The 60,948-nt window shown below is 43.5% G+C and overlaps 1 non-coding gene across 1 annotated transcript; it reads right to left on the reverse strand.

The window, feature by feature from the left end:
• Positions 1-42,258: 42,258 nt before the first annotated feature.
• LOC130029390 (small nucleolar RNA U105B) lies at positions 42,259-42,337 on the reverse strand. The gene has a single exon (XR_008793341.1). It is a non-coding gene; the product is annotated as a small nucleolar RNA U105B (small nucleolar RNA).
• Positions 42,338-60,948: the final 18,611 nt, after the last annotated feature.

The raw sequence follows: 60,948 nt of genomic DNA on the forward strand, positions 1-60,948 counted from the left end.
CCCGGAGGACAACCACACATGTTAGGGAAAAAGGGAGCTCAGAAAGAGAAGGGAGCACCAAATAAAGGGTGTTGGGAGGATCCGCCCAGGATGGGAGAAGCATGCTGAAAGTAGACTATCGACCAAACATGATTGCCACTCAATGCCTCTTTTGAAAACCACAGCAGTCAAAAGGAGAGAGAGGGAAATGCCCTGCCACAGAGGCAGGGTGGGATGGGGGCTGGGGGGTGGGAGGGATACTGGGATCCGTGGTGGTGGGAAATGCGCACTGGTGGAGGGATGGGTGTTTGATCATTGTATAATTGAAACCCAAGCACAAAAATGTGTAAGTCTGTAACTGTACCTCATGATGTCTCACTATTAAAAAAAAATAAATTTAAAAAAATCAACTCAAAAAAAAAGAATGGCACAATGCCAAAAATCAAACTATGAATAACTTTGTAATTCATGGTGCTTTCATAAACCAATTTTTTTTGGAAAAAATAACGACACATGTCAAAAAACCTGGACAATTTGTATTGGTAGGGTGTGTTGAAAAGGGATTTCTCATCCAATGTTGATAAGAAGCCTGGGGCAATTGCTTGGAGGAAAATTAATATCAGTTGTGAGATTGATGTTGGAACATTGTACGCCTGCAATTCTATTCTGAGCAACTATGTAAGTCATGGTGCTTAATTAAAGGAAAACAATTATTGTGTTTAAAAAAAATGACTCCAATAGTACTGTGAACTATGTCTGATACCACAACAAGATAATAAATTATTTAATTTAATTTATTTTTTAAGTTGTTTGCAATAATTCATTACATTCAACATTCCAACACCAATCTCACCACCATTACACCTTCCCATCACCATTATTTAAATTTTTCCCACAACCACTCAGTGTGTGAAAGAATGAGATGGGGGATATTAATGTGAATGATTAACTTAATATCTCTATAATAATTCTATAATGCAATAGAAAGAAATGAAGAGCAGAGGTATAACTGGGGAAAATGAAAGCTTCTAGAAAGATTCGACACAGCTGAAGAGGTATGTTGCAGAACTAGAATTTAAGGAAAGTAGGTGGTATTTGATTGCATTATAGAAGACAGAGCATCTATGAGGCGCTGAAGAATTAGTCTGCTTTCTTACCTACTTTTGGGGACTTCAGAGAGCCATGACCAATATCAGGGGAAACAATATGAAGATTCTTTGGACTTTATTTACCTGAGGTGACAGAAGAGGGAGAGTATTATCCAGAGGAGACCAAATTAGTTTGTTATTATCTTGTTTCTACAATATATTTGATATTTCCTTCAAGGAGCTTAGCAAATGACTAAGAACTCAGACCCTAAAACAGATGGCTAAGGAGTGAAAGAGAACTATGGAAGACAACAAGATCTGGGTTCTTTCTACTAAACATTTTATGAAATCAAGAAGTTTAAAAGTAGATCCGACCCCTGCCATACTCAAGATGTATACTATGGGTACCCTGTATAAAGTAGTTGCATCAGGGAGGAAATTTCTCTCTCTCTCTCTCTCTCTCTCTATATATATATATATATATATATATACATATATATAAAATATTTATCTCTATATATAAAATCTCTCTATATAGCTAAAAGTTCTCTCTAAAAGTTCTTATCTGAGGCTTGACAGTAGGAAAGGCTGGTTTTCACAATCAAGGCCTAAAATGATTGGGGAGAATATGTCAATTAATACCCATTATTTGGAGATGAACTCTCTGGAATGTTGATTAATTATATCAGAATCAAGCTAGACTGGGTCAGTGCTCAAACAGAAAAGATAGAGGATTGATGTGCTTACAGGTCCATGGGTACAGAAATGGGTCAAGAAGAGTGAGAAATCGGTATCTTGAAGAAAGCATCTATTGAGAAGGCATCACTCAGAGAGAAAGGAAACTCTGGGTGGGGAATAGAATCTAATATCTGAGGGGGAGGGGAAAAGGCAAGTGGTGGTGGGAAGGAGGGAGAATGGTCTGTTAAAGAATTTGAGACAGGAGCTGGAGTGATAGCACAGTGGGTAGGGTGTTTGCCTTGCACGCAGCCGACCCAGGTTCGATTCCCAGCATCCCATATGGTCCCCTGAGCACCACCAGGAGTAATTCCTGAGTGCAAAGCCAGGAGTAACCCCTGAGCATCGTCGGGTGTGACCCAAGAAGGAAAAAAAGAATTTGAGATATGGTGACCCAAAAGGCTCATATTTCATATTTTCCTTTTATCCCTCACCCCAATACGCGTGTTCACATTCCCTTTTTTTTATGACTTTCTAGATCAATTTCAGGCTGTAGGGAGGAACTGGAATTGTGTGGTCATTTATTAATGTTGCTATTATAGTGTCTAGGGACCTAACACTTGATGATGGTCTTCACCTGGGAGCTACCAGGGGTCTCCTACATTTGGTTGTGGTATGTCAGGGGTTGCACTTGTGTACTGGGATCATGGCCAGAGATGTGGGGTGGTGTTGGAAATCAAATTCACAGCCTCACACAAGACAGGTGCTCTACCACTGACCCACATTCCCAGTTCCCCTAAATTTAAACAATTTTAATAAAATGTAAATACACATTTTGAAAAATTAATTATGAAGGTGTACAATAAAAATTAAGTTTTCTCTCAGAACTCCTTATTGTATTAGTTTCTGTTCCTAGAAGCAACCATAGCTAGTTTCTTGGGCATTTTCATAGAGTTATTCAGTGTTCACTTTTAACTTCAATTTTGTTTTATGCGACAATTCTGTTACATACCTTTTAAAATATTAAAATAATCTCAAACACACAAAAATTTGCCAGTAATGTGTAATGAAATTTTCCCCCTGAATTATTTCATAACAAGTAGCTAATATGATTCCCTATCATCACTAAATACTGTATTTCCTATCAACAGGATCATTCTCTTTTGCAATCATTACTCAGTCACTGATACCAGGAAATTAATACTAAAATATAACCTTAAGAATCTCTATTTTAGTTTTGCCAATTGTGCTAATCCTGTTCTTTGTAGACAAATATCCAGTTTAGAATCCCATGTGGCATGTAGGATCATGTCTCATAACTTCTAGAGAGCAAAATCGCTGCTATTTCTTTTAAGTTCTGGACATTTTGTAAGATTACACCCCAGCATGTTGTAGAACATCAGGCTTTGTCTGATAATTCCTCATTTCTGGATTCAGACTCTGTATCTTTGGCCTGAATATTGCACCCAGACAATTCTCTGTTCTTCCCATTGTAGCCTATCACGTAGTGTGCAATTTCAATTTGCCCCATTACTGACAAGGCTCACTTTCATCCCTTGGTTCAGGTGAGACCTGCAATGATCCTCTATTAGGAAGTCACTTTATTTCCCTTAGCAATTAATATTTTATGGGAAGGTATTGTTATTGAAACGAGTTGCTCTCTGTCTGGGGTTAGTGGTTTATATAGAGCTGGCAGAATATTATGAGCAATGTGTGTGAGAGGAAGGAGTTATGACATATCTAAAGAATATTTTCAGGGGCTGGAGCAATAGCACAGCGGGTAGGGCGTTTGCCTTGCACGCGGCCAACCCGGGTTCGATTCCCAGCATCCCATATGGTCCCCTGAGCACCGCCAGGAGTAACTCCTGAGTGCAGAGCCAGGAGTAACCGCTGTGCATCGCCAGGTGTGACCGAAAAAGAAAAAAAAAAGAATATTTTCAGAGGGGCTGTTGCTGGTTTCTGTCTGAGGTGAGAGGAGCCTTGGACATAAGAAGCTTCAGGAGTGGTCACAGAAGGCCTGTTGTTTGCTCATTGTTCCTTCTGTCTATAAATCAACCAGTTTCAACATCAAACAACTTTTAGCAGAGAATGGTTTTTAGAGTCCAAGATCTGGATGCTAGATGTTCTCATTGTTATTGGCATGTTGTTGCTCCCAGGCCTCCCAAATTAGAGAATCAGATAACACAAACATATATTCACATATATTAATTTGAAGTAATATCTATTGAAAAGCTTGAATTTATATAGAGCCCTTCAATACCAACCCAACATGTCAGAATTCATTCTTGTTTTCTCTTTTTCCTTATTTCATACTCCCTTCTCTATAACAGCTGTGGCTTTTGATTTCCTTAATCAATTTAATTTTTTATTTTTTTTTAAATTTTATTTATTTATTATAATTTATTTATTGAATCACTGTGATTCAGTTACAAACAGTTACAAAGCTTTCAGGTTTAAGTCTTGGTCATACAATGATCAAACACCCATCCCTTCATCAGTGCATATTTTCCACCACCAAGGACCCCAATATACCCCCCCACCCCACCCCTGCCCATGCCTGTGAGGCAGATGACTTCCACTTAACTCTCTACTTTGATTACATTCATTATTTCGAAAAAAGATGCACCATTATTGTTTGGAATTTTTCCCCAACAATCAAACCTGCTGAAAAGGCATCTTGAAATAATTTGTTTTCTATTGCTGGTTATGAAGACCATATGATGTCATGGCCCTGTGATTTTGAATTTCTGATATTTTACTAATTAAGTCTGGAGGGATTTCTGCCAAAAGCCACATAGTTTTGAGATTGGTTTCTGTATCTCTGGGGCCATGGCTGTGCTAGAGAGCCACTTGTGAGTGGGTCTCAGTGGGGCAGGAAGGACGTTCTGGTTCCGCCCCCAATCCCATGAGGCCGCAGTTGCCCCGTCACCATTGGCTCATAAATAAGCTCTGAGGCGGCAGCTGCTAAACCATACGGGGGGGGGGGGGGGAGAGGGGTAGGAAGGGGGGTAAGGCAGAAGAGACAGATACCCTTTCCCTCCTGGGGGAGGGCACAGTGCCATAGCTCAATGCATAGTCCATTCACATTTCTGCCAGAAGCTGCTGAGTTCCGAATTAGGTCCGTGTGACTCTGGGGCCATGGCTGTGCCAGAGAGGCACTCGTGGGGGGCAACTCATGGTCTCAGTGGGTCAAAAAGCTCAATTTAATTTTTTGTTGTGTTTTGTTGTCTTTGGTGTCACCCAAAAGTGCTCAGGAGCTAAGTCCTACTTGCAGCTGTGGGTTGCTTCTGGCAGTGCTCAGGGAACCACAATGTACTGGACATCAAACACAGGCCTCCTGTGCACAAAACATGGCTCCACCCTATTGAATTACCTCTCCAGCCCTAAAATTACTTATTTGAGCCAAACCCTGTTTAGAACAATATTTTTAAAAAATATTTTTTTATTAGTGAAACATCATGAGGTACAGTTATAGACTTACAAACTTTCGTGCTTGGGTTTGTTATACAATGATCGAGTACCCATCCCTCCACCAGTGCCCATTCTCCACCACCAATGATCCCATAGCCCTTCTACCCCCCACCCCATCCCCCCCACCCCACCCCGTCTATGTAGCAGGGCATTCCCTTTTGCTCACTCTTTCCTTTAGGGTGTTGTAGTTTGCAATAGAGGTATTTGAGTGGCCATCGTGTAGAACAATTTTTTTACTACTACTTCCTCTGTGCTTATTCTTTTGTAACTTCTTTTTGGTTGTAACACACATACCAGGCAGCCCTTCTTCATGAACTCCCTCTTCACTCTGATATGTAGATTCTGACATCTCTTTCTAGTTACTGCCATATGCTGGCATCTCTACGCAGCATGCTTTCTTGGGACTGAATTACTCATTATTATCCCTGCAAGCTACCGAGAGTATCTTGCACGCACGGCAAAGCCTGACAAGCTACCCATGATGTATTTGATATGCCAAACACAGTAACAAGTCTCACGATGGAGACGTTACTGGGCACGCTTGAGCAAATGGATGAACAACAGGAGGACAGTGCTACAGTGCTACTCATAATTACTCATTGGTTAGTATTAAAAGGAAAAACATTTTTACTTTAAAACTTAAAAAAATGTTTTTAATTTTAAAATTGATTCTTTATATCATGGCCTGGAGAAATAGTTCAAAAGACTGAGTATGTGCCTTACATGTGGTTGATTTGGTTTAGTTCTTAGTATTGCATGAGTCCCTAATTGGAAGTAGCCCCGATCACTGCTATTGTGGCCCCAAAACTAAACTAAACAAACAAAAATAGTGTTATCTCTTTGTTATCTTAAAAAAACAGTAATGTCTACTGGTTTTTATTTTTATTTTTTTTAAGTAGGAGTACTGCTATTTATTCAGCCACTGATTAGCTGATTGAATTGGGCGTGAACTTTACCTTACTTTTTTTTTTCATTTCTCATAGTTTTATTTATTGAATCACAGTGAGAGCAGTTACAAAGCTTTCGGGTTTAAGTCTAAGTCATACAATGAAACTCCCATACCTTCACCAGTGCCCATTATTCACTCCCAAAAACCCCAGTATACCCCCAATGCACACCCTCCCCCTACCTGTGAGGCAGATGATTTCCACATTACTCTCTCTATACTTTGATTCAAGATTTTGACACCAGACTCACCATTATTATTTGAGATTTTACCCCAACACTTAGATCTGCTGAAAAGGCAACAGTAGACAATTTGTTTTCTATTGCTGGTTATGAATAACTTATGATGTCGCATGGCTGCAGTAGTGGACGCGCGATTTTGAAATTCTGAAATTTTAACACTTAAATCTGGAGGGATTTCTGCCAAAACCTGCTGGGTTCCGAGATTTTTTCCTGAGTCTCTGGGATCATGGCCCTTAAGCAGCTTGATCAAGAGCCAGAAAGGCCATTCGTGGGCAATGACTTGGGGTCTCATTGGGGTGGGATGACAGGACCAGCTCCACCCCCATCCTGTGAGGCCCTGTGTGTCTCATCACTGCGGGCCCAAACCTGACTGTCCAATGGCTTCTGGAGGATCACGGCCACCAATCCACCAGGGGGAAGCAGGCTGAGGGACACCATCCTTTCCCCCCTGGGGTGGCCTGACGACAGTAACCTACTGCACGGTCTAGACGCGTTTCTGCCAAAAGTCACTGAGTTTTGAAATTTGTTTCTGAGTCTCTGGAATCATGGCCATTAAGCAGTTCAGTCAGGAACCAGAGAGGCCATTCCTCCAATTATATAACTGAGCCAGAGGTGGTTTGTGGGTGTATCTCCCACATACCTAACTTTTGGCCATTTACTTTCTTGTAAAGTTTGCCCCAAGTTTTTGGGGTCTGGCCAAAGGCACAGCCTCAATTTTGGGGTATCTGGAAGTCTGAAGGTGCCATCAGGCTTCTGATGCACTCGCCTCACAGGTACAGATTGACCTGCTGGTGGCAACATACCCCCTATCCTACCTATCTTTCCCAAATATCTATCTCCAGCATCTGGTACTTAACATCTAGTTGGTACTCAATCACCTGGAAAAATAGCTGACCTTAAGGGAGCACACCTGGAGAGAGCACTCCAGGGTAACTTCCTCAAGGCACAAAATGGAGGTTGCATTATCTCCATAGTTTTCAGAAGTCAGGTGTTGAGCATATAATTGTATTGGACAGGGTTTTCCCAAAAGTTTTCTATGTCCCTGAAGAGTCTTTTGGACTTGCTTGAAGGATGGTCTTGGGCAAAACTAGCTCAGGGGGTCATATGGGGTTCTGGGGATAAAACCCCAACCTGCCTCTATGGTCAACACCTCTATCAGTCTCTTTCTCTCTCCTCCTCCTCCTCCCTCTCTCTCTCTCTCTGTCTCTCTCTGTCTCTCTCTGTCTCTCCCCTCCCACTTTTGTGCATTATGGTTTGCAGTACAGTTACTGAAAGAGTATAAGGCATATCTTTATCTCCTACTCAGTTCTTATCCAACGTGATCATTTTCAGCTATCATTGTCAAAGTGTTAGCCATAGAGGCAGGCTGGGCGGGGGTGACAAAAGGAAACTGGGGACATTGGTGGTGGGAACCATGTATACTGGTGAAGGGACGGGTGTTGGAATATTGTATGAGTGAATCCAAATCATGAACAACTTCGTAACTCTGTATCTCACTGTGATTGAGGGTATTTTTTAAATTTTTAATTTAAAATAATGATAAAAGTGAAAATAAATAAATAAAGGAAACTTTTTGAAAGGCCAAAGTGAAAGTACAGCAGATAGGCACTCACTTTGCATGCAGCAGACCCAGGTTTTATCCCCAGGACCCCATATGATATCCCAAGCACCACAGGAAGTAATTCCTGATCACAGAGCCAGGAGCGAGCTCTAGCACCACTGAGTACGTACCAAAAACAAACAAACAAACAAAAAGACACGACAAAGTCCTTGGCACTTGACATGAGTATTCATTCACTGCACTTTTGATTGCCCTGTACCTGAGTAAGAAAGGTTTGGTTATTCCTATCCTGCTAAGGAATTTTATTCATTTGCAGTAGCGAATTAACATCTCATTGAATATTATATAACTGATTAGATGTTTTTTAAACATCGAATACGATTTTTATTACAAACCTCTACTTATTAATGCAGACTAAAGTAGTATCTATGATATATACATAAAACAATATGCCCTTTCTTAGGACAAAACACATTTTTATACTTGTATAGGTCTTTTCAGATTCTCCCTTTAAATTTTTTATTTTTTTCTTTTTTATGTGTATTATTCTCCCCTTAATTTTTTTCTTAACCTGCTTCATTCTTAATAATTTTACATTTGATTGGGGTATGGTGCTGCCAGCAGGTCAATCTGTACCTGTGAGGCAAGTGCATCAACAGTCTTATGGTGCCTTCAGACTTCTAGATACTCAAAATTGCTGCTGTGCCTTTGGCCAGACCCCAAAAACTTGGGTCAAAGTTTACCAAGAAAGTAAACGGCCAAAAGTTAGGTATGTGGGAGACACACCCACAAACCACCTCCGGCTCAGCTATATAATTAGAGGCATAGCCTCTCTGGTTCCTGATTGAACTGCTTAATGGCCATGATCCCAGAAACTCAGAAACAAATCTCGAAACCCAGCGGCTTTTGGCAGAAATGCATCTGGTGCCCGTAGTAGGTTACTGGTGCTGGACCACCCCAGGTGGGAATAGGTTTCGTGCCTTGGCCTGTTCCCCCTGGCAGCTCGGTGGCCACCATCCTCCAGAGGTCTTTGGAAGTCAGGTTTGGGCCCTCAGTGACGAGACACATGGGGCCTCATGGGATGGGGGTGGAACCGACCCTTTCCTCCCCGCCCCAACGAGACCCTGGGTTGCCACCCACAAATGGCCTCTTTGGCTCCTTAAGCTACTTAACGGCCATGATCCCAGAGACTCAGGAACAAATCTCAGAACCCAGCAGGTTTGGGCAGAGTAATGTGGAAATCATCTGCCCCACAGGTAGGGGGAGGGTGTGGAATGGGGGGGTATACTGGGGTTTTTGGTGATGGAAAATGGGCACTGATGAAGGGACGGGGTTTCATCATTGCATGACTGAGACGTAAACCCGAAAGCTTTGTAATTGCTCTCACAGTGATTCAATAAATAAATTTTAAAAAGAAAAAAAAAAGCAAGGTGGATTTTATGCCCAATTCAATCAGTCTAATCAATGGCTGAATAAATAGCAATACTCCTACATTAAAATTTTAAAAATAATTTACATTTGTAGATTTAAGCTATTTTGTGTAAATTTTAAAATGTATTCATGGCCATCTTTGAAACGTTCAGAATAAGAGAAGGAACACATGGAGAGTGCGGGATCCCGGAGGAAAAGAAAAAAGAAAAAACAGGTTCCAAAAAGAGCCGAGAGCACCGGGAAGTTCCAGATGGAGTAGGCGCCGCATCCCGCCTCCCCCAGATGGAACCCTGGTGACCAGAAGCCTCTACAAACACAGCTCGAGTATGCGGGAACGAGGACTTTTTCTCAAAACCGCGCGGCCGCTTACGCGGCCGCGCGACATCTCTCTATATACAAAGTGATCAATGAGAAGTAAACCACCCAATCTTTCTCCCTGAAAATCAGAGTTAAGTTTGGAGCATGGCCACAGCCCCAGAAACACAAGGACTTAATGCAGAAACCAGCAGCTTAGAGCAGAAAAGTGAACGGACGATGCGTTAACCCAGGCCATCATTTCTGCCCAGAGGGGAAAAGGGTGTTGCCCCATTCGCCTTCTCTTCTCTGGAAAGAAGGATGGCGGCCGCATGGGAGCCTTGTGGACAGCAGGTATGAGCCGGGGGTGTGGGGGCAACTAAAACCTCATGGGAAGGGGGGCGTTCCGGTCCGTCCTTCACGCCCTACCGAGGTCACCAGTTGCCCCCCACGAGCGGCTCTCCAGCACGGCCACAGCCCCAGAAGCACAAGGGCTTAATGCAGAACCCAGCAGCTTGGAGCAGAAAAGTGAAAGGACTATGCGTTAATCCAGGCAATCATTTCTGCCCAGAGGGGAAAGGGTGTTGCTCCCTTCCGCCCTCCTCCCTCTGGAAAGAAAGATGGCGGCCACATGGGAGCCTTGTGGACAGCAGGTATGAGCCGGGGGTGTGGGGGCGACTAAAACCTCATGGGAAGGGGGGCGTTCTGGTCCGTCCTTCACGCCCTACCGAGGTCACCAGTTGCCCCCCACGAGCGGCTCCCCAGCACGGCCACAGTCCCAGAAGCACAAGGACTTAATGCAGAACCCAGCAGCTTGGAGCAGAAAAGTGAAAGGACTATGCGTTAATCCAGGCCATCAAGTCTGCCGGAGGGGAAAGGGTGTTGCCCCATTCGCCCTCTCTTCTCTGGAAAGAAGGATGGCGGCCGCATGGGAGCCTTGTGGACAGCAGGTATGAGCCGGGGGTGTGGGGGCGACTAAAACCTCATGGGAAGGGGGGCGTTCCAGTCCGTCCTTCACGCCCTACCGAGGTCACCAGTCACCCCTCACGAGCGGCTCTCCAGCACGGCCACGGCCCCAGAAGCACAAGGACTTAATGCAGAACCCAGCAGCTTGGAGCAGAAAAGTGAACGGACTATGCGTTGATCCAGCCCATCAAGTCTGCTGGAGGGGAAAGGGTGTTGCCCCATTCGCCCTCTCCTCTCTGGAAAGAAAGATGGCGGCCACATGGGAGCCTTGTGGACAGCAGGTATGAGCCGGGAGTGTGGGGGCGACTAAAACCTCATGGGAAGGGGGGCGTTCCGGTCCGTCCTTCACGCCCTACCGAGGTCACCAGTTGCCCCCCACGAACGGCTCTCCAGCACGGCCACAGCCCCAGAAGCACAAGGGCTTAATGCAGAACCCAGCAGCTTGGAGCAGAAAAGTGAAAGGACTATGCGTTAATCCAGGCAATCATCTCTGCCCAGAGGGGAAAGGGTGTTGCTCCCTTCCGCCCTCCTCCCTCTGGAAAGAAAGATGGCGGCCACATGGGGGCCTTGTGGACAGCAGATATGAGCCGGGGGTTGGGGGCGACTAAAACCTCATGGGAAGGGGGGCGTTCTGGTCCGTCCTTCACGCCCTACCGAGGTCACCAGTTGCCCCCCACGAGCGGCTCTCCAGCACAGCCACGGCCCCAGAAGCACAAGGACTTAATGCAGAACCCAGCAGCTTGGAGCAGAAAAGTGAACGGACTATGCATTGATCCAGGCCATCAAGTCTGCCGGAGGGGAAAGGGTGTTGCCCCATTCGCCCTCTCCTCTTTGGAAAGAAAGATGGCGGCCACATGGGAGCCTTGTGGACAGCAGGTATGAGCCGGGAGTGTGGGGGCGACTAAAACCTCATGGGAAGGGGGGCGTTTCGGTCCGCCCTTCACGCCCTACCGAGGCCACCGGTTGCCCCCCACGAGCGGCTCTCCAGCACGGCCAGGACTCCAGAACACAGAAACCAATTTCTTAACTATCTGACTTTCAGTAGAAATACTTCCAGGGTCAATAGGTAAAAGAGCAGAAATCCAAAACCAACATTTAATTCTTGAACCCAGCCGTAGAAAGCAAATCACTTCACAATGCTTTTTCAGCATGTCTGATTTGGGGGGGGGGGGTAAACTCTAAATAATAGTGGTGAATCTTTTATTGAAACAATGAATCTAATCAAAGCAGATAGAGTGTTAACTAGAATTCATCTGCTTCACAGGGACGGGGAGGGGTGGGGGGTGGGGTTCTATTGGGGTTCTTCAGGGTAAAAAATAAGTATTGGTAAAGGGAAATGTGTTTGATATTTGCATGACTGAGACATAAACCTGAAAGCTTTGTAACCTTTCCCACAGTGATTCAATAAATAAATTTAAAAAAAAAAATGTATTCATACAGAATTGTTTATAATACTAATTTTTAATTTATGTACCTAATAAATATATAGTTTGGGGGAAAATTATTTTCCCAATTTATCATTGATTTACTTTTTTATGGGATTCCAGTAGTTTCACTCTGTTCAGCTATGTGCCTAGGTGTCACCTATGGGAAGGACCAAGGGTCCAAAAGATAATATAACTCTAACTTATTAAGAGCAGTATCTTATGAAATAAGCTCTGATGAAAAGGGTTAAACAACACTTTCTCCCCCACCTCCAAATTAAGAAGGATTCTCTGGGACTAATAAAACTAAAACAGACTGTGGCTGGAGTGATGGTAGCACGGGTTGGGCACTTACCTTGCACACATAGGTTGATGCAAGCTGGGTTCAATCCCCAGCATCACGTATGGTTCCCTAAGCAACACCAGAAATTATTCCTGAGCACAAAGACAGAAGCAAGCCGTGGGCATTATCAGATGTGGCCCCAAAACAACAACAAAACTAAAACAGATTAGCCTGAAACCCACAGATCGGATGTTGTGACAACTTTTCCCTGGTGAAAGCTATCTTGTTATTTTGCACTATATTGTCTTGAGTTCAAGGAAAATAAATTATAATTACTTCAATTTTTTATTGTGTTAACACAAAATAATTGATCAAGTTTATTGAAGCCAAACTTAATCTGTTACTGTAATAATTGGCAAAACAGAACTGAAAATGGGGAAATGTGTTTTCTAAAACTCAGATCCTAAGTAGACTATAGACCAAACATGACTGCCACCCAAAAGGAGAGAGAGAGAGAACCAAAGGGAATGCCCTGACACAGAGGCAGGGTGGGGTAAGGGCTATGGGGGGTGTGAGGGATACTGGGACCCGTGGTGGTGGAAAATGGGCACTGATGGAGGGATGGGTACTCGATCATTGTGTAACTGAAACCCAATCACAAAAATTTGTAAGTCTACAACTGTACCTCATGGTGTTTCACTAATAAAAATTAAAAAAAAACAAAAACAAAAACAAAAATAAAGTCTAAGATATTGAAAAAAAATGTAATGTGGAGTTTATGCCCAATTCAGTCAGCTTAATCAATGGCTGAATAAATAGCAGTAGTCCTGCACAGTAGCACTGTCCTCCTGTTGTTCATTGATTAACTCGAGCGGGCACCAATAACGTATCCATTGTGAGACTTGTTGTTACTGTTTTTGGCATACCTAATAAGTCATGGGTAGCTTGCCAGGTTTTTCAGTGCAGGTGGAATACTCTTGGTAGCTTTCCGGGCTTTCCGAGAGGGGCAGAGGAATCAAAACCAAAAAACTTCAATAAAAGGAAACAGGGGCTGGTACAATAGTACAGTGCATAGGGCATTTGCCTTGCATGTGGCCGACCATGGTTCAATCCCTGGCATCCCACATGGTCCCTCGAGCACCACCAGGAGTAATTCCTGAGTGCAGAGCCAAGAGGAGGGAGAGAGATGAGGGAGAGAGAGGAGGGAGAGAGAGGGGGGATAGAGAGGAAGGAGAGAGGAGGAAGAGGAGGTAGCAATAGAAAATTATGCCCATGTACTAATTTCTGGAATCAATGAGTGTTACATTGGCTGGAAATAAGATGGGGCAGGAAGATTATACATTGGGTAAGGTGCTTGACTTGCGTGTGTGATCCCTGTTTGACCCTCAGTACCTCATATGGTCACCCCAGCCAGCTAGGAGTGCAATCTGAACTCAGAGCTATGAATAAGCTCAGAGTGCTGGTGGTGTGGCCCCCAAACACAGAACAGCAACAACAACAAAAGGCAGTACTACATTAAAAAAAAAAGAACTTGATATCAAAATTGTGTGCAAGGTTATAACTGAACTTGAAACTCGTACACTTTTATCAGTGGTTTTTTTAATACTATTTTTATTGAGGTACCAGGGTTTACAATACTGTTAATTATACTTTTCATGCATACATAAGTGAGTGCCCATTTCCCTCCACCAATGTCCCAACAGCCCTTACCAGTCACTCTCCTCCCTATATGAACTTAGTTTTATAGACAATATCTCCAGTTCTGATAATTTTGGTCATTTGTTGTTCCCTTACTATGTTTCTTTATATTGTACACATAGGAGAGATCTTTAAAACATTTTATTGTGGTGGTGGTGGTGGTGGTGGTGGTGGTGATGGTGATGAAAAAAGATGAAAAAAAAGTTTAAAGCTAAACTCCTAAAAAATCCCCTCATATTAGCTGATAGTCTGTGCTATTAAAAGTAACCTTTTAGGGTAATTTTATAATGTCTATTGTTCATTTTCAGAATATTATGAGAAGCAGGGCACCTACTCAGATTTGGCTATTTCCTAGAACAAGGTCATCAGGAGGAGGAATGCTAGAACAAAATAACCTGACCTCGTGAAAAAATATCCAATCAATGGTAATTTCAATTCTCTACCCCCAGGGTCTTCCTATGAAAGAGACCTTTATACCATGATGCATTTCTGACAGCAAAGATTTGTTCCTTTCCAATATTAAATTCTTAAAAAGTTTCATAAATTAGAAACTTATTGGTTCAATGATTTCACAGAAATAGTCTCTCAGTCCTGATAATAGTTGTTACAGTGAAAAAGTTGTGGCTAAATCCTTGATGCTGTACAAGAGACAGTTTCATAGAGAAATAAGAAAAAAAGTCTTAAAATGGAAGTAAGCCAAACATAACGTTGAGAATTCTGAGGACTTCTAGTGAAGGATTAATTTTCATTATCAGTCAGAGCTTTCTCTGGGTTGTTGTGTCCTCTGATGTTCAAAAAAGCAGCAAAAATTTTGCTAAAGTGTAATCACTGTGTCAATATTTTTGCAGTCTATATCAAGCTCTCCATACCCAGAGAAAATAGCAGTCTAGGTTCTCAGAAAAAAGGAAGTATTTATTCAGAAAATCATAGCCATATACTAGAAAAATCCAGGATTATTCTACTTTATAATCAAAAAAGCAGATAATTCAAAAAATGACTAAGATCACTAGGATCTGAGTTTTATTTATTTTTTTAATTTTTTTAAATTTTAACATTTTTATTAGTGAGACACCATCAGGTACAATTGTAGACTTACAAATTTTTGTGCTTGGGTTTCAATTATACAATGATCAAATACCCTTCCCTCTACCAGTGCCCATTTCCCACCACCACGGATCCCAGTATCCCTCCCAACCCCCTTCCCCCCCACCCCACTCTCCCTCTGTGGCAGAGCATTCCCTTTTGTTCTCTCTCTCCCCTTTTGGGTGTTGTGGTTTGCAAAAGAGGCATTGAGTGGCAATCATGTTTGGTCTATAGTCTACTTTGAGCATGCTTCTCCCATCCTGGGAGGATCCTCCCAACACCCTTTATTTGGTGCTCCCTTCTCTATCTGAGCTCCCTTTTCCCCTAGCATATGTGGCTGGCCTCCAAGCCATGGAGCAAAATTCCTGGTACTAAACTTCGCCACTCTTGGGTGTTAGTCTCCTATTTTGTTACATTATGTTCCCCAGATGAATGCAATCTTTCTATGTCTATCCCTCTCTTTCTGACTCATTTCACTTAACATGATACTTTCCATGTAGCTGTTAGAAAAGATGAAGTCATGAAATTTACATACAAGTGGTACTACATTACTTTTTTTTATTCAGAATGTTAATTTTATTTTTATGATTATTATTTTAATCACTATGAAATACAGTTACAAAGCTTTCCTGTTTGAGTTTCGGTCATACAATGATTGATCACCCAACCTTTCACCAGTGCACATCTTCTACCACCAAGGTCCCCAGTATCCACCCCATTTCAGCCCTCCCCCTACCTCTATGGCAGACAATCTCTCCCATATTCTCTTTTGGAGTGATAGCACAGCGGTAGGGCATTTGCCTTGCACGCAGCCAACATGGCCGACCCGAGTTCGATTCCTCCGCCCCTCTCGGAGAGCCAGGCAAGCTACCGAGAGTATCTCGCCTGCACGGCAGAGCCTGGCAAGCTCCCCGAGACGTATTCCATACGCCAAACACAGTAACAACAAAGTCTCCAATGGAGATGTTACTGGGCCTGCTCGAGCAAATCGATGATCAACGGGAGGGCCTTTACTTACTTACTTACTATTCTCTTTTGTATTGCTTGTTATAAATATCATAAGATGTCTTGAGGCTGCAAGAGCGACTGCTTGCTCCTGGATTCTAAAATTTTAGATAATTAGGGTCTGAAGAAATCTCTGCAGTGAGCTGCTGGGTTCGGAGATTCTTTTGTGTGTCTCTGGATCATGGCCGTTAAGGAGGTTAAGTAGCAGCCGGAGGCAGTTTGTGGCCGTGACCTCCAGGGTCCCATGGTGGGCGGTGGGGGGATGAGAGTTATGGGGCCATCCCCTATCCCTTGAGGCCTGGAGATTGCCGTCATTAAATCCGTGTACCTGCACTTCTCATTGGGTTATGGAAGTTGGCAGTCACCAGGGATTTTAGGGGGCAGGTGGAGGAATGATGCCTGACCCAAACTGAGGCACCTGGGTGAAGTCGGCCTGGCTTAAAGTCCAGAGGCATCTCTGCAGTGAGCTGCTCGGTTCAGAGATTATTTTGTGTGTCTCTGGTTCATGTCCCTTGTTTCCATCTTTTCCAGAGAAATAAACTATTGGCTTATGCCCTGCAGGCACAGCCACTCACCCACAGCATGCCTCGCTGCTGGCCCTAACTGCAACATTTGATCTCTTTCAAGATTAATAAAAAATTAACTAAATAAATAAATAAATAAGCTTGTATAGCTGAGCCAGAGGTGGTTTGTGGGCATGGCTCCCATATACCTAACGTTTGGCCGTTTAATTTCTTGGTAAATTTGGCCGCAAGTTGTTGGGGTCTGGCCAAAGGCACAGCAGCAATTTGAGGGTATCAGGAAGTCTGACGGAATCATCGGAATCATCGGGCTGCTGATGCATTTGCCCTGCAGGTACAGGTTGACCTGCTGGCGGCACCATACCCCCTGATACCAAGTTCTTGAGAAATTTTATAACTCTGAATTTTAGCAGAGTCATCTTGCAGTTTTGTGAACCATCTGGAATGTGAGGAATCTTTGTCCCCAGTTCTGTGCTTGAAAGACAGGAGGCAGACACAAGTTTTTTTTTGAGATAACAAATATGAGAATTTATTAACTCATATGGCAGGGTATGGAGGTGCTGAATCATTCGATCGTATTCCTCATCAATGTTGTCAATGACGGCATCTTCCCATGTTGCCGCAACAGAGCCAAAGAGTTCCCAGTTGGTGGTTGTTCTGGGAGTCCTCTTCTTAAACCTTGCATTCTTTTCTCCTCGTTCTGTGAGGTAGAATTTTGCACGAAGAAGACGGTGGTCTGATCCCGTTTGGAATTTTGGGACAACAGCAACATCGGTTAGGCAAAACTGCCGATTGAATATGATGTGGTCTATTTCATTGTGGAACCGTCCATCGGGAGACTCCCATGTCCAACGTTTAGATTCAGCCTTTTGGAATTGTGAGTTACCATGGAAGGTTTTGGTTGACATGATGAACTCAGACAGTCTGTTACCCTGTTCGTTCCATTCCAGGCCATGGGTTCCGATGTGGAGTTCATCGACTGATCTTCTTGGTCCTATCTTGGCATTAAAATCACCGACAATGATCTTGTAGAAGGTGTGATCTTCTTTATAGAATTTCTCCAGTTCCATGTAGAATTTCTCAGTTTCTCTTTCACCATAACTGGATGTTGGTGCATAGACAACAAAGATAGAAACTGCCGGTAGTGAGCCACATTTATTCAAGTGTAATCGTCCGATTCGGGTTGTTAGGCATTCAAATGAATCAATGCTCGTGACTAAGTTTGTGTTGACAAGGATACCGACACCACCGACGCCTCTTTTATCACATGTTCCAAGGAACAGTTCTTCTCCAGTGTCGAAAACAGCATGATGGAATTGATGTCTTCTCGTTTCGGTCAGACCAATGATGTCGTACTTGATCTTTCGTGCTTGTACCATAAGGTCTTCAATGGATGCAGCAGATGCCAGGGTACGAGCATTAAAAGTACAGACAATCATTTTTGTTTTTCTGCGTTTTGGTAGCCTATGTCTGCCTTGGTGTTTTATCAGCCTCTCCTTCCATATCCTTCTTGACTCTGCATATTCATAATTGTGCAAGGAATGCCAAGAGAGAGATAACCACAAAAAACCGTCTTTCTTCGAACACTCTTGAACTTATTCGCCAACGTGGCTTGGCACGTGCCTCAGGCAACCACAAGCAAACGTCCGAACTGGCAAAACAGTGCAGAGAAGCCATCAAGGATGACCTCAAAAACAGGAGAGCAGCAGTACTGGTAGATGCAGCAGAAGCTGGGAAAAACATTCGTAATGCCCGCCTGTCCTTCACCAACTACAAAACCAAGATGACTGCCCTCCGACATCATGATGGATCTATCACATCTTCCAGAAGGGCAATGGAGAAGATTATTCATGACTTCTACTCAGATCTCTTTAATAGCCACATCCACTTGCCCACATACCACATACCACATGATGGATATGTCGTTCCCAATGTTCTCCCTTCGAAATCCAACATGCCATCTCGTCGGTAAAGAAACAAAGAGCACCTGGCCCAGACAAGATCAGACCTGAACACCTGAAGAACTTACCATCAGTACTCATCAATACATTGGCTCGACTCTTCACACGCTACCTGTCTGAATGCAAGGTTCCATCCCAATGGAAAACCAGCAAGACTGTACTACTATACAAGAAAGGAGACATCCACGACATTGGCAACTATCGCCCAATCTGCCTATTGTCTGTCATCTACAAACTATTCACTCGAGTCATCCTGAATAGGATTAGCAGAACACTAGATGAAGGACAACCATGTGAACAAGCTGGATTCCGAAAAGGATTCAGTACCATCGACCATATCCACACAGTAACCAAGCTCATTGAGGTATCTCGGGAGTTCAAGATGCCACTCTGTCTAACGTTCATTGATTTAAAGAAGGCCTTTGATTCTGTTGAGACGGAAGCGGTCATAGAAGCCCTAGCCAATCAGGGTGTACAAACTCAATACATCAGGTTCTATTCCTGGCACCCAAAATGGCCTCTTCTGCCTTCCAGTACTGCAGAGCCAGAAGTGGTGAATCCTAAGTACCACCTGGTACGGCCAAAGAAACAAATTAGAAAACAAAAATAAACAATTGCTTTTACTAAAATGTCTGGCATTCCCACTGCCACCTTCACAATGGTTAGAGGGGGATTGGTAGAAACAGCAATAATGAAAAGATATCAAATTTTCAGACCCCAGGAATGACTCTTGAGTGCAGATCCAACCCCTGAGCATTGCACCCTCACATACAAAAGAGAAATTTGTTACCAGAATGACACTGAAAAAAAATGACTATGTAATCATTAACTGAGAAAGGTTTGGAGATGGGCAAAGATCAGTTCAGTTCAGTAGGGTTAAAGATAAGATTGTCGGGGCCAGAGTGTAGAGGAGGTAGAACATTAGCCTTGCATAATGCCAACAGGAGTTTGATCCCTGCAACCTCATATGATCCTTTGAGTATCACCAGGATTAATCCCTGAGAGCAGAGTCAGGAGTAAGCTCTGGAATCAGATTTGGCCCAAAAACCAAATAAATTGGTACACTATTGTTTCCCAACGATTAAATTGAACTGTGGAAGAAGCTATTGAAATTTTGAGTCTGGAGCTGAGGAGAGATATATGGACTAAGTACAGGACTCTAATGTACAGAAGTGATCAAGAATTTTAGCCTGTAAACACTCTACATGAAGGATCTTGGGAGAATAGAGGATTCAGCAAAGGAAAGTGAGAGAAAGCATTCAGAAAAAGGAAATAAATTTTAAAACAAATGTGGGGTAGAGTTCCCTGGAGGGGCGTGGGTGAGCCTGACTCCGCCCCCACCAGTGGAGCCCTGCAGCTGAAAACTTCCAGAACTCAAAAATCACATCCATGCTCACAGCCAGACCACACAAGTGTGAAACCTCTTGCATGAATGCAGTTGTTGAAAAACTCAGATATGTGGGTTTTGTGACCGAAATCGCCAGGCTTTCATAAAGCTGGAGATGAGTGACCTCCCGCCATCCCCCTCTTCTCCCGGAAATCTGGCAGTCACACCCATGAACTGCCTCCAGCGCTTGCCATATAAGCTCATTCATTAACTTGCCATGATCCAGACACTCATAAATAAATTTCTAAATAGATCAGAGAGCTGCAGATATGCTTCAGGAGTTCAAAGTCACCATCCAGTCAATAATTCAACCCCAGTTGTATCACCTCATCAAAATTTTAGAATTCCTGGAGCATGCACCCGATTTCACAGCTGTGCAACATCTCATACTCCACATCCCTGACATACCAGGAGTAGCACACCACATTGGATGGGATGTAAAGTAGAAGGCAACCACAAAGCTTAACCTGTAAATAACATGTTAGTAATCTTGTATACAAGAGCTTAATGGCTCCAGGTTGAGATACCATAATACTCACACTTTGGACAAGCCTCTTGCATGAATGTATTTGTGGAAAAACTCAGAAAATTTTAAGAAAATCTTTTTTGATTTTTTAATGAACTAATCATAACAAGCAATACAAAATAAAACATTTAGGGCCTGCTATTTGGTCAGACCTGGGTGGTGGTGGTTTAGGGCTATTAGAGGCCACCCCAAAAGCCTCTATCCCTCTCAGAGAGCCTGGCAAGCTACCGAGAGTATTCCGCCTGCATGACAGAGCCTTGCAAGCTATCCGTTGTGTATTCAATATGCCAAAACCAGTAATTACAAAGGGTCTCATTCCCCTAAAGGCGTCACCAATATGGCAGCGTTGAGAAGAATGAGAAAGGAGAGGCTGATAAAATCTCAAGGCCGAAGGAAGGAAGACAAAAATGATTGTCTGTATTTTCAATGCATGTATGCTAGCATCGGATGCATCCATCGAGGACCTGATGGTACAAGCGCGAAAGATCACATACAACATCATTGGTCCGACCGAGACAAGAAGGCACCAATAACAACACGCCATTTCGACACTGGAGAAGAATTGTTCCTCGGAACATGCAATAAAAGAGGCATCAAAGGCGTCGGTGTCCTTGTCAACACGAACTTGGCCATGAGCATTGATTCATTAAAAAGCCTAACAACCGGAATTGGACGTTTACATTTGAATAGATGTGGCTCACTGCCGGCAGTTTCTATCTTCGTTGTCTATGCACCAACATCCAATTATGATGAAGGAGAAATTGAGAAGTTCTACATGGAGCTGGAGAAGTTCTATAAAGAAGACCACACCTTCTACAGGATCATTGTGGGCGATTTTAATGCCAAGATATGACCGAGAAGATCAGCCAAAGAACTCCACATCAGGACCCGTGACCTAGAATGGAACAAACAGGGTGAAAGACTGTCTGAGTTCATCATGTCGACCAAGACCATCCAAGGTAACTCACAGTTCCAGAAGGCTGAATCTAAACGTTGGACATGGAAGTCTCCCGGTGAATGGTTCCACATCATATTCAATCGACGGTTTTGCCTGACTGATGTCACTGTTGTCCCAAAAGGGGATCAGACCACCATCTCCTTTGTGCAAAATTCTCTTTGTGCAAATTTCACAGACCAGGGAGAAAGGGCTTAAAAGTTTAAGAAGAGAATTCCCAGAATGACCACCAACTGGGAGCTCTTTGGCACTATGGGAAGATGTCGTTCTTGACAACATTGACAAGGAATACAATCAACTGGTTCAGCACCTCCATGATTGTGCAAGGAATGCCAAGAGAGAGATAGCCACAAAAAAACGCCTGTCTTCTAAAACTCTTGAGCTTATTCACCAACGTGGTTTGGCGCATGCCTGAGGCAGCTGCAAGCGAATGTCTGAGCTTGCAAAGCAGTGCAGAGAAAAAGAAGACCTCAAAGAGAGTAGAGCAGAATGCTGGTAGATGTGGCAGAAGCCGGGAAAAGCATTTGTAACGCCCGCCTGTTCTTTGCCAACTACAAGACCAAGATGACTGCCCTCCGACGTCCTGATGGATCTATCACATCTTCCAGAAGGGCAATGGAGACAATTATTCATGAGTTCTACTCAGATCTCTTCAATAGCCATGTCCACCTGCCCACATACCAAATTCCGCAGGATGGATATGTCATTCCCAACATTCTCCCTTCCAAAATCCGACACGCCATTTCATGGTAAAGAAACGGACAGCACCCAGCCCAGACAAGGTCAGACCTGAACACCTGAAGAACCTACCATCAGTATTCATCAATATGCTGGCTTGGCTTTTCACACACTAACTGTCTGAATGCAAGGTTCCATCCCAATGGAAAACCAACAGGACTGTACTACGTACAAGAAGGGAAACATCCACGACATTGGCAACTATCGCCCAATCTGCCTATTGTCTGTCATCTACAAGCTGTTCACTGGAGTCATCCTGAATAGGATTGGCAGAACACTAGATGAAGGACAACCATGCGAGCAAACCAGGTTCCGAAAAGGATTCAGCACCATCAACTATATCCACACGAGAACCAAGCTCATTGAGGTTTACTGGGAGTTCAAGATGCCACTCTGTCTAACGTTCATTGATTTAAAGGCCTTTGATTCTGTTGAGACGGAAGTGGTCTTTGAAGCCCTAGACAAGCAGGGCATTCAGACTCAATACATCAGGATCCTCCGTGAGCTGTATTACGGATTCACTACCAGGATCTCACCATTCTACAAAGAAGTGATCATTCATGTCAAGAGAGGGGTTTGTCAGGGTGATACCATTTCACTGAAACTCTTCAGTGTCACCCTCAAGAACATCACGCGACGACTGGAATGGGAAGGGATGGGAATGAAGATAGACAGTCGGCAACTACACCACCTCCGTTTTGCTGATGACATTGTTCTAATAACACCAAACATTAGCCAAGCAGCACAAATGCTGGCCAACTTCAATCGTGAGTGTGGAAAGGTCAGACTACAGCAGAATCTCATGAAGACAATGTTAATGAGAAACAATCTCGTTCCTGACACTCAACAGAACGACCATCTCCGAATGCAACAGTTATGTGTACCTAGGTCAAGAAGTCAACATGACAAATGACCTGGCACCTGAGTTGTGCAGGAGGAAGAGAGTGGCTTGGAATGCCTTCAAGAGCATCAAAGAAATAGCTAAGAGGATGAAGAACCTCTGGCTCTGGGCACATCTCTTTGGTTTATTTGGAGGGGGCAATTTTTTTTTAAATATTGAAAAAAATCTGGGCCAGAGCCATGGTACAGAAGGGAGAAAGTTTGCCTTGCATGCAGCCAACCTGGGTTCGATCCCTGGCATCCCATATGGTCCCCGGAGCACTGCCAGGAGTGATTCCTGAGTACAGAATCAGGGGTAACCCCTGAGCATTGCCAGGTGTGACCCAAAAAAGCATAGATAGATAGATAGATAAATAGATGGGCTGAAGTGATAGCACAGCAGGTAGGGTGTTTGCCTTACAAGCGGCCAACATGACTGACCCGAGTTCGATTCCTCTGCCCCTCTCAGAAAGCCCAGCAAGCCACCAAGAGTATCTCGCCCACATGGTAAAGCCTGGCAAGCTACCCGTGATGCACTCGACATGCCAAACACAGTAACAATTGTCACAATGGAGACGTTACTGGGCCCGCTCGAGCAAAGCGATGAACAACGGGAGGACAGTGACAGTGATATATATATATATATATATATATATATATATATATATATAATCAGGATTTCGATTTCACCAATCTTCAATGAATAGGTAAATATGTATGGGAACAGAGTTATCGGAAATTTGCAGAAGTGAAAAGATAGGAGTCTCTAATGTCGTCCATGGTCTCTCCTTCAGTGGGAGGCTGACTTCAGACGGCAGTTTCCAGAGGTAGACTTAGCCTGCAGGTGTAGCAGGCCCTGGTGATGGGGAAGGTGAGAGGCTGTATCTTAAACCTTCACAGGGCAGGGCTGGAGCCAGGCAGGGCACTTGGCTACATGCAGCTGACCCAGGTTCAATCCCTGGCATCCCATATGGTCCACTGAGATCAGAGTCAAGAGTAAGCCCCTGGGTATGGGTTCAAAAATTTTAAAAGTTTCAAATAAAAGATAATTAACACTCTCACGGGGCACATTTTCCCAAGTTAAGAACAACTTGTATTTTAGTGACGGGCAGACAGCCTAATTCTTAGCCCCTAAATTAATTAATTTCTAATTTAAGTACTAGGAAAATGGACTCCATTTTTTTTCAGCTCTTAATATTAGTTATAATGTGGGCACATCTCTTTGATTCCACTGTTCTTCCTGCATTAACATATGCCTTAGCGACCTGGGCCCTACAAAAACAGGATGAGAACGCTATTTGGTCTCCCAAAGAGGAATTGAAAGAGCTATGCTTGGAGTATCACGTTTCACTCAAATGAGAGAATGAATCCGGAGTTCCGACCTTAGTCAACGCTCAAGAATCAGGGATGCTTCTCTTTTGCCAAGGTGTCGAAAATCAGATGGGCTGGACACGTAACGAGATTTGGAGACAACCGCTGGACTAGAGCCATTATTGACTGGATTCCATGGGACGTCAAAAGACCGTGTGGCCTCCCACCTACCAGATGGTCAGACTTCTTCGTCAAGACACTGAACGATCCCTTTGAGGCTCTTCATGTTCCTAGAACAAACAGACGCCATTGGGCTACACTAGCACGCAACAGGGACAAATGAAGACGTTATTGACGCCCGCTCGAACAAATTGATGATTAATGGGAAGTCAAGTGATCAAGTGATCCATGGATGTGGGGAGAAGGGGATTCTCCTTCACTGCTGGTAGGAATGCCAACTGGTTCAGCCTTTTTGAAAAACCATATAGACGTTTTTCAAAAAGCTAGAAATTGACCTCCCATTTTACCCAGCAATACCACTTCTGGGAATATATCCCGGAGATGCAAGAAAAAACAATACAGTAGAAATGACATGTGAACTTGTATATTTATTGCAGCACTACTTACAATAGCTAGAATCTGGGGAAAAAACCTGACTGCCCGAGAACAAATGACTGGTTAAAGAAACTTTGGTACATATACACAATGGAATACTATGCAGCTGTTAGAAAATATGAAATTTGCATATAAGTGGATCAACATGGAGAGTATCATGTTAAATGAAATGAGTCAGAGAGGGACAGACATAGAATGACTGCACTCATTTGTGGAATATAAAGTAACAGAATGGAAGACTAACAGCCAAGGATAATTGTAAAAAACTAAACACGCTGAAGGTTGTGTGTTTGCGGGCTCTCTGGATGGCTCTGTCTCACTGCTCGCATTTGGTGCTCTTGAACTGCTGTGTGTGGCCTGGATCCTTGATAAAGGAAGAGATGAGGGCCAGGCTGGTTGATCTTAGTAGTAGTTTATTACAAGGAAGTTTATCCCATAGAAGAAATTTATGTTATGGAGGGCCCAGGTTCTCTCAAGCACGTGTTCCCCCTTGCAAGCCTCCTCTCTGAGGTCCATCTTGCAGCCCTGCTCTCTCTCTCTCCAACTCCCTTGTCTCTCCCACTCCCTTGCAGTCTGGGCTGACACCCCACCCAGTCAGGTAGCCAAATCAACATAAGAAAGCCCTTCCTGAGGGCCCTCCTAAAAGGTAATTCTAAAGCCCTTCCTGACTGCCCAAGGGCAAAATATCTCCTAAGGTGTTTTTCTCTTTTCCTCAGTCCAGCTCCTGGAAGAGAACAGTGCAGAGTCTCCTGCCCTCGTGCCTGGCTGTCCTCTCCGGGGCCCCTTGGAGGGGAGCGGGTTGAGTTTCCCTCCCTGCCCTGACCAGGGCTCTGGGCAGCCGAAGACCTCCAGAACCAGCCACCACCATGCTGAGACCACTCTCCGCACACATGAAGGTACTGGCAGAGGAACAAAGGCTTGTGGGTCCCAGGACTGAGATCTCCAAGCCTACTCAGATCGGGGCTGAGCATCCTCCACCCAGATCCTCCAAATTACAGTAGGCGGGGTCACACTCACCAACTGGCCCCCTGGCACCGTGTAATCCCATCAACGGCCAAAACTCAGAGACTATAAAACCTAGCTCCTGGAAGCGCGCGGCCGCAAATGCAGCCGCGCAACATCTTATTATCTCATTCCTACTTTGGACAAACTGGTAGGCTACTGAATGTAACCTGCCCACACGGCAGAGTCTGGCAAACTCCCCGTGGCGTACCCAATATGCCAAATACCAGTAACAATGATGGCTCTCATTCTCCTAACCCTGAAAAAGCCTTGAATATCCTCAGAGCTAGGACCGACACGTTACTGGAGCCTGCTCGAGGCAATCGACGAATAACAGGATGGTCGTGATCATCGTGATCGTGACCTCAGTCCAATAAACTATCAATAAACTATCAACTATCAACTATCAACTATTCCTGAGGCTATGTAGGAAAGACAGAACAGTTTTATCCTACAGATAATAGAGATAAGGGCCAGGAGAATCACTCCATGACTTGGAAACCAACCTCACATGCTGGGGAAAAGGAAGCTGGGATAGAGAAAAGGACACTAAGTGAATGGTGCTTAGAGAGTTCACTCAGGATGGGAGATGCATGCTCTGAAAGTGTACTATAGACGAAACATGATGGTCACTTACTACCTCTATTGCAAACCATAATACCCAAAAGGAGAGAGAGAGAGTAAAATGGAATGTGCCTGCCATAGATGCCATAGAGGCGGGGGGGGGGGGGGGGGGGATGGGGTGAGGGTGGCAGGAGGGATACTTGGGAACATTGGTTGTGGAGAATGGGCACTGGTGGAGGGATGGATACTCGATCATTGTATGATTGAAACGTAATAATGAAAGTATGTAAGTCTGTAACTGTATCTCACGGTGATTCATTAAAAAATAATTTTAAAAAAATTTTTTAAAAGAGCAAGTGGCAAGAGTGATAATATAGCAGGTAGGGCATTTTCCTCACAAAGAGCAAATAACCATCTTCGTAATGAAGAGCATTTTTTCATGTGCCTTTTTGCCTTGAGAAAGTTTCTGTTCATTTCATAGCCCCATTTTCTGATGGGGTTGGATGTTTTCTTCTTGCAGAGTTCAACCAGTGCCTTGTATATCCTTGATATCAACCCCTTATCGGATAGGTATTAGGTGAAAATCCTTTCCCATTCTCTAGATTATCTTTGTATTTTGGTCACTGTATCTTTGGCGGTGCAGAAGCTTCTTAGTTTAATATAGTCCCATTTGTTTATCTCTGTTTCCACTTGGTTGGTCAGTAGCATGTCATTTTTGAATTTACCATTAGCTTCAATATTGTGGAGGGTTTTTCTGACCTTGTCTTCAATATACCTTATGGATTCTGGTCTGATATTGAAGTTTTTAATCTATTTTGATCTGACCTTTGTTCATGGTGTTAGGTCGAGCTCTAAGTCCATTTTTTTGCATGTGCTTGTCCAGTTATGCCAGCACCATTTGTTAAAGAGGCTTTCCTTGCTCCACTTCACATTTCTTGCTCCCTTATCAAAGATTAGATGTGCATACATTTGGGGTTGTGTGTAGGGATATTCCACCCTGTTCCATTAGACTGCGGTTCTGCCTTTGTTCCAGTACCTCGAGCAGCAGGCCCCAGTAACGTCTCCTTCATCCTGGCCCTGAGGTTATATTTAAGGCTCTTTAGGAGAATGAGACCCATCATTGTTACTGGTATTTGGCATATTGGGTACGCCACGGGGAGTTTGCCAGACTCTGCCGTGTGGGCAGGCTACATTCGGTAGCCTGCCAGTTTGTCAAAGTAGGAATGAGATGTCATAATAAGATGTCGCGCAGCCGCAAATGCGGCCGCACGGTTCCAGGAGCTGGTTTTTATAGTCTCAGAGTCTTGGCTGCTGATGGGATTACACGGCGCCAGGGGGCCAGTTGGTTGGTGTGACCCCCGCCTACTGGAATTTGGAGGATCTGGGTGGAGGATGCTCGACTTCAATCCGAGTAGGCTTGGAGATCTCGGCCCCGGAACCCACGTGGCTTTGTCCCTCTGCCGGTACCTTCAGGTGTGCGGAGAGTGGTCTCAGCATTGTGGTGGCTGGTCCTGGAGATCTTCAGCTGCCAGGGCCCTGGTCAGGGCAGGGAGGAAAGCTCAACCCGCTCCCCTCCAAGGGGCCCCAGCGAGGAATAGCCAGGCGTGGGGGCAGGAGATTGTACTCTTCTCCTCCGGGAGCTGGTTTTTATAGTCTCAGAGTCTTGGCCGCTGATGGGATTACACGGCGCCAGGGGGCCAGTTGGTGAGTGTGACCCCCACCTACTGGAATTTGGAGGATCCTGTTAAGAGGTAAACGGGTGAGGTCCGCGCAGTCCACCCAGAGGATTCAACCCAGTGGCGCGTGGCCGGCCGTGCCAGTGGTCCGGCGGATCTTTCCCACTCCCCGTTCCTCCCGACCCCTCCACCCGTCCTCCCTCCCCTCGCCGTCTGCGGCGGGGTGCGGGGGTGGGCAGGCGGGGCCGGGGGTGGTGTCGGCGGGGGACCGCCCCCTGGCCGGCGACCGGCCACCGCCGGGCGCATTTCCACCGCGCCTGTGGACGGTGTGAGGCCGGTCGTGGCCCCCGGCGTGCCGGGCCCGGGTCTTCCCAGAGTCGGGTTGCTTGGGAATGCAGCCCAAAGCGGGTGGTTCCAGTACCATGCCGTTTTAATTGTTACTGCTTTGTAGTAGAGTTTGAGGTTGGGGTGGGTGATGCCTCCCATTCTCTTTTTCCCAAGAATTGCTTTAGCTACTTGTGGGCGTTTGTTGTTCCATACGAATTTCAAGAGTGCTTGATCCATTTCTTTGAAGAATTTCATGGGTGTTCTTATAAGGATCACATTGAATCTGTATAGTGCTTTGGGGAGTATTGCCATTTTGACAATGTTAATTCTTCCTATCCATGAGCAGGGGATATATTTCCATTTCCTTGTGTCCTCTTTTATTTGGTGGAGTAGAGTTTTATAATTTTCTTTGTAAAGGTTCTTTACCTCCTTAGTTAGGCAGATTGCAAGGTACTTTATTTTCTGAGCATGATTGTGTACGGGCCAAGACTCAGAGACTATAGAAACCAGCTCCCGGAACCACGCGGCCGCATTTGCGGCCGCGCGACATCTTTTTATGACATCTCATTCCTACTTTGGACAAACTGGCAGGCTACCGAATGTAGCCTGCCCACATGGCAGAGTCTGGCAAACTCCCCGTGGAGTACCCAATATGCCAAATACCAGTAACAATGACGGGTCTCATTCTCCTAAAGAGCCTTGAATATAGCACTTTCTTAAAAATCTCAGGGCTAGGATGAAGGAGACGTTACTGGGGCCTGCTCGAGGCAATCGACAAATAACAGGATGATCTGTGATCTGTGATCTGTGATTGTGTACGGGATTGCTTTTTTTCATGTCACTTTCCTCTATCTCATTATTTGCGTATAGGAAAGTCATAGATTTTTGGATATTGATTTTATAGCCTCCGACTTTACTATACAAGTCTATTGTTTCTAGGAGTTTCTTCGTAGAGGTTTTAGGATTCTCTACAGTATCGTGTCATCTGTGAATAGAGAGCTTGATTTCTTCCTTTCCTATCTGGATGCCCTTAATATCTTTTTTTTTTTTTTTGCCTAACTGTTATTGCAAGTACTTCCAGTACTATACTGAACAGAAGTGGTGAGAGTGGGCAGATCAAAACAACTATGATATACCACCTCACACCACAGAGACTGGGACACATCCAAAAAAACAAAAGCAACCAGTGTTGGCATGGATATGGGAAAAAAGGGACCCTGCTACACTGCTGGTGGGAATACCAATTGGTTCAGCCATTTTGGAAAACAGTATGGATGACCATCAAAAAATTAGAAATTGAGCTCCCCTTTGACCCAGCAATACCACTCCTGGGAATATATTCCGAAGAGGCAAAAAAATATAGTCGAAATGACATCTGCACTTTTATGTTCATTGCAGTACTGTTTACAATAGCCAGAATCTGGAAAAAACCCAAGTGCCCAAGAACAAATGACTGGTTAAAGAAACTTTGGTACATCTACACAGTGTAATACTATTAAATCTGTTAGAAAAGATGAAGTCATGAACTTTGCATATAAGTGGATCAACATGGAAAGTATCATGCTAAGTGAAATGAGTCAAAAAAAGAGAGACAGACATAGAAAGATTGCACTCATCTGTGGAATATAAAGTAGAATGGGAGACTAGCACCCAAGAATAGTAGAGATAAGTGCCAGGAGGTTTGCTTCATTGCTTGGAAGCTGGCTTCACATGCTGGAGGAAAAGGCATGAGATAGAGAAGGGAACCCCAAGTAAAGTGTGGTTAGAAGACCTGTTTGGCATGGGAGATGCATGCTGAAAGTAAACTATAGATCGAACATGATGGCCACTCAATGCCTCTATTGCAAACCACAACACCCAAAATGAGAGAGAACAAAAGGGAATGCCTGCCATAGAGGCGGGGTGGGGTGGGATGGGGGGGATGGAATGGGGGGATGAGAGGGATACTGGGATCATTGGTGGTGGAGAATGGGCATTGGTGGAGGGATGGGTACTCGAACATTGTATGACTAAAACAGAAGCACAGAAGTTTTTAAGTCTGTAACTGTACCTCACAGTGATTCACTAATAAAAATTTTTTTTAAAAAAGCAAATGACCAGAATTTGATCCCCAGCATCCAATATGGTCCCCTCAGCCTCACCAGAAGTGATCCCTGAATGCAGAGCTTCCACACTGCCAATTGTAGCCCAAAACCCCATAGAGAAAGAAAGAAAGAAAGAAAGAAAGAAAGAAAGAAAGAAAGAAAGAAAGAAAGAAAAGAAAGAAAGAAAGAAAGAAAGAAAGAAAGAAAGAAAGAAAGAAAGAAAGAAGGAAGATGGGACAGCTCAAAGCAGTTGGCAAGAGGAAACAGGGGCTTCCTCTTACAGAGACAGGTCAGGATAAGAACAAGAAACAGTCAGCACCTACAACAAGAATTTCACTGTGGCTGAACCAGATTTAAACTCTCATCCCAGCCCTAATGCTCTTCCCAGGACTTATAGAAAACTGGGAAATTGGCTCAGGATCCTCTTGAGGTTCACAGAAATCCCTCTCTGTTGTTTGCTTGTGATTCCTCTGAAACTTTTCCTAAAACACACAGCTCAGGTCTCTGTGACCAAAGAATAACTTGATCTCACCTATTTTCTTTAAAGTGACTCATCAGAAATTCACTCATGAGCGTTGGTGAATAATACATTCCCATAGTCCTCCCAAAGGCAGCATGTTTTTCTGATTCTTATCAACTGGTGAACTCAAATAAAATAGATTTATAGTGTTGCAGGCAGGAAGGGGAGGCGGGGAGAGCAGCTATAGGAGCTAGCAGCTAGCAATATTTGTTGGAAAAATTGTCTGACATCTAAATTGCCTTAAGGCATGAAGGCCTTTGACATCTCAGGAGCCCAGAAAACCACCAAGTTGCAGAATTCTAGACCCACGTGTCCCGTCCCGCAGGACTAGTCAATGTGGGTAACAGGGAGAGGGTGCGAGAGTGAAAGAAAGAGATAGACAGAAGGATTAGAGTATAGTGAGCAAAAGCTGAAGCTGCTTTATTGTAAATTCAGCAGCACTTATATACGTTGAGTTTAAGCTTTGTCCCTCATAGCTTCGGGGCAGAGGCAAAAAAAGGGTAGTCATGGGACAGATGGGGGAGATAAAAGGTTATCAGGGGTTCCTCAGAAGGGTACTTGTTAAATCACAGGCTGACATCAAGAATGTTCTAGTTCCTGTTGGTCAACCATCTGTTCTCTTAAAATGCCTTTCTTAACTCTGTAAATATTCTATAAGCAATGTCTTGCGAAAGCTATGTACCCAAGAACCCGCTCACTACACCCAAGCAGGAGGGGGTCCAATCCATGGCAGCCCATGTGGTCCCTGAGCCTCACCTGGAGTAATCCCTGAATGCAGAGCCAGGAATAAGGCCAGAGCTGGATGTGGCAAAAAAAAAGCACCCATTTCTTAAGTTGCATATATCTTTTTAATATCTGATAGAATGAGTTTGTATTGCCATATCTCACGGTTTTCTTTTCCAAATTTAGCTCAATATTTTAAGAGTGTATAAATAAGGGTAATAGAAATGATAAAGAGCAGAAAGCCTCCAGGAGAGGGAGTCTCTTAAGCAGAATTCCCTAGATTTAAGTTCTTCTTTAACTATATTTTGCAATATTATCTCTCTTTCTCAAGCTTGCATTTCCATTTTCCTCAATGTATTGATGTATTGAGGAAAATACATATATTTTGATGTACATCTACAGTAAACTTTACATGTTTAAAATATAGAATTTGTCATACCTAATTTATAAAAATTATCAACACAAAAAGCACTTTCATCAAAATTTACTTGTTCCCCTTAGTAATTTCTTTTCCTATCTTTCCCCTACCTTAACCATAACATAGATATTTAGATTGTTACTTTTTATTTTTATTGTTTTAAATTCATTCTAATTTCCCTTGTAATTTCTTCTTTGACTCATGGATTATTTAGAATCGTATTTTACTTTATATGTATTTGGGGGTTTTCCAGATGTCTATTATTGGTTTCTGTTGTACTTCCACTATGGTTAAGAAACATGCTTTGTAAGATTTAAATATTTTAATGATTGGGCTGGAGCAATAGTAGAGCAGGTAGGGTGCTTGCCTTGCTTGTGGTTGACCCAAGTTTGATCCCCAGCATCCCAAATGGTCCCCTGAGCCAACCAGGAGTGATCCCTGAGCCCTGAGCTAGGAGTAAGCCTTGGGCACTGCTAGGTGTAATCCAAAAACAAAAGATAAATAAATATTTTAATAACTTACTTAAGTGAAGGAATCCAGTGTGGAATCCATTAGCACTGTTACCCGAAATATTGATTGCAATAGTTTATTAATATGGTGCCTACCAGAGACTTACATATCCTTTAGCTTCTTGCCACCCATTCCATTATTCATGTGTAAGAAAACTGTTGGAAAGCTAACAACCTGTACTTTCAACTATTGAAGTCTCCTGAGTCTTCAGCTAAGAAGACTTTCCTTACCCAGAAGTTTAGTGTACTGCTGCATGTATTCCAGAGGTCAAATCAGGTGATCACACACAGAATCCAACAAACACTTGGAGGCTTCCAATTATTTAAAGCCAGATACTGGAACCTCTACCACAAATTCATCCCATACTTAATCTCTGATGCTTCATTTATGAGAACTATAACTGCCTATGAAGGGTTTTTCAGAAGATTTGACACCTGAAAGCACAGCAGTGGCCTAATATAGTACCAGAAAAGAGTTTGTTTTTCTGGAGAATATTTGAGTTACTGAAATGCCAAACCATATGAAACAGGCAGATTGTTCAAGTTATGAGCTGGGGCAGCCATATACCAAAGTATATGCATTGTGACTTCACTGTGGAACCAGACAGCTCAGATCCCATCTATAATGCAAAAGATCAGATGTCTCAGTCAAACATCGTCAGGCTTATAGCTGATCATGTGGTAGCAAATCTTCAACAGGCCCCTAATGCAACCTTTAATTCAATGCCAGATAGGAAACAACAAAATTATCTTCTAAATTCATAAAAACTATAGTGGTGTATGTTCATTGCAGCACTGTTCACAATAGCCAGGATCTGGGAACAATCCAAGTGCCCGAGAACAGATGACTGGTTAAAGAAACTTTGGTACATCTAAAACAATGAAATACTATACAGCTTTTAAGAAAGATGAAGTCATGAAATTTGTTTATAAATGGATGGTGATGGGGAGTATCATGCTAAGTGAAATGAGTCAGAAAGAGAGGGACAGACAGAATGTCTGCACTCATTTGTGAAAATAAAATGTCATAATATGATTTGACACCAAGGACAGTAGACACAAGGCCAGGAATACTACTCCATAGTTGGAAGCCTGTCTCATGAGCTGGTTAGAGAAGGAAGCTGGAATACAGAAGGGATCACTAAGTCAATGACAGTTGGAGGAATTGTTGAGGATGGCAGATGTGTGATAGCCTCTCATAATCTATATTGCAAACCATAATTCCCAAAATCAGAGAGAAAGTATGGGGTAAATTGTCTGCCATAGAGGCAGGAGGAGGGTTAGGAAGAGGGGGGGATACTGGGGACATTGGTGGTAGAAAATGCGCACTGGTGGAGGGGTGGGTGTTCAATCATTGTATAACTGAAACTCAAACATGAAAGCTTTGTAACTGTGTCTCATGGTGATTCAATTAAAAAAAAACGTAAAAAAAAAAAACCTATATATGTTGCCAAAGGCAAAAAAAATAAGGGGATTCAGAGAAGAGTCTTTATGGTGATGGGGTGACCTAAGGAACTTGGTTGGTGAAAACAGTGGCAATTGCATATATAGGGATGAAGTGAAACCCCTGAGACTCCATAATATGAAAAATCAATGCTACATCAATGAAAGTACTGAAATTTGTGAGGGACAGACCCAAAATGGACCACCACCAGAATTAATTTAGCTTAGCTTAATAGGAACCTGCATTGCAAGATAACTGGTTTTTCTGCCCCTGAGCAAGGAATTCAGATACAGGTACTCGAAGGATGGGGGTCAGACCAGATAACTGGATGTCTCTCACAAGACCCATGTTGCAAGACCCAGGACTGCCCTAAAAACCTGTCAGTTCCTAAGCACTGACGCAAAATGCTGATCCTTAAACTATAGGCTAAGAAGTGATGTACCCTTAATTGGATTGGTCAGGAAAGTATGGGTTATTATAAATCTATTGGCTATGAAATGCGCGGGCTCTGCTGTAACGGTCGATGAAGGCCTATATAAGATCTCCTTTGGAGAAGCTCTGGGTCTTTACCCAACCTGCCAGACCTGCGTGTCTGTGTAGGCAGTGGGACCCTGGCTAGCCAGTCTTACAATAAACCCTGCTTGCTGGTTGCAGTCTCCTGAGTCTCTTGGTCGTTAAAGGGAGATTTCGATCTGCGCCCTAAAAAAAATTAAACTATGGCCTTCTTTGTCCCTGATAATATCTCTTGTTCTGAAATTTCTTTGTCTAAATATTAACCTGGCCATTCCAATTCTCTTATGATTCCTCTCTTGTGCTTTGCACCTTCATTCTTGTGACCTGTATACAGTAGGGGCTAGAGATATTGTACAGCAAGTAGGTAAAAAGCTTGCCTCCCATCCAGCTGACCAGGTTTGATTTCCAGCACCATATATAGTCCCCTGAGAACAACCAGGAGTGATCCCTAAACACAGAGCCAGAACTAAAACCTGGGCAAAGCTGTGTATGAGACGCTCCCAAAAAGTAAGGTTTTTTTTAATGTAGAATATTTATAGTTGATATATTTATGTGCCTTTCTAAGACCACCCTGACAGGTGGCTATAATAACTGAGCCAGAACTGGAAGCTACCCAAACACTTACCAATGATGAATTGTTATCTATTGATATGCATTTTTTCACATACATCCAGAACAATTCCTGCCTCAGGTAAGGATCTCAAAGTTCAAATACATTATTTTCCTTGCTCAGCCAGATCTTGGAGATTACCAAATTACAAATGCTTTGGCCTCTTTCATTACCTCAAGCGCAATTTTTCCTTTGTTGAAAATCATATGTCAACTGAAAGCTTCTCAGGACTGTTAGCTTCTTACACCCCAAACTTTAACCTCTAAAAATAGTTTTTTTCCATCCATAGGAAGATATGTTTTATTTTCATTAACATACATAACAGAGGTATTTGAATTATTTGTAGTAAACATGGGCTTATGCCTATCAACTTTTTGTTTCTTTACTTTTCCTGAGAGGTTTGCTTCATTTTCCTCTTTTCTATTTCTTGTAGGTTTATTTTTTTATGAGACTAATTCATCTCTTTCACTAAGTTGTTAGTTATCCCTCTGCTTCATATACAATTGTTCCTTTATTATTGTGGTTGGAATTGCACAGGTCCACTTCTATTCATATTTCTTGTAAACAGATGATGTAAACTTAAGACTGTTGATAAATACATGTAGTACAATAAATATATTTTCTCTTTCCCTTGATTATTTTGTTTGTTTTAGAGGCCACACCAAATGGTGCTAAGGACTTACTCCTGGCTCTGTGCTCAGGGTTAACTCCTGACAGGCTAGGGGGACCACATGGAGTGCTGGGAATCAAACCCAGGTCAGGGATGCAAGGCAAATGCCTCACCACACTGTACCATCACTCTGGGCTCATTTTCCATTATTTTTGTATAGAAAATTTCCCCTCTTACTTACTTTATTGTAAGAATCACTGATTTGCTCGAGCGGGTGCCAGTAATGTCTCCATTTGTCCCTGTCGTGTGCTAGTGTACCCCAATGACGTCTGCTTGTTCTAGGAACACGAAGAACCTCAAACCAATCCTTTAGGGTCTTGATGAAGAAATCTGACCATCTCGTAGGTGGGTGGCCACGTGAACTTTTGACGTCCCTTGGAATCCAGTCAGTACCAGCTCTAGTCCAGCAGTTGTCTCCAAATCTCATTACATGTCCAATCCATCTAATTTTCAACGCCTTGGAGAACGAGACAGTGTCCCTGATTCTTGATCGTCGACGGAGGTCGGAACTCCGGATTCTTTCTATCACTTGAGTGAAGCGTGATACTCCAAGCATAGCTCTTTCGATTCCTCTTTGGGAGACCCAAATAGCGTTCTCATCCTGTTTTCGTAGGGCTCAGGTCTCTGAGGCGTAGGTTAATGCAGGAAGAACAGTGGAATCGAAGAGATGTGTCCAGAGCTGAAGGTTCTTCATCCTCTTAGCTATTTCTTTGATGCTCTTGAAGGCATTCCAAGCCACTCTCTTCCTCCTGCGCAACTCAGGTGCCAGGTCATTCGTCATGTTGAGTTCTCGACCTAGGTACACATAACTGTTGCATTTGGAGATGTTCGTTCCTTTGAGAGCTAATGAAACATCAGAAACGAGTCTGTTTCTCATAAACATTGTCTTCATGAGATTCAGTTGCAGTCCGACCTTTCCTAACTCATGGTCAAAGTCAGTCAGCGTTTGTGCCGCTTGGCTAATGTTTGGTGTTATTAGAATGATGTCATCAGTGAAGAAGAGGTGGTGTAGTTGCCGATCGTCTATCTTCGCTCCCATTCCTTCTCATCCCAGTTATCGCATGACGTCCTCAAGGGTGGTACTAAAGAATTTCAGTGAAATGGTACCACCCTGCCAAACCCCTCTCTTGACATTGATGATCACTTCCTTATAGAATGGTGAGATCCTGGTAGTGAATCTGTAATACAGCTCATGGAGGATCCTGATGTATTGAGTTTGAATGCCTTGTTTGGCTAGGGCTTCGATGACTGCTTCAGTCTCAACAGAATCAAAGGCCTTCTTTAAATCAATAAACGTTAGACAGAGTGGCATCTTGAACTCCCAAGAGACCTCAATGAGCTTGGTTATTTTATGGATATGGTCAATGGTGCTGAATCCTTTGCAGAACCCTGCTTGGTTGTCCTTCATCTAGTGTTCTGCCAATCCTATTCAGGATGACTCGAGTGAACAGCTTGTAGAAGACAGACAACAGGCTGATGGGGCAATAGCTGCCAATGTCGTGGATGTCTCTCTTCTTATACAATAGAACAGTCCTGCTGGTTTTCCACTGGGACGGAACCTTGCACTTAGACAGGTTGTGTGTGAAGAGCCGAGCCAGTGTATTGATGAGTACTAATGGCAGGTTCTTCAGGTGTTCGGGTCTGACCTTGTCTGGGCCGGGTGCTGTTTGCTTCTTTACCAACAAAATTGTTTCTCCCCACTCAGTGAAGTAGAATTTTTCACGAAGGAGATGGTGGTCTGATCCCCTTTGGAATTTTGGGGCAACAGCGATATCGGTCAGGCAAAACCGTCGATTGAATATGATGTGATCTGTTTCATTGTGAAACCGTCCACCGGGAGACTCCCATGTCCAACGTTTAGATTCAGCCTTCTGGAACTGTGAGTTACCATGGATGGTCTTGGTCGACATGATGAAATCAGATAGTCTCTCACCCTGTTCATTCCATTGTAGGCCATGTGTCCTGATGTGGATTTTTCAGCTGATCTTCTCAGTCCTATCTTAGCATTAAAATCACCAACAATGATCTTGTAGAAGGTGTGATCTTACACGGGGCCTCACGAGATGGGGGTGGAACCAGCCCTTTCCTCCCCATCCCAACGAGACCCCAAGTTACCACCCACAAACGGCCTCTCTGACTCCTGATCAAGCTGCTTAACGGCCATGATCTCAAAGACTTGGTAACAAATCTTGGAACCTAGCAAGTTTGGGGAAGAAATCCCTCCAGATTTAATTGTTAAAATTTTAGAATTTCAAAATTGCAGCCACTACTGCAGCCACGCGACAGCATATGCTTTTCATAACCAGCAATAAAAAACAAATTGTCTACTGTTGCCTTTTCAGCAGATCTGAGTGTTGGGGTAAAATCCCAAATAATAATGGTGGGTCTTGTGTCAAAATATTGTGTCAAAATATTAATAGTGAATTAATCAAAATAGAGGGACAGTAATTTGGAAGTCATCTGCCCCACAGGTAGGGGGAGGGTGTGGAATGGGGGTATATTGGGGTTTTTGGTGGTGGAGAATGGGCATTGGTAAAGGTACGGGTGTTTTATTGTATGACCAAGACTTAAACTGGAACGCTTTGTAACTGCTCTCACGGTGATTCAATAAATAAAATTATAAAAAAATAAAAAGTAAGGTGGAGTTCATGTACAATTCAATCAGCCTAATCAGTAGCTGAATAAATAGCAGTACACCTACATTAAAAAAAATCCCCACCCCAACGAGACCCTAAGTCATCGCCCACAAACGACCTTTCTGGCTCCTGATCAAGCTGCTTAATGGCCATGATCCCAGACACTCAGGAGCAAATCTCGGAACCCAGCAGGTTTGGGTAGAAATCCCTCCAGATTTAATTGTTAAAATTTCAGAATTTCAAAATTGCAGCCACTACTGCAACCACGTGACATCATATGTTATTCATAACCAGCAATAGAAAACAAATTGTCTACTGTTGCCTTTTCAGCAGATCTGAGTGTTGGGGGAAAATCTCAAATAATAACGGTGGGTGTGGTGTCAAAATATTGAATGTGATCAAAGTAGAGAGAGAGAGTAATGTGGAAATCATCTGCCCCACAGGTAGGGGGAGGGTGTGGGATGGGGGTATACTGGGGTTGTTGGGTGTGGAGAAGGGGCACTGGTACAGGTGTTTCATTGTATGACCAAGACTTAAACCCGAAAGCTTTGTAACTGCTTTCACGGTGATTCAATAAATGAAATTATAAAAAATGAAAAAAAGGCGTGTCCTTCTTTATAAGAACTTCTCCAGCTCCATGTAGAACTTCTCAGTTTCTCCATCATGATTGGATGGGCTGGAGCGATAGCACAGCGGTAGGGTGTTTGCCTAGTATGCCGCCAACCCAACCAACCAGGGTTCAATTCCTCTGCCCCTCTCAGAAAGCCTGGTAAGCTACCAAGAGTATCTTGCCCACACGGTAAAGCCTGGCAAGCTACCCGTGTTGTATTCAATATGCCAAACACAGTAACAACAAGTCTCACAATGGTGATGTTACTGGGCCCGCTCGAACAAATCAATGAACAGCGGGAGGATAGTGACAGTGACAGTGACATAATTGGATGTTGGTGCATAGACAACGAAGATAGAAACTGCTGGTAGTGAGTCACATCTATTCAAGTGTAAACATCTGATTCGGGTTGTTAGGCATTTGAATGAATCAATGTTCATGGCCAAGTTCATGTTGACAAGGACACCAACACCCCCAACACCTCTTTTGTCACATGTTCTGAGGAACAGTTCTTCTCCAGTGTCAAAAATGGCATGATGTGGTTGATGCCTTCATGTCTTAGTCAGACCAATGATGTCGTACTTGATCTTTTGCGCTTGCACCATCAGGTCCTCCATGCATGCATCCAATGCCAGCGTATATGCGTTGAAAGTACAATCATTTTAGTCCTTCTTCATTTTGGCAGCCTCGTTCGGCCTTGAAATTTTATCAGTCTCTCCTTCCCATTCTTCTTAACGCTGCTGTATTGGTGGCTCTTTCAGGGTCAGGGGAATGAGACCCATTGTATTTACTGTTTTTGGCATATCAAATACACCACGGATAGCTTGCCAGGTTCTGCCTTGTGGGCGGGATACTCTCGGTAGCTTGCCAGGCTCTCCGAGAGGGATAGAGGCTTTTAGGGTGGCCTCTAATCGCCCTTGCAGGTGTTTCCATGGTTCAAACCATATTTGAACCTCATAAAATATGGTGCCATAATCTTGGAAGATGGGTATTAGGTGTCTTATGATGTGCGGCTTTGCGGCCTCGTGGTCCAGAAAGCAGCCTGGAGTGTGGCGGCGGCTGGGTAGTGGAGATAGTGTAGGTAGTGGAGGTCTGCTGATGAGGTATTTATCTGGTGGGGCTTCTGGGTTTGATCCCTGAGTCACCGGAAATTGGTGGGAGCAGGCAGAGGATCTCTGTTTCTGAGTCCCATTGAGCCCTGGAGTCCAAGGTCACAAAGTTCCCCTTACCTGGTTCTGTGGGGCTTCACTCATGTATGAGTTTCGGCCCGAGCATCCAGAAAGCGGCCTGGAGTGTGGCAGCAGCTGGGGAGTGGAGGTATTGGAGAATAGGAAATAGTAAGAATACAAAATCATACAAAAAAATACAAAATCAGACCCAGGGGATAACTTAGAAGTAAAAATGTGTGACTTACAATTGTGAGGCTATAAAGACATTCCCGGTTGCCATCCACATGTACATTCCCTGACTTTTTCCTGCGGCTCCACTGTCTGGAAGCCCCAGTACCACAATAGTGTGTGATTTTCAGTACAAACATCCCAGCTAAAGTGTGTAACCCCCAGAAAATATCACAACAAAAAGTTGTGCAAGTACCGTAGCCAAGAGTATGACTCCCAGAAAGTATTTTTATGAGTCCCACATAAATCCATGGCAAGAACTACTACCAGACATGTGTAAATATCACAACTATATGTGCTGTGAAGCACCAAAACTAATGTAGGGTTCCCTAGCAGGTCCCACACCAAGTGTGTATATGGTGCTCCATCATAACAACAATAAGGTAAACAACAATAAGGTAAAGGATGGGGGGAAAGAATATAATATACATACAAAGTATGTGTGATTACTGTTTAATAATACATGGTTAACAGTTAATAACTGATTAAGTTTGATTAGCAGTTAATTATTAACTATTTTAATATTTGATATTTCTAGTCAACAGTAAGCTATTAAGAGTTTGGGGGAAATTAAAAGTTACATAAAGATTTTCCACTGAAAAAGTCCTATATCATAAACTATATGTTTATATTATCAAATTCATTTTTAAGTAATACCACTAAGATGAGAGCTTGTTTGGAGGCTCTAGCAGGGGAGCACAGCTACTCGTATAACCTCAACCAAAGACTGATCCCTCTTTATTCGGGAAGACCATCCTCTTTGACTGAGTGTGCAGCTTTGGGAGGGACACACATGGAGCGGTGAGGGAGGAAGGGAACACCTGCCTAGCCAGCCAGATCAACCAAATCAACCCTGGCGATCAATGGGGTGACAGATGTCACAGCCAGATCGCCCTCACACCCACTCATCATAAGACACTCAATACCCATTTTTCATTATTACCGCACCATATTTGATGAGGTTCGAATATGGTTTCAACCATGGGAACATCTGCAAGGGCAATGAGAGACTGCCCTAAAAGCCTTTATCCCTATCGGAGAGCCCAGCAAGCTACTGAGAGTTTCCCGCCCACACGGCAGAACCTGGCAAGCTATCCGTGGTATATTAAATATGCCCAAAACAGTAAATACAACGGGTCTCATTCCCCTGACCCTGAAAGAGACCCCAATAAACAAACGGTTTGAGGCTCTTCATGTTCCTGGAGCGAGCAGATGCCATTGGGCTACACTAGCACTCGATAGGGATGAGTGGAGACGTTACTGGCGCCCACTCAAGCAAATCAATGAGTAATAGGATATCAAGTTATCAAGTTATCAAGTGACCACTAAGATCCTTAATAGAAAAAAGTGCGTGTTTACTCCATTAGTCTTTTGGAGTAAAGATATAAGACTCTTCCAACAGTTTCCGTCTTCCCATTTCCTCCTTCCCAGGTTTTGGTATTTGCATATCTTATCTTATGTAAATAAGAGGTCCAATAGATAGCACAGTAGGTAAAGCATGTGTTTTAATATTTTTTTAGGGTGCGTCAAAACTTTACTTTGAGGCTGAACAATCAGCATGTCTCAGCAGCTGCACTGTCACCAGCCACACACAGGCTAGGCACCCATTCACCCCTACTCTCCAGCGGGGCCTCCCAACTCACTAGTGATGGAACTCCTGAGAGTCATAGTTGAAGCTGAGTAGGAAACAGCACCTGATGGTGTTGAGATTCACCTGGTGCACGTTGATGGAGAGGAACATAAAGCATTTGTTTTATATGCAACTGGACTGGATACAATCCCCAGCACCGATATGATCCCCTGAGTTTTGTCAGGAGGCATCCACAAGCAGAGAGCTAGGACTTGTTTGATACTGGTAGGTGTGGCCCAAAAAACAAAAATAAGAAATTATAAATCTATAAAATTCCAATGTGTAGATGTACCAAAGTTTCTTTAACCAGTCATCTGTTTTCAGGCACTTGAGTTTTTTCCAGATTCTGGCTATTGTAAATGGTGCTGCAATGAAATACAAGTACAGATGTCATTTCTACTATACTTTTACACAATGAAATACTATGCAGCTGTTAAAAAGGACAAAGTCATGAAATTTTCATGTAAGTGAACCAACGTGGAGAGTATCATGTTAAGTGAAATGAGTCAGAAAGAGAGGGACAAACATAGAAAGATTGCATTCATTTGTGGACTATAAAATAACAGAATAGGAGACTTACACCCAAGAATAGTAGAGATGAATACCAGGAGGATTGCTCCACAGCTTGGAAGCTGGGCTCATATGCTGGGGGAAAAGGCAGCTCAGATAGAGAAGGGACCACCAAATATGGAGTGCTTGGAGAGCCCACCCAGGATGGGAGATGCGTGCTGAAAGTAGACTGCAGAGTGAATGATGGCCAATCAATACCTCTATTGCAAACCACAACACCCATAAGAAAAGAGAGAGAGCAAAAGGGAATGACCTGACACAGAGGTGGGGGTGGGGTCGGGGATGGGGTGGGGATGGTGGGAGGGATACTGGGATCATTAGTGGTGGAGAATGGGCACTGATGAAGGGTGGATACTTGATCATTGTATGACTGAAATGTAAGCACAAAATTTTGTAAGTCTGTGACTGTATCCCACAGTGATTCATTTATATATATAAATATTTTTTAAAATCTATAAAATTCACAATATATTGTTATTTTCTTTACATCAGTCAATGATCTCTTAGAAAGTTTAAAAAATAGGAAAATTTGCTCCAGAGCCATAGTACAACTGATACGGCCCCTTGAGTAACACCAGAAGTTATTCCTGAGTGCAGAGCCAGGAGTAACCCCAGAGCAACACTGGGTGTGGCCCAAAACCAAAACAAAAAAGAAAAAGAAAATTAATTTCCTTTTGCCAAGTGATTATATTTTTTTGGTATTCTTTCTTTTGTTTAGATTCAAACTTCCTTCTGGTATTACTTTCTCACTTTTCTTCTGATCAAAGAATATTTCTTATAACATTGGTTGGTAATTATGCATTCAATTTTTACATGCCTGAAAATATATAGTTCTTTGTTTCTTTCTTCTTTTTCTTTTTTTGCTTTTTGGATCACAACCGGCAATGCACAGAGGTTACTCCTGGCTCTGCACTCAGGAATTACTCCTGGTAGTGATCAGGGGACCATATGGGATGCTGGGAATTGAACCCTGGTCAGCCACATGCAAGACAAACGCCCTACACACTGTGCTATCACTCCAGCGCCAGCTCTTTATTTCCTATTTAGATTTTTTTTTCCAGAATGGTTCAAATATTTTCTTTTCGGTTTTTTTCTAGCTTTATTTAAACACTGGTTACAAAGTTATTCATAAAATAGTTGTTTTGGGCATTCAATGTTCCAGCACCAATCTCACCACCAGTGTGACCTTCTTTCTACCACTGACAGTTTTCCATCCACCCTCCAAGACTGCCCCCTTAACAGGCACAAAATTATTTTATGTTGCTTGTTACAAAAAAAATTGTAAGTAGAATTTTTGTTTTAAGTTCAGTAAAAGAGAGTTTGGGGAAATTGCTGTATTTCACAATGGGGTTAAAGTCATTGTCTGAAGATTTACTGACCTGCTTGTTGCTAGTTGAGCCTGCAGTGTTGTTTTTGCTTGTTGAGCTTAATGCGCTTCTATGCTGCTCCTCTAATGTGCTGTGCTCCTATTAACTAGGCAATCAGTATTGGGGAATTTGGAGGTGTGGCACAACCACATGTACTGCTGTGTGTTTCAAGAGCTCCAGGATCCATAGAACTTGGATGATTCTTGGCCCACCCCCTTCCTGAGGAGGCCCCAGATCTTTCAGCCAGAAAAGTAGCATACCTTTCTTGTGACTTTCATCCACTTGGCATCTTGTTTGAAATTAGTAATAAAGCTGTTAAGCTGAGTCATTTACATGATGGAGGCTGTAGGATGTGGGTGGGAATTTTCTAATTCTTGTCTCTCTCATGCAATTCTTTGTTTTCCTTATTTTCTGTGACATACACAAACACTGCGGCAGGCCCAGTTCAGAGTTTTTTTTTCTCATAAAACACAGAGGTTTAATAATGCCCAAAAGTAGAGAGAGTATTCAGAGTATTGTCTGCCATGGAGGCAGTGGGAGGGCGGGAAAGGGGGGGTATACCGGGGATATTGGTAGTGGGGAATGAGCATTGGTGGAGGGATGGGTGTTTGATCATTGTGTGATTGTTACTCAAACATGAGAGCTTGTAACTATATCTCATGGTGATTCAATTAAAAAGAAATAAAAAGGTCTCTGGAAGTAGAGCTTTTGCCTTCCTCCAAACCTGTTTCTAGGTAGAAGCTCCTCCTTCAACCTCACAAGCAGCTTCAGTGAACAGTCCAGGTGGACTCAAGAACTCTCAGTTGTTTTCTTTATGCAGTTCTCCCCAATAGGTACTGTAGCACTGTAGCACTGTCCTCCCATTCATTGATTTGCTCCAGCGGCCACCAGTAACATCTCATAACATCTTGTTGTTACTGTTTTTGGCATATTGAATACGTCACGGAGAGCTTGCCAGGCTTTGCCATGCAGGCAAGATACTCAAGGTAGCTTCCCAGGCTCTCCAAGAGGGGCAGAGGATGTCGGCCAATGCCTTACCCACTGTGCTATCACTCCAGCCCTTGCATCTTGCAAAATAATAGTTAAATTTCACAATCAGTAAGTTTTACCAAAATCTGTTTGGTAGAGAATGAAGGTCACCAAACTGTCAAGCAATGTAAGAGACTCGTGATTCTATCTCCATATAACCAAGGATTAGCTCTCAGGGAACAAAAACAGCCTTGTATAGCTCTGAAATCCACTTAAGAAACTTGAACAATACAATGGACTGTCTCGATTAATGAAATAGAGGCAAGAGGGAGAGAGAGAGAGAGAGAGAGAGAGAGAGAGAGAGAGAGAGAGAGAGAGCAATCACTAGGACCAATAATAATGCAAGCATTGAGACCCAAACTACAATAATTAAACTTAAAAATATGCCTATTAAGAAGGTGGACTCCTGGGGCTGGAATGATAGCACAGCGGGTAGGGCGTTTGCCTTGCTCACGGCCAACCTGGGTTCAATTCCCAGCATCCCATATGATCCCCTGAGCACTGCCAGGAGTAATTCCTGAGTGCATGAACCAGGAATAACACCTGTGCATTGCTGGGTGTGACCCAAAAAGCAAAAAGAAAAAGAAAAAAAGAAAGAAGGTGGACTCCACAAACTTAGACGAGCCTCACCCATGAGTGATCGTATTCTAAATTTTTTTCTTCTTATATTTATTTATTGAATCACTGTGAGAAAAGTTACTAAGCTTTCAGGTTTAAGTCTCGGTCATACAATCATCAAACACCTCTCCCTTCACCAGTACTCATTTTTCACCACCCCAATATACCCCCCTCCCGCCCCTCCCAATGCCTGTGAGGCAGATGATTTCCACTTAACACTTCTCTACATTGATTACATTCATTATTTCAACAAAAGATGCACCATTATTGTTTAGAATTCCCCCCTCCCACCAACAATCAGAATTGCTGAAAAGGCATTGTGAAATACTTTGTTTTCTATAGCTGGTTATGAGAATCATATAATAATTTTGGATTTCTGCAAAGAAACAGATAATTACAAGATTGGTTTCTGTACATCTAGTGTTATGGCTGTGCCAGAGAGTCGCTCGTGAGGGGCAACTCAGGACCTCAGTAGAGCGTGAAGGACGAGCCGGTACCTCCCCCCTTCCCATGAGACTGCAGTTGCCCCGTCACCACTGGCTCATACCTGGCTTTCCAATAAGCTCTGAGGCGGCAGCCACCTTGCTCCCAGGGGTGGAGGGGAGGAAAGCGGAAGGGAGCAACACCCTTTCCCTCCCAGGGAGGCATGATGCCATAGTTTAACGCATGACCATTCACTTTTCTGCCGCACGCTGCAAGGCTCTGGATTAAGTTCTTTGCCTCTGGAACCATGGCCGTGCCAGAGAGGCACTTGTGGGGGGCAACTCGTGACCTCAGTAGGGCGTGAAGGACGGGCTGGTACTGTCCCCCTTCCCATGAGACTGCAGTTGCCCCGTCACCACTGGCTCATACCTGGCTTTCCAATAAGCTCTGAGGCGGCAGCCACCTTGCTCCCAGGGGTGGAGGGGAGGAAAGCGGAAGGGAGCAACATCCTTTCCCTCCCGGGGAGGCATGGCACTGTGGTTTAACGCATGGTCCATTCACTTTTCTGCCACAAACTGCTGGGCTCTGGATTAAGTCCTTTTGCCTCTGGAGCCATGGCCATGCTGGAGAGCCGCTCATGGGGTGCAACTCGTGACCTCAGTAGGGTGTGAAGGACGAGCCAATACCACTCTCCTTCCCATGAGACTGCAGTTGCCCCGTCACCGCCAGCTCATACCTGGCTTTTCAGTAAGCTCTGAGGCGGCGGCCACCTTGCTACCAGGAGGGGAAAAGGTGGTAGGGATCAACACCCTTTCCCTCCCATGGAGGCATGGCGCCATAGTTTAACGCATGGTCCATTCACTTTTCTGCTGCAAGCTGCCGGGCTCTGGATTAAGTCCTTTTGCCTCTGGAGCCATGGCAATGCCAGAGAACTGCTTGTGGGGGACAACTCATGACCTCAGTAGGGTGTGAAGGATGAGCTGGTACTGTCCCCCTTCCCATGAGACTGCAGTTGCCCCATCACTGCTGGCTCATACCTGGCTTTCCTATAAGCTCTGAGGCAGCTGCTACCTTGTATGTGGTCCAGATGCCTTTCTGCCAAAAGCTGCTGGGTTTCGAGCTTTGTTTCTGAGTCTCTGGAATCATGCCCATTAAGCAGCTTGGTCAGGAGCCAGAGAGGCCGTTTGTAGCCGGTGACTCAGGGTCTCGCTGGAATGGGGAGGAAAGGGCTAGTTTCACCCCCATCTGGTGAGGCCCCGCTTGTCTTGTCACTGCAGGCCAAAACCTGACTGTCCAGTGGCCTCTGGAGGATGGCGGTCACTGAGCCACCAAGGGGAACAGGCCAAGGCATGAAACCTATTCCCACCTGGGTTGGCCCAGCACCGGTAACGTACTGCAGGGACCAGACGCATTTCTGCCAAAAGCCGCTGGGTTTCAAGATTTGTTTGAGTCTCTGGGATCATGGCCATTAAGCAGTTCGATTGGGAACCAGAGAGGCCATGCCTCCAATTATATAGCTGAGCCGGAGGTGGTTTGTGGGTGTGTCTCCCACATACCTAACTTTTGGCCGTTTACTTTCTTGGTAAACTTTGCCCCAAGTTTTTGGGGTCTGGCCAAAGGCACAGCAGCAATTTTGGGGTATCTGAAAGTCTGACGGTGCCATCAGGCTGCTGATGCACTTGCCTCACAGGTACATATTGACCTGCTGGCGGCACCATATCCCCTCGTATTCTACATTTTAGAATTTCTGAAGCACAACCTCTCATACTCTACACCACTGATGTACCAAGCACATAATATTTGATGGAATTTAAAGTAGAAGGTAACCAATCTCACGGGGAAATATATATATATATATATATATATGTGTGTGTGTGTGTGTGTGTGTGTATATACATATATATCTATGGCTCAACCTTTAACAAATATTTTAGTAGTCTCTTATATAAGGGCTTAATGGCTACAGGATGAAATACAACAATCTTCACACTTTCCTCAAAGGAAACTTTATTGGACCATTTTTAGTAGATTATTCATAACAAGCAATACAAAATTAATTCTTTCAGTTCTGCTTTTGGGGGCACAGTTTGGGATTTGGGGTGGAAGCATTCAAAATACAGTGATGGAAAGGTGCAATGGTGGTGGAATTGGTGTTTGAATATTAAATGTAATGAATTATTGTGAACAACTTTATCAAAATAAAAATGATAAATTTAAAAAAGATGATGGACGGGGTATGGTGCAGATCAGTCTGTACCTGTGAGGCGAGTGCATCAGCAGCCTGATGGTGCCTTCAAACAGTCCCTGCAGTAGGTTGCCGGTGCTGGGCCAACCCAGGTGGGAATAGGTTTTGTGCCTTGGCCTGTTCCCCCTGGAGGCCACTGGACATTCAGGTTTGGACCCGCAGTGACGAGACACGCGGGGCCTCATAGAATGGGGGTGGATCCGGTCCTGTCCTCCCCACCCCAACAAGACCCCAAGTCATCGCCCACAAACGGCCTCTCTGGCTCCTGATCAAGCTGCTTAATAGCCATGATCCCAGAGACTCAGAAACAAAAAATCTCGAAACCAAGCGGCTTTTGGCAGAAAGGTGTCCAGACCACTCAGTAGGTTACTGATGCCGGGTCAACCCAGGGGGAAAGGTTGTTGTCCCTCTGCCTGCTTCCCCCTGGCAGCTCAGTGGTCGTCATCCTCCAGAGGCCATTGGACAGTCAGGTTTGGGCCCACAGTGACGAGACACGCAGGGCCTCACGGGATGGGGGTGGAGCCAGTCCTGTCCTCCCCACACCAACAAGACCCCAAGTCATCACCCACGAACGGCCTTTCTGGCTCCTGATGAAGCTACTTAACCACCATGATCCCAGAGACTCGGAAGCAAATCTCGGAACCCAGCAGGTTTTGGCAGAAATCCCTCCAGATTTAAGTGTTAAAATTTCGGAATTTCAAAATCACGCAGCCACTACTGCAGTCACGTGACGTCATATGTTATTCATAACCAGCAATAGGAAACAAATTGTCCACTGTTGCTTTTTCAGCAGAATGAGTGTTGGGATAAAATCTCAAATAATGGTGGGTCTGGTGTCAAAATATTGAATGTGAACAAAGTAGAGAGAGAGTAATGGGGAAATTATCTGCCCTACAGGTAGGGGGAGGGTTTGGGATGGGGGCATACTGGGGTTTGTGATGGTGGATAATGGACACTGGTGAGGGTACAGGTGTTTCATTGTGTTTCACCGAGACTTAGACCCGAAAGCTTTGTAACTGCTCTCACGGTGATTCAGTAAATAAAATTATAAAAAATGAAAAATAAAAAGTAAGGTGGAGTTCATGCACAATTCAATCAACTAATCAGTGGCTGAATAAATAGCAGTACTCCTACATAAAAAAAAATTGATGGAGGGGTTGGAGCGATAGCACAGTGGGTAGGGTGTTTGCCTTGCACGCGGCCAACCCGGGTTCGATTTCCAGCATCCCATATGGTCCCCTGAGCACCGCAAGGAGAGTGCATGAGCCAGGAGTAACCCCTGTGCATCGCCGGGTGTGACCCAAAAAAGCAAAAAAAAAAAAAAGATGATGGAATAGAATAGAGATTGAAAGGGAACCTGGGGATATTGGTGGGGGAATGCTGACACTGGTGGTGGGAATTAGAGTTGGAATGTTCTATTCCTCTATTATAGACAGCTTTGTAAATTTGTAAATAGTATCACAAAAAAAAATACTCCATCTCAAATAAAAACAGCCCTGTGTCATAAAGGCCTTTGAAATACAGGATTCGTTAGATGCAGAATTCCAGGGCCAAAGCATCAGCCTAACTCCGTAGAAGGAGGGACTCCACTGAAGGAACAAAGATCAAACTAAGGATATCAAAGAAAACCATCAACAGTTCCAAGTTTTCCCTCTTAGAAATATCCTGCCAACAGATTTTGGAGCCTACTTTTGGGGAAAAAATCACTTATAAAAACTAACTTTTCAAGGCAGTTGGGAGAGAGAAGGAACCACTAAGTGAATGACGCTTGGAGGGCTCACTCAGGATGGGAGATGCATGCTAAAAGTAGACTATAGATGAAACATGATGATCACTTACTACCTGTATTACAAACCATAACACCCAAAAGGGGAGAGAGTAAAAGGGAATGTGCGTGCCTGCCACAGAGGCAGCCGGAGGATGGGTGGGGGTGGTGGGAGGGATACTGGGAACATTGGTGGTGGAGAATGGGCACTGGTGGAGGGATGGGTACTCGATCATTGCATGACTGAAATGTAATCACAAAAGTTTGTAAGTCTGTAACAATATCTCACAGTGATTTATTAAAAAATAAAATAAATAAAATTTAAAAACAAAGTTTTCAGAGGCAAAGGCACACATTTCCTCATTCTGGGGACTGCCCCATCTCAGCCTAAGATGTGTACTCGACGTGCTTCCCCATTCTTGATGTCTCCTCCATCTCTGCCTGAGATGTGCACTTAGACTCTCTCCATTCTAAAATGTCTGCATTCTCTCTTGAACAGATAATTCTCTTTCTTCCCCCACATATTTCCCAAACAAACAAGTTTCTTCACTATTTCCTTCCTGAAATTCTTTTCTACAAGAAATAAACCATAGTAGGAAAAAAACTGGACAGAGATCAGTTTACTGTTTCCTTTTCCAGCAAACAGTAAATTCCTTGGTCCTGCCTGGGACCACTCTCACCTGAGAACCCAGAAAAATCAAGTGGGGAAATGTGTGCCTTTGCCTTTGAAAAGTTAATGTTTTTAATTTTAAAAAATTAAAAAAGAAAAGAAAACCAGGTCATTTGTTAAGGATAGATGAACCAGTATATAGCTGCTTCCAATCCTGGTATTTGCTGCTCAAAACCTTGCAGCTTGATTCAAAGTTCCCCGTGGGCAATCACTGTATCACTGCATCACTGTCATCCCATTGTTCATCGATTTACTCCAGCGGGTGCCAGTGATGTCTCCATTCGTCCCAGCCCTGAGATTTTAGCAGTCTCTCCTTACTCGTCTGTCCCAACACTGCCGTATTGGAGGCTCTTTTAGGGTCAGGGGAATGAGACCCATTATTATTACTGTTTTTGGCATATTGAATATGCCACAGGGAGCTTGCCAGGTTCTGCCATGCTGGCGAGATACTCTCAGTAGCTTGCTGGACTCTCCAAGACATATATATATATATATATATATATATATATATATATGTCTTGATATATTTATATATATCATAGGGGGAAATATGATTATAAAATATATATATTTCCCCCTATGGTTTGATGCCTACTGTCTGAACCCCATCAAATATGGTGTGATAATTATGGAAAATGGGTAGGGAGTGTCTTATAATGTGTTCAGGAATATGTTCACTCATATGTGAGGCTTGGCCAGAGTCTGTGGAAAGCAACCTAGAGCATGGCAGCGGTTGAATAGTGGAGGTTGGCTACTGGGGCTGGGTCCCTTGGGGCAGGGAGGGCTCTCACCAGCCCCCCGCTGGGGAGCCCCTAGTGAAAACAGCCTGGTGCGGAGTCTGGTGGCATGGTTATGGGGCCTCATTTTATGCTCCCTCCCGGGAGAATCACCCGTGAGTTCTGGAGGGTGGCCAATGAGATTATCTTGTGCTGGCAGGAGGTGGCTTATGGGTGTGATCCCTGGGTCGCCAGAGGCTGGGGGAAGCAGGCAGAGAATCTCTCCTCCCAGGTCCCATTGAGATCAGAGTCCAAGATCATAAAGTTCCACATAACCTGGGTTCCGTGGGATTTCACTAGTGCATAAGGCTTGGCCCAAGCGAAAGCGGCCTGGAGTGTGGCGGTGGTTGGGTAGTGGAGGTCGGCTGCCGGGACTGGGTCCCTTGGGGCGAGGAGGGCTCTCACCCGCCTCCCTCTGGAGTGTCCCAAGTGAAAATAGTGAAAATATTGCCCTTCGGCAATAATAAGTAATATAGAAACCTAGGTTATCCCACTATTTCAAACTTAGCACAGACAGTCGAAAAAACATTATGACTACAAATCCTCATCACATCCGGTTCTGTTCACATATGTACATATTCACCCTCGCCCCTGTAAATTTGAATATTTAATTACATTTCTAACATGCTCAAACTTGGTGGCACAAGTCTTGCCAAACTCATTTCATCATAGATGTCACCGAGGTCTGCTTTACCTTAGCACTCTCTACAGGTGCTGCCAGGCACTAGAAAATGCAAATTTCCTGATTTGCACTGGTCTGCTCAGTCACAGCTGCTTTGGAGCACTAATGACATAATGACATAATGACAGGTAACTATCAGTTATTTCCCAAGTCTCCTGGTCTTCAACACCACAGTCAGTGCTGAGCACCAGAAACTGTGAACAATGGGTCATAGTCCTGAGCTGTTGAGCCTTGGAGCCATGGCTGCTGAATGTAAATTAATATAAATTCTGGGAAGTCATTCAGGTTCACGCAAACTCAAACTCACAATCACTATCTGGACTTTGTGACCACTGTAAACACTGTAAACACTGTCCTCCCGTTGTTCATTGATTTGCTCGAGTGGGCCCAGTAACGTCTCCATTTTGAGACTTGTTGTTACTGTGTTTGGCATATTGAATACGTCACAGGTAGCTTGCCAGCCTTTGCCATGTGGGCAAGATACTCTCGGTAGCTTGCCAGACTCTCCGAGAGGGGCAGAGGAATCGAACCCGGTTCAGCCGGGCTGGATGCACGCAAGGCAAACGCCCTACCACTGTGCTATCGCTCCAAGACTTTGTGACCATGAACCCTTAATTGCTGCCCAAGCCTACTTATATACAAGCCCTCATCCCTAATCCTTGCATAGCAGTAGAAATAAAGGAAAATCACCTGGGAAGAAACTTACAACATCATATGGTTTTCTAAACTCTCTAATGAAGACTCCAAGCAGCTAACTTAATGATGTTTCTGGTGTAATCCTCTGAAGAACTTTAATAAGGAGAGAGAAAGTATAAGAAAAACCCAAATAGACTACAGGACATAATACTGGAATACTGGGCCCGCTCGAGCAAATTGATGAACAACGGGAGGACAGTGACAGTGACCTAATACCCAAAGGCAATGGAAAAAAGAGAACTTGAGAACTGGTATTCAGTAGGAAACATGCCACTTGAGGGGACCGAGGGACAGGACAGGGAGGGGGCAACATCTGTGGTAGAGGGAAACATTCAACGGTGAGAAGGAGGTGGTGCTGAAAAGTGGTAAGTATTGTGTATGAAGCTCCATCAACAACAGTATTATAAATCACATTGGGAAAAAATAGTATTTTTTAAAGTGCCTCTTGTAAAGGCAAGGTAGAAAGAAAAACAGGGGTGAGGCACATTGTAGAGGAAAGTGCACACTGGTGACGGGATCAGTGTTGAAATATTGCATGCACGAAACTCAATCATGAATAATTTTGTAATTTCATGGTGACTAAGTTAGAATAAAAGAAAAACCCAAATAGAAGTGAACTGGGCACAGGGATGGAGCTCAATGGTAAAATGCATGTCTTGCATTCATAAAACCTGAGTTGGACCCCTGGCAACACACACACACACACACACACACACACACACACACACACACACAGCAAAGCTTAGCTAAAAAAAAAACACAATAGAGATGCTTAAGAGAAGAATTACATAAGCCGACTATCAAAACAGTGAGCATGAAGATAAAGTGGGGAAGAGAAATAAATTAAATTTAAATCAAAAATCTTGAAAAAGAAAAAAAGAAAGAAATCTCAACCTTACAGAAGACTCACTTGTACTTCAATGATAAACATAAGCCTAAAATAAAATGTTGAAAAGCAATTTTAGGCAAGTGGTTGCCTAAAAATGTCAGAATGGCCATACTTAAATTAGACCAAATAGATTTCAAACAAAAAGAGGTAATAAAAGACATGGACATTATGTATTATTAAGGAATCAATACATGAAGATGACTTAACATTCATTAATATACACGTACCAAATGATGCAATGTCAAAATATATCAAGCAAAACTAGCAAGACTGAAAAGAAATATTAACAGAAAGACAATAGTAGTAGGACTTCTTAAGTGTCTGCATTAATAAGTAAAGGATTATAATAAAAATCTCTATTATTAAAAAACAATCTGATCAGATACATAACAACCTATATAAATGAAATGCTAATTTGTTATTGCAGATGTATAAAATCCCTTAGCAGGATGTGAATAAACAAACCTTTCTTACTCTAGTAGAGGACAATCAAGAGTGCCATTAGTGAATGTCATCCTCAATGTCAAATGTTGAGTTTTTCATGCCTCTTTTTGTGGTTTTTGTTTTGTTTGGGGGCAACACCCAGAAATGCTCAGGTATATCCCTTTACCTATTTTCAACACTTGGTTCCTGTACAAATTGATCATTTCCAATTATTATTTTTGTCATGTTGGTTTGTTCTATAACCACTCTGCCCTTTACCTCCCCCCGCCCTGCCCCACAAACTCTTGTGGCAAGCTACCAGGAATAATTCTTCAGTGCAGATTCAGGAGTAACCGCTGAGTATTACTGGGTATGATTCAAAAACAAAAGAAAAAACCCAAAATCAAACAAACAAAAAACACAACTGAACATGTCATTTTGAGAACTCTATCCAGTTCTATTATTATTCAGATTTGAAAAAACCATACAGAGCTTCAGGAAGAGGCAACAGCTTAGGGAATTTATAACCTTGAAACCAGTCTTGTGAGAAGCATTAGAAGAGCTTCTTTAAAAAGCAGGACAGGGATATGCCATAGAGATGCCTCCATATCCCACACCAGGCTGTCCCATAAGGGGGAACTTGGAGGGGGGCGAGTGAGGTCCCAACAGTTCTGGAAGCCAAAAACCCCCAGAACTCAATCACTGCCATTCTCATGGCCTCTCTCCACCTGTCGGATGAGATTCATCCATGAATGAATCAATTCCTGGACATCTCATACTTTACAACACTGATATACCAAGAGTAGCATACTACATTTGATGGGGTTTAAAGTGGAAGGCAACCAATCTTAGGCGGAAATATATAAGCTATATAAATATATAAGGCTGAAAAGTTGAGCCTTTAACAACATGTTACTAATCTCTTATTGAACAGCTTAATGGCTCCTGGGTGAAATACAACAATCTTCACACACTTTTCTCTAAGGAAACTTTTGTGGATCATTTTTAGCGGATTATTCATAACAAGCAATACAAAATAAATTACTTCAGTTCTGCTCTAGAGGTAGGAGTTGGGGTTTGGGATGGAAGCATTTGAAATGTGGGGGAAGGTTTAATGGTAGTGGGATTGATGTTTGAATATTAAATGTAATCAATTATTGTGAACAGTTTTATAAAAATAAAAAATATAAAAATCAAGACAGTGGCTGGAATGATAGTACAGCAGGTAGGGTGCTTGCCTTGCACACAGCCAACCCAGATGTTATCCTCAGCATCCTATATGGTTCAACGTTCAATGATAGCCTTTCATTATTTGTATTGCAAACTGTAAGACCCAAAAGGAGGGAGGGGGGAAGAGAGAGAGAGAGAGAGAGAGAGAGAGAGAGAATTGCCTGCCATAGTGACAGGTGGGTACGTGGGAGGCGAGCTGCAGGAGGGAAACTGGAACCATTCGTGGTGGGGAAAGAACAGTGTTGTTAAAGGAATACAGGTGTTGGAACATTGTAGGACTGATATCCAATTATGAAAACTTCGTAACTGTATATCACTGTGATTCAATTTTTTAAAAAAGAAAAGAAAAAATTACTCTTGGCAGTGCTTGTGAAACATATGGGATGCCAGGAACCAAACCTGGGATGGCCATGAGTAAAGCAAGCACCCTACCCACTGTATTATAGCTCCAGCCCCTCACTGAATTTTTGAACTATATCCCATCTTTCTCTTCTACCTCACGGAGTCTTATTTGATAGAGACACTGTGAATTTCTTCATTTCTTCTATCAGTTTTCTCATTTCAGTATTGTGCTTTGCTGACTACCTACACCATCATTTCTTTTTTTTCCACTAGTGAATTCTTCCATACATTTTTTTTCACAAGTGAAACACCATGAGGTACAGTTGTAGACTTACAAACTTGTGTGCTTGGGTTTCAGTTATACAATGATCGAGTACCCATCTCTCCACCAGTGCCCATTCTCCACCACCAATGATCCTAGTAGTCCTCTCACCCCCATGCCCCATCCCCTCACCCCACCCTGCCTCTGTGTCAGGCCATTCCCTTTTGCTCACTCTTTCCCTTAGGGTGTTATAGTTTGCAATAGAGGGTTTGAGTGGCCATCATGTCTGGTCTATAAGTCTACTTTCAGCACGCATCTCGCATCCCGAGCAAGTCCTCCAAACATCCTTTACTTGGTGTTCCCTTCTCTATCTGAGCTGCCTTTTCCCCTAGCATGTGAAGCCAGCTTCCAAACCCTGGAGCAGAACTCCTGGTACTTATCTCAATTATTCTTGGGTGTTCGATTCCCATTCTGCTACTTTATATTCCCCAGATGAGTGCAGTCTTTCTATGTCTGTCCCTCTCTTCCTGGCTCATTTCACTTAGCATGATACTTTCCATGTAGAACCACTTGTATGTAAATTTCATGACTTCATCTTTTCTAACAGCTGTGTAGTATTCCATTGTGTAGATGTACCAAAGTTTCTTTAACCAGTCATCTGTCCTTGCGCACTCGGGTTTTTTCCAAATTTTGGCTATTGTGAACAGTGCAGCAATGAACATACAAGTGCAGATGTCATTTCTACTTACTTTTTTGCCTCTCCAGGATATATTCCCAGGAGTGTTATTGCTGGGTCAAATGGGAGCTCAATTTCTAATTTTTTGAGAATTGTCCATACTGTTTTCCAAAAGGACTGAACCAGTCAGCATTTCCACCAGCAGTAATCCTTTACTCCCTTTCTCCCCACATCTGTGCCAACAGTGGTTGCTTTTCTTCTTTTGGATGTGGGCTAGTCTCTGTAGTGTGAGATGATATCTCATTGTTGTTTTGATCTGCATCTCCCTGATGATTAGTGATAGAAAGCATTTTCTCATGTGCCTTTTTGCCATTCAGATTTCTTCTTTGAGAAAGTTTCTGTTCATTTCATTGCCCCATTTTTTTAGTCTCACCCAACCCCCCAACCCAAGAATTGTCACCTACACTTAGTGAGCCATTTCTAACTACAGCATCTAACCCTAACTGGGATTGGGCTGGGGCAAAGTAGAGTTGGGAAGGTGATAGGTCAGTAACGCTAAACTTTAAGTGATTGGACCATCGTCTTAAGCTGAGACCCTCTATAAAATATGTGTGTATTTAGCAATAAAATGAATTGCCATCCGCTGTCTCCTGGAGTGATTTTTCCACACACTCGTCATCCTTCGCCCCACGTCTGCCAGGACCTGGTGCGCAACATGTCTGGGCATGTTGAGAAAAACTGTTCCCCAAAAGTGGGGACACCCACTGCCACAACTCTAGCAGTGCTTCCCATAACAGGAGGATTTTTGTCAATGTATCCCCAGAATACAGGCCTTTGATTCTGTTGAGAGGGAAGTGATCATCGAAGCCCTAGCCAATCAAGGCGTACAAACTCAATACATCAGGATCCTCCGTGAGCTCTATTACGGATTCACTACTAGGATCTCACCATTCTACAAAGAAGTAATCATCCATGTCAAGAGAGGGGTTCGGCAGGGTGATACCATTTCACCAAAACTCTTCAGTGCCACCCTCAAGAACATCATGCGAAGACTGGAATGAGAAGGAATGGGAGTGAAGATAGATGGTCGGCAACTACACCACCTCCGCTTTGCTGATGACATCATTCTAATAACACCAAACATTAACCAAGCAGCACAAATGCTGGTCAACTTCAACTGTGAGTGTGGAAATGTCAGATTACAACTGAATCTCACAAAGACAATGTTCATGAGAAACAGTCTTGTTCCTGATGTTCCATTCACTCTCAACGGAACCACCATCTCTGAATGCAATGGTTATATAAACCTAGGTCGAGAAATCAACATGATGAATGACCTGGCACCTGAGTTACGCAGGAGGAAGAGAGCAGCTTGGAATGCCTTCAAGAGCGCTGAAGAAATAACTAAGGAGACAAAGAAACTCCAGCTCTGAGCACATCTCTTTGATTCCACTGTTCTTCCTGCATTAACATATGCCTCAGAGACCTGGGCCCTACGAAAACAGGATGAGAACGCTATTCGGGTCTCTCAAAGAGGAATCGAAAGAGCTATGCTTGGAGTATCACGCTTCACTCAAATGAGAGATAGAATCCGGAGTTCCGATCTCCGTCAACGCTCAAGAATCAGGAACGCTGTCTTATTTGCCAAGGCATCAAAAATCAGATGGGCTGCACACGCAATGAGGTGTAGAGACGACCGCTGGACTAGAGCCATTACTGACTGGATTCCAAGGGACGTCAAAAGATCGCGTGGACGCCCACCTACAAGATGGTCAGACTTCTTCGTCAAGACCCTGAATGATCGGTCTGAGGCTCTGCATATTCCTAGAATGAGCAGATGCCATTGGGCTATGCTAGCACGCAACAGGGATGAATGGAGACATTACTGGCACCCGCTCGAGTAAATTGATGAATAACGGGGTATCAAGTGATCAAGTGATCGCCAGAATAAAATCATGTGCCCTCAAAAAAATAAATACTATTGCACCAGTCCCACTCAAATCATTTTTACAGGACCAAAGAGAGTACAGGAGTTAATGCACTTCCCTTGAGTTGTCAACTATCTCTTCACTGTATACAGTCTTCCAAGCACTGCCCAAAAAAAAAAAAAAGAAAAGGATAGTCAATAACATCTTCAATTCGTTCACTGATTTGTTTCTCCATTTAATCTGTTTTATAACTTTCATAGCATACTTGATAGCATTTATTGAGTTCCTCATATATTTGAATCTCATTTATTTGCTTAAAACTTCAGTTTTAAGTGGTACTACATGGAAAGTATCACTGAGGGACAGACATAGAAAGATTGCATTCATCTGGGGAATATAAAGTAACAAAATAGGAGACTAACACCCAAGAATAGCTGAGATAAGTACCAGGAGGTTTACTCCATGGCTTGGAGGCCAGCCACACATGCTTGGGGAATAGGCAGCTCAGATAGAGAAGGGAGCACCAAATAAAGGGTGTTGAGAGGATCCTCCCAGGATGGGAGAAGCATGCTGAAAGTAGACTATAGACCGAACATGATTGCCACCCAGTGCCTCTTTTGCAAACCACAACACCCAAAAGGAGAGAACAAAAGGGAATGCCCTGCCACAGAGCCAGGGTGGGATGGGGGAGGGAGGATGGGGGAGGGAGGGATACTGGGATCCGTGGTGGTGGAAAATGGGCACTGGTGGAGGGATGGGTACTTGATCATTGTATAATTAAAACCCAAGCACAAAAAATTTTTAAGTCTACAACTGTACCTCATGGTGTTTAACTAATAAAAATTAAAAAAAAAAAACTTCAGTTGTAGGGCTAGAGTACAGTGGTAAGGTGCTTGCCTTGCACACAGCTGACCCAGGTTCAATCCCCAGCAACCCACATCTTCCCCCAGAACCTTCAGGAAGTGATTTCTAAAGGTAGAGCCAGGAGTAACCCCTGAACAGCACTGGATGTGTCCCCACCAGCCCCCAAAATATTCAATTTCTCAAATGATTAAATACAACAGAATCTGAGAGTTGATTTACATAACTGGGTTTATCAGGGCAGGAAATGGATGTGCTTAGGAGGGTACCCTGATTTTTTTTTTAATTTTTATTAGTGAAACACCATGAGGTACAGTTGTAGATTTACAAATTATTGTGCTTGGGTTTCGATTATACAATGACCGAATACCCATCCCTCCACCAGTGCCCATTTTCCACCACCATGGATCCCAGTATCCCTCCCACACCCATCCTCCCCATCCCCCCCTGCCTCTGTGGCAGGGCATTCCCTTTTGTTCTCTCTCTCTCCTGAGACTGTGGTATAGGGAAGCAGATACTTAGTCAAGGTGTTGTAAATCATGGTGCTTCAAATTTTAAAAACACAAACACACACACACACGAGATTTTTCTTTAATGATTATTTCATTGAATCACTGTGATCTAGGCCCTTACAAAAGTGTTTATAATTAGGTTTCACTCATGCGGTGTTCCATCTCCATCCCTGCATCAGTATATATTTCCCAGTGTTCCTAATTTCCCTCCCACTGTGCACACACACACACACAGCCTGCCTTCATGGTAGGCACTCTTCTCTCGCTTTCTCTTTCTCTTTCTTTCTCTCACTTTCTCTCTATCTCTCTCTGTAAGAGATGGTATTAACTAGAAAATAAACTTTAATTTCTATTTCTTGTGTGTTAATTTTGTTTCCGAGTTCATTTATTTGTTTTTCTGAGTTTGGCCATATTCTCTAATGAACTTGGGTTGACTTATTTCCCCTTCACTTGTCTTTCAGAAATTCTTTTTCTCTTTTAGTTATTATTTTTTTTATAGTAGTGTTGTGCTGGAGCGATAGCATAGCAGATAGGGCATTTGCCTTGCATGCGGCCGACCTGGGTTCGATTCCTCCACCCCTCTTGGAGAGCCCGACAAGCTACCGAGAGTAT

The sequence above is a fragment of the Sorex fumeus genome, unplaced genomic scaffold, assembly GCF_029834395.1.
Source record: "Sorex fumeus unplaced genomic scaffold, SorFum_2.1 ptg000042l, whole genome shotgun sequence".
In the NCBI taxonomy this organism is placed as follows: domain Eukaryota; kingdom Metazoa; phylum Chordata; class Mammalia; order Eulipotyphla; family Soricidae; genus Sorex; species Sorex fumeus.